Here is a 72,089-nt window from a genome sequence, read left to right as displayed (position 1 = left end):
GATGGGATCTCCCCTGGCCAGGCGGAGTTGTAGGCCTCCCAAACTAACGTTACTCTTCTGGCTACCTTGCTAGAGGCGGGTATAAGTAGCCCACGTCCCTGAGTGTACCGTGTGGTGCTCACCCGTATGGCCGGTGACTCGGGGCCTTCTAGTAGCTTCCGCTCCACGACGGCGGTGCTGGTCCCACGCGTGTGACCGTGCCTTCGGGTTTCTGGGCCAGAGGACCTGCAATCCCCTGCCGGTCGGTTTCTGCTGCTGGATAGGAGTTAGTCCCCACAGCCTCGGACTCCGGGTCCGGTGATAGCTTCTCAGTCAGGGCGAGCTCTGCAGCTGCCAGCCCCTGACTCCTTGTAGCACTGCTCCCACAGAGCTCCTGTTGTTTCTTCCCATAGCTGCTTCTCTTCTCTGTCTCTACTTCTGGCATGGCCCAGGAGCTGGGCCCAGCCGGAGCCACAGCTCCCTGTCAGCCCTCCTGGCTGAACTCTCCCTTTGAACTCTCTAACCCTGCCTCAGCCCCAGGTTTATATAGGGGAAGTCCTTCCCCTCCCAGGACTGGGCAGGAGGTGTGGCATGCATAGGATTCCTGACCAAGAGACCTCCCACCTGCTCTCAGACATAACATTGCTGTTACTGTGGAAACCAGACCCCTGGGGTGCCACATTCCCCCCTAGTGAAATTTAGTACTCCGGGACTAAACAATTTTTTTTTTGAAAAACATAATAAGGTATAAACAATAATAATACAACAAGAAAAACACATAAAGATGGTCACGGCGTGTCCGCAACCGGGTGCAGTCTTTGAAGAAAAGCAAGGTGTCCATTTCACCAAAACAGGGAGACGTAACCAGGTAGGGGTCTGTCCTGCCCCGAGTCCTTAACAGTCTTTAGTCCATCCCTAGGTTACGCTCCAACTATGTACACAGGATTCCCGGTAAATCCACCAAAGACTCCTATAAATTACTAGAGACACATAATTATTTACAAGATATGGCCGCTCTCAGTCCTCGGCCAGTGGGGATAAGGATTGGCTGCTCACAGTCCTCAGCCTGGTAAGGGATAGGGGATGGCTGCTCACAGTCCTCAGCCTGGTAAGGGATAGGGACACACGGGGAACAATTCACTAATCCCAACGGGGACCATATTTTAATTAGCATCAGTTCTCATACCCTGACGGGTAACGATATACAGTTCTTTGTTTATGCTACTTCCCTTCAGTAGCGGTGTCCTCTTTGTGCTCCCTCCTGAGGGTAGTCCTCAGACCCGTCCGGGTCCTCTTGGCTTTCCTCGTATTGGTAGCACTGCAGCCCCTCCTTGGTTAGCCGGGCTAGTATCTCTGCGACAGTCCTCCTCCCAGGTGGCCAGGACTTTACCTCCCTTTGGGCTGCCCCGGTTAATTGGGCCACCAGGATGCTCACTTTTTGCTCTTCTGTGAGGGGGTACACCTGGAAGAGGCTATCCAGCTTTTCTCTAAAGTCCTGCAGGGTATGTGACTCCCCTGAGTACTGGGGTAGCCAGGCTGCCCCCGGGATATAGGGCATGGTGAAAGGCATGACCGCAACAGCGGTAGCGCTGGCGGGGGTTGGAGCGGTGAAGCTCTCCTCCGTATCCGACATCCTTCTCCCCCCTAGTGGACCGTGGCCTACCTTGCGATGATCCTCTTCCGTAGGCCGCGGCTCCGCAGTGGATCGTCAGGGTTGAGGACCTTCCGTCGTGCTCCTGTGACGTCGGCGTCTGCTGGGCTCCTTCCAGGACCTTACGCAACGTCCGGACGTGAGGCGGGGCTTCAGTTCTCGCGCGCTTTCGGAGTCCACGCCCCTCTTCTTCCCGCGCGGCGTCCTCAAGATGGCGTCCAATGGCGGGAAACCTCCACGGAGGGCGGGAAGAAGGCCGAAGATGGCGCCGGATGGCGGGAATCTTCACCACTGGTAAGTTTGAACAGTCTTTTTCAGGCACGCAGTACCCGGTGGTTGCGGGCACGAGATCCTGCCGACTACGCCAAAAGTTGACGCGCCCCTGGGCCTGTGTCGCGCAGCGTTGCGCACGCGGGAGCTTACCCGGAGCCGGATCTGGTGAGGGTTGTAGTCTCGTGGCGGTGACCCGGTCCGTGCCCAGGGAGTCAGACTAAGTGGCGCTGTATTAGCGGTAGATGTTGGACGACTACGCCACCCGTTGAGTGCAGCTAAGGAGCTGCTGCTGCAGGGCAGACCGCTGAGGCCGGTGGTAGGATTGTGCAGCGTGATAGTATAACCCCCAACGGGAGGGGTATGGCCTCAGGGCAGCCGACGTGGATGATGGGGGTAGCAGGAACCACTCGGAGACGGTACGGTGTAGTTCAGGGTCTTTACTGGTGACAAAGACAGACTCTCCCGGAGTACTGGCTAGCGATTGGGGCCTGGTCAGTCCTTGAGCAGATGGGATCTCCCCTGGCCAGGCGGAGTTGTAGGCCTCCCAAACTAACGTTACTCTTCTGGCTACCTTGCTAGAGGCGGGTATAAGTAGCCCACGTCCCTGATTGTACCGTGTGGTGCTCACCCGTATGGCCGGTGACTCGGGGCCTTCTAGTAGCTTCCGCTCCACGACGGCGGTGCTGGTCCCACGCGTGTGACCGTGCCTTCGGGTTTCTGGGCCAGAGGACCTGCAATCCCCTGCCGGTCGGTTTCTGCTGCTGGATAGGAGTTAGTCCCCACAGCCTCGGACTCCGGGTCCGGTGATAGCTTCTCAGTCAGGGCGAGCTCTGCAGCTGCCAGCCCCTGACTCCTTGTAGCACTGCTCCCACAGAGCTCCTGTTGTTTCTTCCCATAGCTGCTTCTCTTCTCTGTCTCTACTTCTGGCATGGCCCAGGAGCTAGGCCCAGCCGGAGCCACAGCTCCCTGTCAGCCCTCCTGGCTGAACTCTCCCTTTGAACTCTCTAACCCTGCCTCAGCCCCAGGTTTATATAGGGGAAGTCCTTCCCCTCCCAGGACTGGGCAGGAGGTGTGGCATGCATAGGATTCCTGACCAAGAGACCACCCACCTGCTCTCAGACATAACATTGCTGTTACTGTGGAAACCAGACCCCTGGGGTGCCACACTTACATAGACCAAAGATCTAACAGTCTACCAGAAACTGGTACAGATATCACATCAAACAATCAATCCTCAGTGTGTACTAAATGATTAAAGTGACAACAGTGAATAAAGTGACAATGTGCAAATTTATAAAAACACCCAAGAACGTTCCTAATATCTTTGGACCTCCAAGCCAAAGGATACATTCGGGCATCCAAACAAAGGCTACAATCAGCCCTGTTCAACACCCTAGATGCTGATTACCTGCCTTATAGTGGAGGGTGACACCCTAGTTAATGTTGACACTGTGGCGCCCCCGCTCCACGGCGGCTATCCCTGGATAACCCTAGCCAGCCCTGGAATTAATCACCCATAGAGGTATCAATGACATAAATGATCACAAGACTAAACAATAAAAGGAACTTATCTTGATAAAGTGCAATACTGATGCGTATCATCTTTATGCCGCATGTCCCGATTTTAAAGAGATTTAATAAAATTTGTATTTTAGGGTTTATGTTATACTTATGTCTTATGGTATCCTAAGCTTATCTTATGCTATACTCACATTATGCATTAACACTTCACATGCTGTTACATCACCATTATACATTACATAAGACACATATCACTTTTAGATATAAAACCGCAAGACAGTATTCACATGACGCGTTTGTTGTCTTCAGGGGCAGGAACAGGGTAAGACAGTCCACATCCCTACAGTTTTGTATCTTGAGCTCTGTGCACACAGCCTGCTCCAAGCTTAGCCGGTAAGAGCCCTATCTATGTGGTACAATACTGGGGTTCATCGTATGTTTTCCGCATCTACTGTATGGAGGTTTCTCTACTATCAATAAAGAGAAGGTTTTTCGCAGCCTTATTCTTAAGCAGACAGGGGGTTTAGCTCCATGTCACACTACACACCGTGGTAAGGTGTATGAGGGGAGCATAGCCTGCCTAATCTAATAGTATGGGCGTCACTAATAGGCTGTAAACCAGATACTGTGCGTGACCAGCGCCAAAATATCTACCAGTACCTCATATATAGATTTTGCACGTTATTTTTATTCAGGGTTCAGACAAGCCCATCAATGCTGGATTTGTAAACTAGGGGGTTTGTCCTCATGGGGTGCACTTAGATAGTGCTTTGCAGCCTGCCTAATCTAACAGTATGAGGGTCACTAATAGGCTGTAAGCCCTATATTGAGCACTATCTGTGTTAGGCGTCAGGTGTTTTCTGGATCCGAAATGGGTTCAGAATCATCAGTGGATTCTGTGGTCTCCCATTCCTGTCCAGATGCTTCTCAGCATCGTCATCGGTCCCAACGCCTAGCTGGTGCACGAGATGTACAAGTTGTCTCTCGGGTCTTTGTTCCTAGCAACATGAAGGATAGGTTGCGGAGGGAAACAGGGCTGTTACAGCCTAAGTCCAGGATACACTGCACTGAGCATGCCCGTGACATGGCGGACCGTGATTGGTGGTTTGGGAGTCAGCTGATCCGGTGACCTGGCACCGCCTGATTGGTCGCGGGTGACGTCACCAATAATGTGACGATGGGCAGGGCTTAATATTTAAATAGCACGCCCACAAACATGGCGGCGCACTCTGATCATTGAGCTGAGTTGGTGTTATTGTGTGGACGCTTGGTCGTTTCGGCTCCACGTGTACTTTTGCTGTTATAGCTTCTGACAGGCAGGTTTAGCAGGGGATAGACAGCCTTAGATGGAGGGAGGCAGGTAGCTTCGTCTGACACTCTGGCTCCAACAAGGGGGTCGCTATACACCCCGAGCAGACTGCGGACTCCGTATTCCCGGCACCGCCTGTTAGCCACGTGGAGAGATACTCCTCAGTCCGGTAGCAAGCCGGCTGGGAGCACGTATAAGCCGGCGTGAATCACACACGCATCCGAGCGCCTGCTGCGTAGCCTCTGTGCAGTTAACAGGGCTACGGCTCCATTATTTGTCGCACATCTCTCGTGCAGTTAATGGAGATAGTGCGAATCCCTATTCCCGTTCCGGTGTGCAGTAACACGGGGGGGATTGTTATTTCAGTTGGTTGTTTTACCTTCTTACCCGGAAGGTGTTCGTCCACAGTCCTCCAGGCTGCATCACGGACCCCGGGTTCGTTTGCTTTCCATTATTTAATAAAGTTGTTTGCAACCATTCCCCTAACAATCTGTGTGTGACCAGTGACCTATACAAGCCATTTTTTTGTGTGCAGTTTTAATACTAAGCAATGACCCCCTCCAAGAATTGGTAGGTTATGAGTTGGTTGTCTCATCAGTATTTTGCACCTGTGCTGCCCCTGCCTTTATTATATGGTTTGCTTCATCCTGATTAGTGCATTAGTTTTGAGACCTGGGCTGGAGAATAAATACTGTTCCTCTTTTTTGCTGTGTTAATAATTTTTTTCAGTTTTAATTCAACTACTCTAGCATCTAGCTCCTAATTCGCTTTGTCTAAAGGAATTTAGATGGCAATGTTTTATTGTGTGAGGTATGGAACTCTCTACCACATGACCTTGTAATACTTAATTCTCTAAAAAAAGTTCAAGGAGGTCCTGTGTGACTTTCTTGAATAACATTACAGGTTATTCATACTAGATTTTATTATGGGACGTTGATCCAAGCAACTAGTCTGATTGCCATATGTGGAGTCGGGAAGGAATTTTTCCCCTAATTTTGGGCAAGCAGCATCTGCCTCATGTTTTTTTTTTACTTCCTCTGGATCAACACATAAGCTTTTCACAGGTCTCTATATATAGTGTGATGGCTCCCACAGCTCTTTATATACAGTACTAGATGGTGGCCCGATTCTAACGCATCGGGTATTCTAGAATCTGTATGCGGCCGACCAGGCGCAATCAACAGAGTGGTGTTTAAATGTGGCGCCAAAATCGCTGATTGGTCGCGGCCGCCGGCCACGACCAATCAGCAGAGCGGTGTTTAAATTTGGCGCCAGTATCGCTGATTGGTCGCGGCGCCAATATCGCTGATTCCGACCAATCAGCGAATCGTATTACTGAGGACCGGGCAGCGACGCTACCTGTGCGGGTACTTCCGCTGCAAGGAACCGGGAGATGGCCGGCTGCTCACAGCCGAAGTATCCCGACTGGCGGCGCCGCTCCCCGGTCCTCGCTTCACACTTGCCGTCGGGAGATCAGCGGCGCCGCCGGTCGCGGTACTTCTGCTGCGAGCAGCCGGGAGATGAGCGGCTAGCGCCGGTCATCTCCCGGCTGCATCGCCGCTGACCTCCGTGCGGCAGATGAGCTGCTAACGGCCGCCATCTTTTTCTGAAATCCCGCGTCGCTGATTGGCCGCGGCTGGACCAATCAGCGACGCAGGATTTCCTGGACAGAAGGACAGACAGACAGACGGGATAAGACGATTATATACAGTACAGACCAAAAGTTTGGACACACCTTCTCATTTCAAGATTTTTCTGTATTTTCATGACTATGAAAATTGTACATTCACACTGAAGGCATCAAAACTATGAATTAACACATGTGGAATTATATACTTAACAAAAAAGTGTGAAACAACTGAAAATATGTCTTATATTCTAGGTTCTTCAAAGTAGCCACCTTTTGCTTTGATGACTGCTTTGCACACTCTTGGCATTCTCTTGATGAGCTTCAAGAGGTAGTCAATGGAAATGGTCTTCCAACAATCTTGAAGGAGTTCCCAGAGATGCTTAGCACTTGTTGGCCCTTTTGCCTTCACTCTGCGGTCCAGCTCACCCCAAATCATCTCGATTGGGTTCAGGTCTGGTGACTGTGGAGGCCAGGTCATCTGGCGTAGCACCCCATCATTCTCCTTCTTGGTCAAATAGCCCTTACACAGCCTGGAGGTGTGTTTGGGGTCATTGTCCTGTTGAAAAATAAATGATGGTCCAACTAAACGCAAACCGGATGGAATAGCATGCCGCTGCAAGATGCTGTTGTAGCCATGCTGGTTCAGTATGCCTTCAATTTTGAATAAATCCCCAACAGTGTCACCAGCAAAGCACCCCCACACCATCACACCTCCTCCTCCATGCTTCTCGGTGGGAACCAGACATGTAGAGTCCATCCGTTCACCTTTTCTGCATCGCACAAAGACACGGTGGTTGGAACCAAAGATCTCAAATTTAGACTCATCAGACCAAAGCACAGATTTCCACTGGTCTAATGTCCATTCCTTGTGTTCTTTAGCCCAAATAAGTCTCTTCTGCTTGTTGCCTGTCCTTAGCAGTGGTTTCCTAGCAGCTATTTTACCATGAAGGCCTGCTGCACAAAGTCTCCTCTTAACAGTTGTTGAAGAGATGTGTCTGCTGCTAGAACTCTGTGTGGCATTGACCTGGTCTCTAATCTGAGCTGCTGTTAACCTGCGATTTCTGAGGCTGGTGACTCGGATAAACTTATCCTCAGAAGCAGAGGTGACTCTTGGTCTTCCTTTCCTGGGGCAGTCCTCATGTGAGCCAGTTTCTTGCAGCGCTTGATGGTTTTTGCATCTGCACTTGGGGACACTTTCAAAGTTTTACCAATTTTTTGCATTGACTGACCTTCATTTCTTAAAGTAATGATGGCCACTCATTTTTCTTTACTTAGCTGCTTTTTTCTTGCCATAATACAAATTCTAACAGTCTATTTAGTAGGACTATCAGCTGTGTATCCACCAGACTTCTGCACAACACAGCTGATGATCCGAACCCCATTTATAAGGCAAGAACTCCCACTTATTAAACCTGACAGGGCACACCTGTGAAGTGAAAACCATTTCCGGTGACTACCTCTTGAAGCTCATCAAGAGAATGCCAAGAGTGTGCAAAGCAGTCATCAAAGCAAAAGGTGGCTACTTTGAAGAACCTAGAATATAAGACATATTTTCAGTTGTTTCACACTTTTTTTGTTAAGTATATAATTCCACATGTGGTAATTCATAGTTTTGATGCCTTCAGTGTGAATGTACAATTTTCATAGTCATGAAAATACAGAAAAATCTTTAAATGAGAAGGTGTGTCCAAACTTTTGGTCTGTACTGTATATTAGATGATGACCCCACAGACCCTTTACACAGCATTATGTTTCCACAGCTCCTTGTATACAGTATGATTCCCTCATTGTTCCCTAAATACAGTATGATGTGCTCACAGCTCCATATACACCGTATGATGTCCCCACACATGCAGATACACAATATGATACCTATACACAATATGATGCCCCTACATCTCCCTATACACAATATGATGCCCCTACATCTCCCTCCATCTGAACAAGTCTCTCCAGCTTCAGAAAGATTATGGACGCATCACATTTTTTTTTACGGACAGGGAAAAAAGTGCCCTATTTTTATGGACTGTCCAAGAATTTCTGGACAGTTGGCAACCCTGCTATTAGTTCCACTGGGGTGGCAGCCTAGGTGGATGCTGGAAGCACAACCGTCTCTCCCTAAGATTCGGAGAGGGAAGGCCACCGATTCCTGACCCTTGCTGTGGCCTTTTCGTTGAGAGGGATGGTTTATTGAGGGCCCATATATACACACAGTCATGGCTGGAAGTGTTTAGCAACCTTGAGATTGTTCCAGAAAGTGAAGTATTTCTCCCAGAAAATTATTACAATTACACGTTTTGTTATACATTTGTTATAATATTTATTTCCTTTGTGTGTATTGAAACAGCACAAAAAATGGGAAAAAAAGGCAAATTGGACATAATTTCACACAAAACTCCAAAAATGGGCCGGACAAAATTGTTGGCACTTTTCCAAAATTGTGGAAAAACAACTTTGCTTCAAGCATGTGATGCTCGTTAAAACTCACCTGTGGCAAGTAACAGTCGTGGGTAATATGAAAGTCATACCTGAGACCAGATAAAAAGTGGAGAAGATAGATAGATATGAGATTGATAGATAGATAGATATGAGATAGATAGATGGATATGTGGCACCCCAGGGTCTGGTTACCACTGTAATAGAAATATTATGTCTGAGAGCAAGTGGGAGGTTTCCTGGTTCGGAGCCCTTAAACATGCAACACCTCCTGTCCCAGACCAGATAGGGGAGGAACCTGCCCTATATAAACTGGATCTGGGGCGGGGTTAGTGAAGTCAGAGCCTGGAGTTAGTTCCAGACACAGGGAAAGTAACAGTGAGGAGCTCTGTAGGAGCAGGAGCTGAAGACCAGGGACTTGAGCTAAGCGGAGTTCGTCCTGGCAGAAGACTCTGAGAACCGGACACAGGAGTCCGAGGTTGCGGGGACTTATATATACCCAGCAGCAGAAACCCGCCGGCAGGGGATTTCAAGTCCTCTGGCCATAGAAGCCCGGAGGCTCAGTCACGAGCAAGGGACCAGCACTGCAATCGAGGAGCGGGGGCTATCAGAAGGCCCCAAGTCACCAGCCATACAGGTGAGCACCACACGGAACACTCAGGGACGTGGGCTACTTCCACTCGCTTACAGCAAGGTAGCCAGGAAGAGTGCAGATAGTCGGGGAGGCCTACAACTCCACCTGGCCAGGGGAACTCCAGTTTGCTCACAGACTGACCAGGCCTCTTATGCTAGCCAGTACTCCCGGGAGGGTCTGCCTTATCACCATCAGTAAAGACCCTGAACTGCACTGCAAAGCCTCTGAGTCGTTCCTGCTGCGCTCGTGCACCATCACTCCTATCATCCACACTCACTAGCCTGAGGCTATACTCCTCCCGTGGGGAGTTATACTACACTCTGCTGCCCTCACAACATCAGCCTCAGAGGTCTGCTCAGCAGCGGCGGTTCTTATTGACCGCAATCCACGGGTGGCGTAGTCGGACATTGCATTATACTGATACAGAGACTGCCACAATATTGGTCTGGCCACCCTGAGCCACGGGACCGGGTCGCCACTACTACTCCCAGCATTGCCCTGAAGTCCGGTCCCGGGTGCCCCATGGCCCAGGGGGCGCGTCATATAGATAATAGATAGATGATAGATAGTCCTATGATATGAGATAGAGGTCGTTATAGACAGGTTTATACACTCTCTCCCGAAGTCGGTAAAATCCTGGGTTGCCCAGGGAGATCCCTATAATGCTGATGACTTGGTGGGGTTGGTGGAAAGATACCAGGCGGTTGAGAGTCCGTTGGGAAAACAAGGGGTCGTAGCCTCTCAATACTGGGGTTCCCAAAAGGTGGCGGACACCCAAAAGAAGCGAGCTAGCGCCACACCTGGGGGGCATCCTAGAGTTCAGGAGGGGTCTGAGTTGCTGCCCAAGGTCCCACCCCATAATATAGTGTGTTGGAGATGTCATACCCCTGGCCATATTGCCTCCCGGTGTCCCATAACCTCTGAACCAATGGACTGTAACATGGGCCGGCGTTGCTCTTATTTTGCCTACCCCGCCTGCAGCGCGGTTCGTCAACATGGCGAGGGCCCTCAGGCATGCTCAGTGTCAGTTAACGGGGCACAAGTCTCTGGACTATTGGTCTCAGGAAGTTTGGTGACCCTGATAAGGGCCACACTCCCTCATCGGCTGGTTTCTGGGAAGGTGGTGGATGTCCGGTGTATCCATGGGGACGCTAAGAACTATCCTGTGGCCCAGGTGGATGTAAACACAGACTGTGGCACCACATCTCATGAAGTGGCGGTCGTTAAGGACCTATTGCATCCCATAATAATTGGACGTTACTTTGCATTATTCTGGGAAATGTGGGGGAAAGCGGGGACACCTGGTTGCTTGGACGACAGCCAGATCGCCCCTAAGGAAACTTACCCGCAGAACATAGTAGATGAGTTTCCCATGTGTGTGCTGGTGGGCAATGAGGATGAAGTAGCATCCCCTGAGTCCAATATCCCTGAGCTGGAGGTGTCCGAGGGAAACTTTGGAACTGCCCAACTCAGGGATTTAACTCTGAAAGGGGCCTTTGAAAATGTTACTGTGTTAAATGGGGTGCCTCAGGAACCGGGGGCTGACACTCGGTTCCCTCATTTTGCTGTGAATGGGGATTTGCTGTACAGAATAACCAAGCCAAGGGGTGAGGTAATAGAACAGTTGCTGGTGCCAGGGCCCTATAGACGCAGGGTGTTAGACATGGCTCATTCTCATGTGTTGGGTGGTCACCTGGGTGCAGACAAGATTCAAGAACGGATCCTCCAAAGATTCTACTGGCCAGGTTGCTATAGAGAAATATAGAGTTATTGTCGTTCCTGCCCCACATGCCAGATAACCTCCCCAGTGGCCCACTTCCGCAGTCCCCTAGTGCCACTACCAGTCATCGAGGTTCCATTCGAACGCATAGCAATGGATCTAGTAGGGCCTCTGGTCAAGTCCGCCCAAGGGCATCAGTATATCCTGGTGGTATTAGATTATGCTACATGGTATCTGGAGGCCGTACCACTACGAAACTCCTCCACCAGGTGTATAGCCCGGGAGTTAGTCCACATGTTTTCAAGAACCGGGTTGCCTAACGAGATCCTAACAGACCAAGGAACTCCATTTATGTCGAAGGTCATGAGGGAATTGTGCAAGACACTGCAGATTGCACAACTGAGAACCTCCGTGTACTCTCCCCAGACGGACGGACTGGTAGAGAGGTTTAACAAAACCTTGAAAGCAATGTTGAGGAAAGCAGTGGAAAAGGATGGCCGAGACTGGGACTATATGTTGTTCGCCATGAGGGAAGTTCCCAAAGCTTCCACAGGTTTCTCCCCGTTTGAACCACTCTATGGACGACACCCTCAGGACTCCTGGAGGTGGAGAAAGAGTCCTGGGAAGCTGAGACCACTCCCTATAGGAGAGTGGTGGAGCACGTTGCCCAGATGCAAGAGAGGATTGCCCATGTGATGCCCATTGTGAGGGAGCACCTCCTCAAGGCACAAGAGGCACAGTCCAGGGTGTATAATAGGTCGGCCAGGGTGAGATCGTTCAACCCAGGAGATCAAGTGCTTGTGCTACTCCCACAGTGGAGAGCAAGTTCATGGCCAAGTGGCAGGGCCCCTATGAGGTGGTAGAGAAAGTGGGGGAAGTCAACTTTAAGATCCACCAACCAGGGAAGAGGAAGCCCTACCAAATTTACCATGTTAACTTGATTAAGCCATGGCAAGATAGAGAGCCTGCGGAAGCTCCCTGTTTAGTGGCTGAGGCTGAGGCCGATGTGAAAGAGGTCAAGGTGGCAGAGTCACTGTCACATGCCCAAAAGCAACAGTGCAAAGAGTTGTTACAGCGAAATAAAGACATGTTTTCGGAGTTGCCAGGACTCACTCAGGTCATAGAGCATGAGGTTCTCACAGAGCCTCATGTTCGCGTCAATCTAAAACCATACCGGATCCCCGAAGCCCGCAGAGAGGTGATCTCTAAAGAAGTAAGGCGGATGCTAAACCTGGGAGTCATTGAAGAGTCCAAAAGTGGATGGTCCAGTCCTATAGTCTTAGTGCCGAAACCAGATGGGGAATGGCGGTTTTGCAACGACTATAGGAAGCTGAAGGAGGTCTCAAAGTTCGACGCCTACCCAATGCCTAGGGTAGATGAGCTTATCGAAAGGCTAGGACGGGCTCGGTACATCACCACTCTGGACCTCACCAAAGGATATTGGCAAATTCCCCTGTCCAAAGAGGCTAAGGAGAAGACAGCCTTCTCGACGCCAATACGTCAGGATGCCGTTTGGGTTGAAGGGAGCTCCGGCCACCTTCCAGAGAGCCATGGACCGGATCTTAGCACCCCACAAACAGTATGCAGCGGCCTACCTAGATGCTATCGTCATATTTAGCCAGGACTGGGAAAGTCATCTGGACAAAGTTCAAGCCATACTTGATGCCCTAAGGAAGGCGGGCTTTACTATCAACCCGAAGAAATGTGCCATGGGGATGGAGGAAGCCAAGTACCTAGGGTACGTGGTTGGTAGAGGGGAAATAAAACCACAAATAAATAAGGTCGAGGCGATCTTGAACTGGCTACAGCCCCTCTCGAAGAGGCAGGTCAGGGCGTTTCTAGGCATTGTGGGCTACTATCGAAGATTTGTCCCTAACTTTGCCCTGATAGCAGCCCCACTGATGGATCTTCTGAAAGGGATGAAGTCAGATATGGCCAAGTGGTCCCCGGAAGCAGAAGCGACCTGCCAGGAATTGAAACTGGTCCTCTGTAAACAACCAGTCTTGGTGGCACCCAGCTTCTCCAAGGAGTTTGTGGTCCAGATGGATGCATCGGATGTCGGGCTGGGAGCAGTCTTGTCCCAGGAGATTAACGGAGAAGAACACCCTGTAAAATACCTCAGTCTGAAGCTCTCCGCTTGTGAGAAGGACTACTCCATTGTAGAAAAAGAATGTTTGGCCATTAAGTGGGCGTTAGACACTCTGAGGTATTACCTATTAGGTAGAAGGTTCAGGTTAGTGTCAGACCATGCCCCATTGAGGTGGATGCGAGAAAAGAAGGGAAACAATGCCAGAGTGACTAGGTGGTTCCTGGCTCTACAAGATTTTAGTTTCCAGGTAGAGCATAGGCCTGGGAAACAACATGGGAATGCCGCTGCCTTGTCAAGGATTTATTGTATGGTGACAGAAGGTGCCAAGCCCTACGGCTTTGGACAGAGGGGGGGTGTATGTAAGGTTGCTGCCGGACAGATCGTGGACGGGAGGTATGTGTCCTCGAAGTGCCATGCTTCGGTGATGTAGGATCCGGAGAAGCAGGCTCCAGCACACATAGTGCTGAGAGGAATTTAATGGGTCCGGATTACAGGGCCGGGTTTTATGAGCAGCTGAAAGAGCTGGGGGGGAACAGCTGCTCACTTGCCTCCAGTCCGGTCTTGGAAGGCTAATTTAAGACAGCTGCGCCTGTCTCTGTCTGTCTGTGTTTGCTGGGCAAGGTGAGCAGACCTTGCAGGTGCTTCTTAGACTCTGCAGGAGGCAGAGAAAAGCACCTTGTTTAAACGGCTGAAGCCGTGCTGCATGGACTTGTTATTTTGAGCTTTGTTCTGTTATTCCTTTTTGTGCCAGGAAAAGGCTGTAACTTTTGTTTCTTAACTGGTGTATGGACACTAAAATAAGCCACCAGTTTGTTTGAACCCGTGGACTGCATCACTGTGTGAACCTGTGCCTACCTCCAACGCGGCTCAGTGAGTACAAATCCCTACACTATCTATCTATCTATTTATCTATCTATCCATCTATCTATCCATCTATTTATTCATCTATCCATCTATCTATCCATCCATCATACATGGATAGATAGAAAGATAGATAGATACATATATGGATAGATAGATGGATAGATAGATATGAAATAGAGAATATAAGGATAGATAGATGATAGATAATCCTATGATATGATAGGTTTGATCGTGCATTTCCAATGTCTCTTACCACTGCGGCCATGATAGAGCATTTTCTACACTTTCTCGGTTCCCTCTTCCATTGCTGGAGGCTAACTTCTGCCGCATGAAATACAGTGGTGGCCAAAAGTATTGGCACCCCGGCAATTCTGTCAGATAATACTCAGTTTCTTCCTGAAAATGATTGCAATCACAAATTCTTTGGTATTATTATCTTCATTTAATTTGTCTTCAATGAAAAAACACAAATAGAATTGTCCTAAAGCCAAATTGGATATAATTCCACATCAAACCTAAAAAAGGGGATGGACAAAAGTATTGGCACTGTTTGAAAAATCATGTGATGCTTCTCTAATTTGTGTAATTAACAGCACCTGTAACTTACCTGTGGCACCTAACAGGTGTTGGCAATAACTAAATCACACTTGCAGCCAGTTAACATGGATTAAAGTTGATTCAACCTCTGTCCTGTGTCCTTGTGTATACCACATTGAGCATGGAGAAAAGAAAGAAGACCAAAGAATTGTCTGAGGACTTGTGAAACCAAATTGTGAGGAAGCATGAGCAATCTGAAGGCTACAAGTCCGTCTCCAAAGACCTGAATGTTCCTGTGTCTTCCGTGCGCAGTGTCATCAAGAAATTTAAAGCCCATGGCACTGTGGCTAACCTCCCTACATGTGGACGGAAAAGAAAAATTGACGAGAGATTTCAGCGCAAGATTGTGCGGATGGTGGATAAAGAACCTCGACTAACATCCAAACAAGTTCAAGCTGCCCTGCAGTCTGAGGGTACAACAGTGTCAACCCGTACTATCCGTCGGCGTCTGAATGAAAAGGGACTGTATGGTAGGATACCCAGGAAGACCCCACTTCTTACCCCGAGACATAAAAAAGCCAGGCTGGAGTTTGCCAAAACTTACCTGATAAAGCCTAGAACTGGAAGTGCATTGAGGTGAAGGTGAAGAGGTATTGGGAATCCTGCAGAAAATACCTGTGTGAATTGCGTGAAGAGGTATTGGGAATCCTGCAGAAAATACCTGTGTGAATTGCGTGAAGAGGTATTGGGAATCCTGCAGAAAATACCTGTGTGAATTGCGTGAAGAGGTATTGGGAATCCTTCAGAAAATACCTGTGTGAATTGCGGTGAGTGCTGCATTGTGATCTGCTGAGTGCTTTTCTACCTGTTTAGATTTATTGGGCTTTTTAAAATCTATTTTCTCACTACAGTTTTAGTTTCTTAGTTTACTACCTGTGTATTTAAAGGTTAACTACATTGCACTAAAATCCTGAGGTGTAGATTTACTCACAAGGGGTTAATTAAGGGGAAGGGGTCATAATTAAGGGTTTATAAGGGGCAGCTGGTTGGGCATAAAGTCCTTTGGAAGTGCATTGAGGTGAAGGGTACATTGCTGGAAAAGGAAAAAAAAAAAAAAACACTTTAAATCTCTTAGTTTGCGAGTGTGAACGAGCTGCGTGTGTCCGGAGCGTAAGTGCGAACGAAAGTAAGTGTGTGACTTGTTTTTCAGTGACTTTGGATTCAGGGAGTTTGGAAGGGAGGACTTAGGACTGAATTGCTGACTGTATTTCATTCTTTCTTTACTTTACTTTTTACTTAATTAATCCACCTGACCTACTTAGCTGATTCCCCCGTCCATACTTGATGCTTAATTGATCCCCCGTCCATACTTAACTGATCCCCTGTCAATATCTAATTGATACACTTGCACATCCCTAATTGATCCCCGTCCATACACCTATATATAAATAATTGTGTTTTGTACTTGTATATATATACTGACTGTATCCCCATATTTAGAATGACGTCCATGTTGGACGGAGCCGTGCAGTGTACATCTTGCGCAATGTATGCATTCCGTGAGCACCCACTCGAGGATCCATACTGCTGCGAGAGATGTGAGCATATCGTGCACTTGGAAGCCCAAATTCTGGATCTAAGTGCTCAGATAGCGGTACTGAGGAGCATCGACAACATAGAACGGAGTTTGCTGCTCACCGAGCAGACACTCAATGGGTCAATACTGGGGGTGGAGCATAGAGGGGAAGTGCAGGCTGAACAGGCAGGGAGCTGGATAACAGTAAGGAGGGATAGAGGGAAGAAGTATAGGAAGGCTGGTTCAGAACCGGCATTATTGGAGCATGACAGATCCTCTGACCGCCGGGGGAGTGTATGCTCCAGTAATGAGGGGGAGGGGGGAAGTGTAGGGCAGGCAAGACAGGTTCTGGTAGTGGGTGACTCTATTATTAGGGGGACAGACAGGGCAATCTGTCACAAAGACCGGGATCGCCGAACGGTGTGCTGCCTCCCTGGCGCTCGAGTCCGGCACATCGCGGATCGGGTTGACAGGTTACTGGGTGGGGCTGGCGAAGACCCAGCGGTCATGGTCCACATCGGCACCAATGACAAAGTGAGTGGTAGATGGAGGGTCCTTAAAAATGATTTCAGGGACCTAGGTAGGAAGCTTAGGGCAAGGACCTCCAAGGTAGTTTTCTCAGAAATACTACCAATCCCGCGAGCCACACAGGAGCGCCAACAGGAAGTTAGGGAGGTGAATAAGTGGCTAAAGAGTTGGTGCAAGGCAGAAGGGTTTGGGTTCATGGAGAACTGGGCCGACTTCGCGGTCGGATACAGGCTCTACCGTAGGGACGGGCTGCACCTCAATGGGGAAGGTGCAGCGGTGCTGGGGAAGAAGATAGCTAATAGGTTGGAGGAGTTTTTAAACTAGAGACGGGGGGGGGAAACCAAGGAAATAGGTGGGATGTGAGGCAAGCAAGGGGGAAGGGGAGAAGTGAATATAATGAGGGTGGAGAGGGGGGTGGGGATAGTACAGTTAGATCGTTAGAGAAGAATAGGATGCTAAATAACCCCAAAGTTTTATCTTGCATGCTGACCAACGCAAGAAGCCTGACCAATAAGGCGGATGAGCTGCGGGCGCTTATATGGGAGGAGAGGTATGACATCGTAGGTATAACAGAGACTTGGCTAGACGATAGCTACGACTGGGCGGTAAATTTATTAGATTATAGTTTATTTAGAAGGGACCAGAAACAGGGGAAAGGCGGAGGAGTCTGCTTATATGTAAAGTCATGTCTAAAACCCAGACTAAGGGAAGATATAGGAGAGGGAGAAGAGGGGGTCGAGTCCATGTGGGTAGAGATAGAGAGAACTAAAAATAATAATAAAATATTACTGGGGGTCTGCTATAAGCCACCCAATATAACAGAGGAGAATGAGAATCTGCTATTAGGACAAATAGACAAAGTAGCAAAACATAATGAAGTGATTGTAATGGGGGATTTCAACTACCCGGATATTGACTGGGAAACAGAAACCTGTAGATCTCAGAAAGGAAAAAGGTTCTTGACAAATATTAAGGATAATTATCTCTCCCAACTAGTGCAGGAACCAACGAGAGGGAAGGCCGTGTTGGACTTAATATTGACTAATAGGCCTGATAGAATAACTGAGGTACAGATAGGGGGGCACCTAGGTAATAGCGACCATAATATTATCGACTTCAAAATGCCCTTCAGTAGGGTTATCAATAAGGGAACAACAAAAACATTAAACTTTAGGAGGGCGAAGTTTGATCAGCTGAAAGAAAGCCTTCAACTTATTGACTGGGACAAAGTACTTAATCAATGGAATACGAATAGTAAATGGGAAACCTTCAAAAGAATTCTGAATACTCAGTGCGAGAGGTATATACCGTATGGGAATAAAAGGGCCAGAAATAAGAGGAAACCAATATGGTTGAACAAGAACGTAAAAGGGGCGTTAAATAGCAAAAAAGAGGCATTCAAGAGATTAAAACAGGAAAACAGTAAGGAGGCACTAATGTGTTACAAGGAAAAAACGAGAACCTGTAAAAAACAAATAAAAATAGCGAAGGAGGAAACAGAGAGACGTATTGCTAGGGAAAGTAGATCAAATCCCAAACTGTTCTTTACGTATATAAATAGTAAAAGGATTAAATCGGATAATATTGGACCAATAAAAAGTGAGGAAGGCAAAATCATAGAGAAAGATGAGGATAAAGCTAATCTATTAAATAATTTTTTTTCGACAACTTTCACAAAGGAAATCAAACTAACAGGAGAAATGAGAAGTGACAAGCTTAATCCTCCACTAAGTAAGACAAATCTAACCCAAGTTGAGGTACAGAAACGCCTCAGTAACATTAAAATAAACAAATCACCAGAACCTGATGGCATACACCCACGGGTACTAAGGGAACTAAGTAATGTGATAGACAGACCGTTATATCTTATATTTAAGGACTCTGTTGAGACTGGGTCTGTGCCACTTGATTGGCGACAGGCGAATGTAGTGCCAATATTCAAAAAGGGAGCGAAAAGTGACGCCGGAAACTATCGGCCGGTGAGTCTGACGTCCGTTGTGGGCAAAATTTTTGAAAGCTTCATTAAAGAGGCAATTACGGAGCATCTTGATGCTAATAATCTTTTAATCCCGAACCAACATGGATTCATGAGGAATCGCTCCTGCCAAACAAACCTGATTGACTTCTACGAGGAGGTTAGCTCTCGAGTAGATCAGGGGGAACCAGTGGATGTCGTGTATCTCGACTTCTCAAAAGCTTTCGATAGCGTGCCACATAATATGTTGGTATACAAAATGAGAATGATGGGGCTGGGGGAAAATGTCTGCAAGTGGGTAGCTAACTGGCTAAGGGATAGAAGGCAGAGGGTGGTTATAAATGGAATATACTCAGATTGGGTAAGCGTCACTAGAGGCGTTCTTTACGGTAAGAGCAGTGAGAATATGGATTTCACAGAGTGAGGAGACGGTGATGTCAGATTCACTACACCAGTTCAAGCGGGGACTGGATGCATTTCTAGATACCAGGCAGATTTCAGCATATACTTAAAAATAAAATAAAATAGTAAGTTGATACAGGGATTTATTCTGACTGCTGGTTTCAGAGTCAGGAGGGAATTTTTCCTCAGGTGAAGATTGGCCAAATCATTTGGGGTTTTTGCCCTCCTCTGGATCAACTTTACCAATTACAGAACTAACAGGTCGAACTTGATGGACGCAAGTCTTTATTCGGCTTTACTAACTATGTTTACAAACTATGTTACTATGTTTTGGAAGAATGTTCTCTGGTCAGATGAGACAAAAGTCGAGCTTTTTGGGAAAAACCATCAACATAGAGTGTACAGGAAAAAAAAAGAGGCATTCAAAGAAAAGAACATGGTCCCTACAGTCAAACATGGCGGAGGTTCCCTGATGTTTTGGGGTTGCTTTGCTGCCTCTGGCACTGGACTGCTTGACCGTGTGCATGGCATTATGAAGTCTGAAGACTACCAACAAATTTTGCAGCATAATGTAGGGCCCAGTGTGAGAAAGCTGGGTCGCCCTTAGAGGTCATGGGTCTTCCAGCAGGACAATGACCCAAAACACACTTCCAAAAGCACTATAAAATGGTTTTAGAGAAAGCACTGGAGACTTCTAAGGTGGCCAGCAATGAGTCCAGACCTGAATCCCATAGAACACCTGTGGAGAGATCACAAAATGGCAGTTTGGAGAAGGCACCCTTCAAATATCAGGGACCTGGAGCAGTTTTCCAAAGAAGAATGGTCTACAATTCCAGCAGAGCATTGTAAGAAACTCATTGATGGTTACCGGAAGTGGCTGTTCGCAGTTATTTTGGCTAAAGGTTGTGCAACCAAGTATTAGGCTGAGGGTGCCAATACTTTTGTCTGGCCCATTTTTGGAGTTTTGTGTGAAATGATCAATGATTTGATTTTTGCTTCATTCTCTTTTGTGTTTTTTCCTTGCAAGCAAATTAAATGAAGATAATAAGACCAAAGAATTTGTGATTGCAATCATTTTCAGGAAGAAACTGAGTATTATCTGATAGAATTGCAGGGGTGCCAATACTTTTGGCCACCACTGTAATAAGTGAGCTGTCATTTATTCATAAGACGTTCTATTCTTCAGAGCTGAGACTGTAAAATAAAAAGTGAAGAATAAAATATCTGATGACTGTTCTTTCACTGTGAGTAAGAAACAGATAATAAAATTAAAGGAAAAATAACTGAGGGGAGAACCCTGCAGGTTTATTGTCCTTCTATAGCTGTATGGTGGCAGGATGGTGACACTGCTGGAGTCCTGGTGAGGATCTGCATGATATTCATTTCTGTTGACTTTTTATTGCCAACATATTCTGCAGTGATGTACATATAGTCCCTGCCCACAATGCGGTACACATGAGGGACAATTTCATATTAAGCCAAGTAACCTATGATGTCAAGGTCTCATATTTACAACGTGCTTATTGGCAATCTGAGCCGGCGAATGGCTCTGTGTCCGTATATTCGCTATATACTGCCCGCAATATCTTGTAGAAAGCTCACAGTGACTAAAATGTATAAATAGTTCTCTTTGGAGAATTTAATTAGATCCATTCATACCTTACCTTATAATGAGGACTTAAAGGGCTTTTATAACTAGGTAAAACAAGCTTAACGGGACTGTCCAGGACTTATATATTAATGACCGATTTTAGGATAAGTCATCAACAGGGTGGGACTGGGCTGGCGGGGTACCCTTCTGCAGAGGAGAGGGGGAGAAGAGAATGAAAAAATAAAAAAACCTGCGGTTTTAAGGGGCACGGGCCCTTTAAAAGCGCAGGCACAGTGTATGCAGGGACGCGCGCACGCGGCGTTCATTACCTGAACCGCCGCGACACACGTCCCAGTGAAGCAGCTGAAGCTGCGCGTCTCCCTTCCCCGGCCGGCGTATGACGTCACCGGAGAAGGAGGACACCGCACGGGAGAGCAGGAAGGTAAGAGGTGTCTGTGTGTGTGTCTGTGTGTATATGAGTGGATGCAGAATGGGATGGGCCCCTGGCTGGACACACAAGGGGGGGCCCGGCTACACACACAAGGGGGGACCCTGGCTGGACACACAAGGGGGGGCCCGGATGGACACACAAGGGGGGCCTTGCTGGACACACATGGGGGAGCCCTGGCTGGACACACAAGGGGGAGCCCTGGCTGGACACACAAGGAGAAGCCCTGGCTGGACACACAAGGGGGAGCCCTGACTGGACACACAAGGGGGAGCCCTGACTGGACACACAAGAGGGAACCCTGGCTGGACACACAAGGGGGAGCCCTGGCTGGACACACAAGGGGGAGCCCTGGCTGGACACACAAGGGGGAGCCCTGACTGGACACACAAGGGGGAGCCCTGGCTGGACACACAAGGGGGGAGCTGGATGGACACACAAGGGGGAACCCTGGCTGGACCCACAAGGGGGAGCCCTGGCTGGACACACAAGGGGAAGCCCTGACTGGACACACAAGAGGGAACCCTGGCTGGACACACAAGGGGGAACCCTGGCTGGACACACAAGGGGGAACACTGGCTGGACACACAAGGGTGAGAGCCTGGCTGGACACACAAGGGGGAACCCTGGCTGGACACACAAGGGGGGGAGCCTGGCTGGACACATAAGGGGGAGCCTGGCTGGACACATGGGAAAGGGTGGGCAGGATGGCTATATGGTGGGGCAGGCTGGACACATGGAGGCCAGGATGGATATGTGAGGGGGATGGATATATGGGGGGGTCGGATATATGGGAGGCGGGGCAGGCTGGACACATGATGGCCAGGATGGATATGTGGGGGGCAGGCTGGACACATGGGGGGCTAGGATAGATATGTGGAGGGGCAGGCTCGATACACGTGGGCTAGGATAAATATATGGAGGGGCCACGCTGGACATATGGGGGCCAGTATGGATATATGGGGGGGTGTCAGGATGGATATATGCAGGGGGGAAGGGCAGGATGGATATATGAGGGGGAGGCTGGACACATGGAGGCCAGGATGGATATATGGGGGGCAGGCTGGAAACATGGAGGCCAGGATGGATATATTGTGGGGGGCAGGCTGGACACATGGAGGCCAGGAAGGATATGTAGGGGGGGCATGCTGGACACATGGAGGCCAGGATGGATATATGGGGGGCAGGCTTGACACATGGGGCTTTAGGACAGATATATGGGAGGGGGCAGGCTGGACACATGGAGGCCAGGACAGATATATGGGGGGGCAGGCTGGAAACATGGAGGCCAGGATGGATATGTGGGGGGGCAGGCTGGACACATGGAGGCCAGGATGGATATATGGGGGGAACAGGAGGGCCACATGGGGGACTAGGATGGGTATATGGGAGGGGGCAGGCTCAATACACGTGGGCTAGGATAAATATATGGAGTGGTCACACTGGACATATGGGGGCCAGAAGGGATATATGAGGGGTGTCAGGATGGATATATGCAGGGAAGGGGGGGCCAGGATGGATATATGGGGGTGCCAGGCTGAACAAGGGACTTAATTACTGTTTGGGGCCAGATTGAGGAACATACTTTATTAGTTTATGGTGGCCAGTGAGGAACATTATTATTTTAGAGTCCAATTAGAGACATTATTACTTCTGTAATATAATTTACTTTTTAGGAAATTGTTTTCCATGGGATAGGACAAAAGCGGGCTCCTGTTACTGTGCAGGGCGGCACTATATCGCTTTTTTTCTTCAACTGGTGTAGTGTAGAAGTCGGGGGGTGGAGTGGGAATATTCCCTAGAAGAGATCAGTTATTGATAACTGTGTGTTATTTTCTGCAGAGATGATTCCTGGCTGGAAGAAGTGATGGCCGTCTGTGCCAGATGAAGAAGAAAAGCGAAGATGAAGGACTTCACCTAGAGACGTCACTGGTGAGTCAGTGTATTACATGTGACTCGCCCCCTGGGCCGTGGGGCACTCGGATCCGGGCAATAGGGAGACGATGGGGGTAGTAGTGGCGACCCGGTTCCGTGGCTCAGGGTGGTCAGGCCAATGGTAGTCTGCTATGTTCTGCTGATAATGTCCGACTACGCCACCCGTGGATTGCGGTTATTAGGAACCGCCGCTGCATGCAGACCGCTGGGGCTGATGAGGTGTGCAGCTAGGGTAGTGTGACTCTCCACGGGAAGAGTGCGGCCCCAGGGCAGTATAATGGATGTTGGGAGTGATGGTAGTGGGAGTCCCAGTGCTGATAGTGCTGGAGGAGCAAGGAGCACACAGACAACAGGTTGCAGTCCAGGGTCTTTACTAAACAGGTAAACTGACCCACAAACAGTCCCGGCTAGGAGGGGACCTGGATGTCTGAGAGCAACGGGGAAATTGGCCCTGGTCAGGGTGAGGGTGTAGGCCTACCGTGCTTTCTGCGCTCCTTCTGGCTATCTCCTCCTGATAGGGTAACAGCCCACGTTTCCGAGCTTTCCGTGTTTTCTCGCCTGTATGGCCTGCGACGTGGGTTCCTTTCTCCTCCCAGCCTTGTATGGCTTTACTGGTCCCTTCTGTTGTGGCAGGGCCTCCAGGCTTCTTAGGCCAAGGAATATACAGTCCCTTGCGGACTGGTTCTCTGCTGGGGGATGTGGAATCCTTCCAGCCTCAGACACCAAAGTCTGGTAGATTAAGTCTGTTATCTGCCAAGACAGGCTTGCTTCGCCTCTTGTCTCTGGCTTGTGGCTCTCCTCCTGCCACACTTCCTCTTAGGTGCAGTGCAACTGTCTGTCCCTGCTCTGCTGAGACACGTCTCAGTCCTGAGACAGGTCATCTGGGTTCTCTCTAACCCTGCCCCCAGCACCAGCTTTTATAGGGGCAGCCTGCTCCCCCTACTGGCCTGAGACAGGAGGCATTGCATGCTAATGTTCCCCTGACTAGAGAACCTCCCCCCTGCTCTCAGACACAGCTTTAATTACACTTGTGGCATCCAGGCCAGGGTGACACATTCCCCCCTAGTGAAATTTAGTACTCCGGGACTAAACAGTAAACAAAGACAATATGCAAAACAATAAAACATTAATAGACAGACGACGCACAAATTGAGTTCTTAAGGTCACAGTGTGGCCTGTGACCGGGTGTCCATATCACCAGCACAACGGGGAACCTTAACCAGGTGGGGGTCTGTCCTACCCCAAGTCCTTCACAGTCTTAGTTCATTCCTGGGTTAGGCTCTGAACGCAGTCCATACAAGGTCCCGGTTATAAAAAGTCCATAACCTGTGAGTCCTTACGGTAGCTGCAAGAAACTGAAACAGAGTATTACCAAACATGCATGTAACTTTGCAAACAATTCAACATTTGGCAACAGGGTTATTTACAATTTTAGTACACTATATTCTCCAGCGAGCGGGTATCTGTCCCTTTGTGCTCCTGGTTGACCTACGTAGCCCACTGTCTGGTGGTGGACTGACTTGGCTTTCCCCACTAGCGTTAGGGGTGCAGCTACCAGCTGGGTGTACAGGTAGGGCAGGCAGCTGTCTGCGGGTCCTTTGGCTTACCGCAGGCATGGCAGGCTCACTGTCAGCAGAGGGTTGACTCTCCTGGGCTGCTGGTACAGGCTCTTCTGCCTCTGGAACTGCTTGCTCCTCTTCACCTTCCGGCTCTGGTGTTGGTTGTTGCTGTGCCGGTTGCAGGAAATGCAGGACAAGTACCACTATGGCATCATTTATGCGAGTCCAGGACTGAGGAAACTCTCCGAGAACGGTGCTGATCATTTCTTCCTTGTCCTCTGCGGGTTCAAGGTCACTCTGATCCTCTTCTGCACTACGGAGTTGCTCGGGGCACCTTTTGAGATGGTCTCTGGAGACGACACTAGTGGTTTCTCCTCCGTCCTTGGTGATTACGCACACCTTTGGGTTGTCGTGGTCAGACTGCAGTACGGTGTAGGGTTCCCTTTCCCACTGGTCGTCCAACTTATGTAGCCTTCTTTTTCGCTTTAGGACTTGCTCACCAGGTTCTAGGGGACTAGCAGGGGCGTGTTGATTGAAGAGTCTTTCTTGCTTCTCTCTCACCTGGGCCAGGCTCTTCTCCACACTCTCCTGTACCTTCTTGTACTGCAGTTGCCTTTCCGAATCCCAGTCCGCATCCGGGGAGGTGTCCTCAGGTATTAGGACTCCCATCTCCAGGTCTACGGGCAGCTTTCCTGGTCTAGCTCGCATCAGGTAAGCCGGGGTGCAGTTTGTAGCATTCACCAGGATATTGTTGTATAGGTCTATCAGGTCCGGCAGTTTTTCTGGCCACAGGCTGCGTTCCTCCAGGGGCAACGTCTTCAGGAGATCAATGACTATATTGTTCATCTTCTCACACATCCCGTTGGTTTGGGGGTGGTAAGGCGTTGTACGAATCTTCTTACAGCCATAGAGGTTGCAGAACTCCTGGAAGATTTCAGCCTCGAACGCTGGACCCTGGTCTGTCAGGACCTGTTCCGGATACCCGTGTGGACGGCAGAAATATTGCTGGAAGGCTCTGGCCGCTGTTTGGGCTGTCAAGTCCTTTACCGGGACCACCACTAGAAAACGGGAATAGTGGTCCACGATTGTCAGGGCATAGATGTATCCTGACCGGCTGGGAGCCAATTTGACATGGTCCAGAGCTACCAGCTCAAGAGGCTGCGTGGTGATGATGGGCCTCAAGGGTGTCTTCTGGCTGGCACGGTCCTTCCTCCTTAGGTGACAAGGGCCACAGTCTCTGCACCATTTTTCTACAGCTCCTCTCATGCCGACCCAAAAGAATCTTCCTCTTAGTAGGAACTCCAGTTTCTTCCAACCGAAGTGTCCCGCTCTGTCATGGTAAGCCCCCAGGACCATAGCTGCATCCCTCCTTGGGACCACGACTTGCCAGGTCAGCTCGTGCGTCCGGTGGTTGACAATCCTTCTGCACAACTTGCCTTCGTAGAGGAACAGCTTGCTCTTCTCCTTCCATAGCTGCTTGGCTTCCTCTGGGGCATCTGGATCTAAGCGGGCGTCTTCCCGGGTCAGCAGATCTTTCACCAGGCGGACTGCAGGGTCACTATCTTGGGTCTCGGCCCAGCTGTGGTGAGGTAGGGGATTCATCATCACAGTTGTTAGATCCTCCTCCTTCACGCGGTGAGAGTGTTGAGCGGCTCCATACCGGTGAAACGCGGGGAGTTCTACCTCCTCCAGCTCTTCTGGGTCTTCGTCACCTTCAGGTAAGTGAGGCATCCTTGATAGGGCGTCCGCGTTGGAGTTGGTTTTGCCTGCCCGGTACTTGATCACGAAGTCATAGTTGGAGAGACGGGCCATCCACCGCTGTTCCAGGGCACCCAGTCTTGCATTGTCCAGGTGTGTCAACGGGTTGTTGTCCGTGTACATGGTGAACTTTGCGGAGGCCAGGTAATGCTTGAAGCGTTCCGTCACGGCCCACACCACCGCCAAGAATTCTAGCTTGAAGGAGCTGTAATTCTCCGGGTTCCTCTCGGTGGGCCTCAGCTTCCGGCTGGCGTATGCGATCACCCGTTCTCTGCCCTGTTGGTTTTGGGACAATACGGCTCCCAGTCCCACATTACTGGCATCTGTGTGGAGAATGAAAGGCTGGCCATAATCAGGGTAGGCCAGGATCTCATCCCCTGTGAGGGCCATCTTTAGCTGGCGGAAGGACTCCTCTTCCGGTTTATCCCACTTGAAGGGCGGCTTTTGCCTCCTGGACTTAGACTGTCCGATCAGGAGGTCCTGCATAGGAGCTGCCATCTTGGTGAACCCGGGGATGAATCTTCGGTCGTAGCCTACCAACCCGAGAAACTGTCTCACCTCTTTGATGTTCGAGGGGCTTGGCCAGCTCTTGATTGCCGCGACCTTGTCAGGGTCGGGGGCCACTCCTTCCGCGCTTACCACGTGCCCTAGGTACTGGACCTTTGGTTTCAGCAGGTGACACTTCGATGGTTTCACCTTCAGGCCATAGCCTGCCAGGGCTTCGAACACCTCGGCCAGGTGCTTCAGATGGTCCTTGTAGGTCTTCGAATAGACGATCACGTCGTCCAGGTAAAGGAGGACCGTCTCGAAGTTTCGGTGCCCTAGACAGCATTCCATCAGCCGCTGGAAGGTCCCTGGTGCGTTGCAGAGCCCGAAAGGCATGCAGTTGAATTCGCTCAGTCCCATCGGGGTGGTGAAGGCGGTCTTCTCCTTGTCAGCCTCTGCCACAGGAACCTGCCAGTACCCGCTAGTAAGGTCCAAAGTAGAAAAGAAGTTAGCTGATTTTAGTGCGGCTAAAGACTCCTCTATTCTAGGCAGCGGATATGCGTCTTTGTGAGTGATACGGTTGATTTGTCTATAGTCGACGCACATTCTCATGGTGCCGTCTTTCTTTTTGACCAGAACCAAGGGGGCTGCCCAGGGGCTACAGCTGTCTCTAATAACCCCAGCTTCTTTCATCTCTCTTAGCATGCCCCTTGCGTTCTGATAATGTGCAGGGGGTACAGGTCTGTGCCTCTCTTTTATCGGTGGGTGGCTCCCTGTGGGGATGTGGTGTTCTATCCCCTTTACTCTGTCGAAGTCTAGCGGGTGCTTACTAAAGACTCTCTCGTACTCCTGTACCACCCGGTAGACTCCTTGTTTTTGGTGCAGGGGAGTGGAGTCAGCACCCACGTGGAGTTTCTGGCACCAGTCCTCCTTTTGTTTCTGGGAGCCATTACCCTCCGCCTGAGGAGATGGAGGCAAGGGTTCCACGGCCCTGATAGCTTTGTGTTCGACCACAAACAGCTTGGCGAGTGTAGCGTACCTGGGTAAGTGTACCTCCCTCTCCCCAATGTTGAGAATGCGGACGGGCACCCTCCCATGACGGACATCAACCACCCCCCGGGCTGTCAAAATGGTGGGCCTGCTGTCTGAGTACACGGGTTCTACCATGGCTTGGTAGTCTCTACCTCTCAACCCGATTGCAGTCCGACACCAGATCATCATTTCACTTTTGGGAGGCATGGAAATGGGGAATGGGTCACTCAGTCTTACGCTACCGATCTCACCACCAGACAGTTCTACCTGCTGCCGTCTCATCAGGGCTTTTATCTCCTTGTTGAGGACTCTCTGTTGGCTGGAACTAGCATTCACCGCCACCTGTTGTAAGATTACAATTACCTCTGAAAGACAATTTTCAATTACATTAGTACCCACAGTTATTTTAGGGTGACTTTCACGACGGTCAATGTCCACAATAATCACTCCCTGTGCCGGTAGTTCAACTTTACCAATCTTAATGGTCATCTCCTTGAACCCCATCTGCGGCACGGGTAAGCCATTACTGGCGATGATGCTCAAGTTACCGTCTGGATACCGTGTGATATCAGCATCAGTCCAATACTGCTTAAAAAGTACATAAGGGATAGTGGTTACTTGTGACCCAGTATCCAGCAAAGCGCTCATGGGGATACCGTCCAGCACCACGGGTAAAACCGGGCGCCCCCCAACGTACTTATTACGCCAATTGTAAGGGCCTGGTGATCTTATGCCTGGGGGTTGGCCCTCTGCCCCAGGTTGGACCCGTTTAAATTACAGTACCTGGAAATGTGTCCGGGCTGGTTGCATCGACAGCAAATGGGCTGTCCATCCTCTGCGTAGCGGTCTGTGGGCCTCCCTCGGAATGACGGGATCCTCCTCTGTCGACGCCATGGGACATCCTCCGGACTTGAAGCCAGCTCGATGGGTTTTGACGGGTCCACTTGCAACGCCTGGACGGTCCTGGTCAACGCCGCGACGCTCCTGGTCAGCTCCTGGACTTGTTGGTGCAGATCTTTCGACGGGGCTTGGTTCAGGGCCTGTGCATCAGCCTCCACGGAGTCCATAGAGGAGGGCGCCGCCTCCTGGTGGTAAGTGATAGCAGGGCGCCGGGGGTTTATAGCGCCACTGGTTGCAGATTCACGGAGCACCCTTATGGCCCTGTCCTTAAATTGGGCAAAGGTAAGGTCGAGGTTCTGAAAGAACATGAGGCGCAGTTGGGCCCTGTGGGCGCTAGACAGCAGACCTTCTATGAATTGTTCTGTTAGCAGCTTATCCGTTTCCTGCACACTGCCAGGGTCAGTTTGTTGAATAGCCCTCAAGGCTTCCTGCAGATTTAGGGCATAGTCTCTGATGCTGTCCTGTGCCCGCTGCTTACATCCATAGAACCTCATTTTAATCTCAGCGGAGGTACGTGTGTCAAAGGTACCCCGCAGCCGGGCCAGAATACCCTTCACAGTCCTTTTCTCCTCAGTGGGCCATGATTTTACCTCCCGCTGGGCTGCGCCAGTTAACTGCCCTGTTAATATGCTGACCTTCTGTTCCTCTGTCAGGGGGTAAACGTGGAACAAACTGTATAGCCTTTCCTTGAAGTCAGTTAGGGCATGGGGCTCCCCTGAGTATTTGGGCAGCCAGGCCGCTCCAGGGATGTAGGGCAAGGAAAAGGGCATCACCGCTGCTGCAGTTGCGTTGGTGGTAGTGGGCGCCTCTGTGTCCGTCATCTTCCTCCCCCGCTAGTTACGCGTGGCCTACCTTCCGACGATCCTCTTCTGTAGGCCGCGGCTCCGCTGCTGCTGCTATGGACGAGGACCTGGCGTCGCGTCCTGATGACGTCAGCGTCGCTCTCTCTCCCTTCCAGGACCTTGCGCAGCGTCGGTGCGTGAGGCGGAGCTTCGGATCTCGCGCGGTTTTGACGTCCACGCCCCTCTTCTTCCCGCGCGGCGTCCTGAAGATGGCGTCCGATGGCGGGAAGCAGCTGCGGATGGCGGGAAGGCGGCAGAAGACGGCGGGAAACGGTCCAAGATGGCGTCCGATGGCGGGAATCGGCTCCGGATGGCGGGAAAAGACTCCGGACGGCGGGAAACTTTGCCACAGGTAAGTTACAAAAGTCTTTTTCAGGCACGCAGTACCCGGTGGTTGCGGGCACGAAATCCTGCCGACTACGCCAAAGCTGACTCGCCCCCTGGGCCGTGCGGCACTCGGATCCGGGCAATAGGGAGACGATGGGGGTAGTAGTGGCGACCCGGTTCCGTGGCTCAGGGTGGTCAGGCCAATGGTAGTCTGCTATGTTCTGCTGATAATGTCCGACTACGCCACCCATGGATTGCGGTTATTAGGAACCGCCGCTGCATGCAGACCGCTGGGGCTGATGAGGTGTGCAGCTAGGGTAGTGTGACTCTCCACGGGAAGAGTGCGGCCCCAGGGCAGTATAATGGATGTTGGGAGTGATGGTAGTGGGAGTCCCAGTGCTGATAGTGCTGGAGGAGCAAGGAGCACACAGACAACAGGTTGCAGTCTAGGGTCTTTACTAAACAGGTAAACTGACCCACAAACAGTCCCGGCTAGGAGGGGACCTGGATGTCTGAGAGCAACGGGGAAATTGGCCCTGGTCAGGGTGAGGGTGTAGGCCTACCGTGCTTTCTGCGCTCCTTCTGGCTATCTCCTCCTGATAGGGTAACAGCCCACGTTTCCGAGCTTTCCATGTTTTCTCGCCTGTATGGCCTGCGACGTGGGTTCCTTTCTCCTCCCAGCCTTGTATGGCTTTACTGGTCCCTTCTGTTGTGGCAGGGCCTCCAGGCTTCTTAGGCCAAGGAATATACAGTCCCTTGCGGACTGGTTCTCTGCTGGGGGATGTGGAATCCTTCCAGCCTCAGACACCAAACTCTGGTAGATTAAGTCTGTTATCTGCCAAGACAGGCTCTCTTCGCCTCTTGTCTCTGGCTTGTGGCTCTCCTCCTGCCACACTTCCTCTTAGGTGCAGTGCAACTGTCTGTCCCTGCTCTGCTGAGACACGTCTCAGTCCTGAGACAGGTCATCTGGGTTCTCTCTAACCCTGCCCTCAGCACCAGCTTTTATAGGGGCAGCCTGCTCCCCCTACTGGCCTGAGACAGGAGGCATTGCATGCTAATGTTCCCCTGACTAGAGAACCTCCCCCCTGCTCTCAGACACAGCTTTAATTACACTTGTGGCATCCAGGCCAGGGTGACACACATGTACACTTACACTACACACGTGGTCAAAACTGTTGGTACCCCTCGTTTAATGAAAGAAAAACCCACAATGGTCACAGAAATAACTTGAATCTGACAAAAGTAATAATAAATTAAAAATCTATGAAAATGAACAAATGAAAGTCAGACATTGCTTTTCTGCTTCCACAGAATAAAAAAAAAAAAAATAAACTGATAAAACAGGCCTGGACAGAAATGATGGTTCTTCTTAACTTTATATTTTGCTGAACAACCTTTTGAGGCAATCACTGCAATCAAACGACTCCTGTAACTGTCAATGAGACTTCTGCACCTCTCCACAGGTATTTTGGCCACTCCTCATGAGCAAACTGCTCCAGTTGTCTCATGGTTGAAGGTTGCCTTTTCCAGACGGCATGTTTCAGCTCTTTCCAAAGATGCTCAATAGGATTTAGGTCAGGGCTCATAGAAGGTCACTTCAGAATAGTCCAATGTTTTCCTCTTAGCCATTGTTGGGTGTTTTTAGCTGTGTGTTTTGGGTCATAATACTGTTGCAAGACCCATGACCTGCGACTGAGACCACGCTTTCTGACACTGGGCAGCACATTTCTCTCTAGAATCCCTTGATAGTCTTGAGATTTCATTGTACCCTGCACAGATTCAAGACACCCTGTGCCAGATGCGGCAGACCAGCCCCAAAACATAAAAGAGACTCCTCCGTGTTTCACAGTAGGGACAGTGTTCTTATCTTGATATGCTTCATTTTTCCATCTGTGAACATAGATCTGATGTGCCTTGCCAAAAACTTCCATTTTTGTCTCATCTGTCCATAGGGCATTCTCCTAAAAGCTTTGTGACTTGTGAACATGTAGTTTGGCAAATTCCAGTCTGGCTTTTTTATGATTTTTTTTCAACAATGGTGTACTCCTTGGTCGTCTCCCATGAAGTCCACTTTAGATCAAACAACGATGGATGGTGCGATCTGACACTGATGTTCCTTGAGCTTGAAGTTTACCTTTAATCTCTTTAGAAGTTTTCCTGGGCTCTTTTGTTACCATTCATATTATTCGTCTCTTTGATTTGTTATCAATTTTCCTCCTGCGGCCACGTCCAGGGAGGTTGGCTACAGTCCCATGGATCTTAAATTTCTGAATAATATGTGCAACTGTAGTTACAGGAACATCAAGCTGCTTGGAGATGGTCTTATAACCTTTACCTTTAACATGCTTGTCTATAATTTTCTTTCTAATCTCCTGAGACAACTCTTTCCTTTGCTTCCTTTGGTCCATGTTGAGTGTGGTACACACCATGTCACCAAACAGCACAGTGAGTATCTGTAGCCCTATATACAGGCCCACTGACTGATTACAAGATTGTCGACACCTGTGATGCTAATTAGTGGACACAACTTGATTTAACATGTCCCTTTTGTCACATTATTTTCAGGGGTACCATCATTTCTGTCCAGGCCTATTTCAAGAGTTTAATTTTTTTTTAAATTCTGTGGAAGCAGGGTTGAAAAGCAATGTCTGTCTTTCATTTGTTCATTTTCATCGATTTTTAATTTATTATTACTTTTGTCAGATTCAAGTTTTTTCTGTGACCATTGTGGGTTTTTCTTTCATTAAACGAGGGGTACCAACAATTTTGACCACGTGTGTATATAGTATATACAGAGCTCCTGTGTATGTCACTGGTGATCACTGTATTACCTATACACTATATACAGAGCTCCTGTCTATAATGTCACTGGTGATCACTGTGTTACCTGTACACTGACACTATATACAGAGCTCCTGTGTATAATGTTGCTGGTGGTAATAACAGTGTTGTTAGTATTGTGGTTTTGTATTCATGATCAGTATTGTAGTATTTGGTCACCTTGGGGTGGTAATATATGGTCTGGTCATAGTTTGGCCATATTTGTTCCTTGTATGTGGTATTATTCGGTCACTATGTAGTGGTAATATGTGATCTAGTCAAGGTGTGGCGATATTTGTCCCTTTTGTATGTGGTATTATTGGTGTTGATATAGTGGACTGTGTTGTGTATGACGGTCATTTTATTCTCGCTGATCTTAACTAGGAAAAGATTTTTTTCCATTAGGCCACAGCCCCACCATCAGTATTTGGTCAGTATTTTTCTCAGGAGTGGCTGCCGAAACCAGGAATGGTTGATTAATGCAGAATTGGTGACTTGTTTCTATTATACCTTTTCTCTGATTGTTCATCACCTGTTTTGGCTCCCACTCCTGAGAAAAAATACTGACTGGACACTGACCGAATACTGATAGTAGGGCCGTGGCCTTAGCGATTAAATACTTGGACAAGAGCGGCAGAGATGCACTTACAGGGGTTCTCCGGTGAAAACAAGTAATCACCTCTCCACAGGATCATTGATAATATTGATTGGTGGGGGTCTGACTGCTTGCACACACCGGCAGAATGTGGAGCTTTTCTCCCCATTAGACTGGAGCGGCATGTGAGATGCGACCACTGATCCATTCATTCTCTCAGTGGCTGTGAGCGCTGCTCTTTTTTGCAAGTCTCTAAGAGAATGAATAGAGCTGCGGTCAGACGTCCCACCTGCCGCAGCATTTTAAAATAGGGATAAGTGTTCTGTCAGGGATAAAACTTCCCCATTCTTCCGATAGGTGCGTTTTCCAATGTTCGGACACAAATGCTCAATAAGTGATCACCTATCCTGTAGAGCCCATGGATCGGTGATAACTTGTTTTAACTAGTGTTGAGCGAGTATGTTCTGTCCGAGTATGCTCGGCCCGAGCGCCGAGTATTTACAGCTGCTCGGTGATATGGTTGAATCGCTCCCGTGTGCATGATTTGCAACTGTTTGACAGCTTTAACCCCTTAATGACATGTCACGTATTAGTACGCGCATGTCGTTATCCTCCGGTTCAGTGAGGGCTCCGGCGCTGAGCCCGCACTGAACCAAGCACATGTCAGCTGATTATTACAGCTGACATGTGCCCGCAACAGGCGCGGGTGGAATCGTGATCCACCAGCGGCTGTTAACATATTAAATGCCGCTGTCAATCTCTGACAGCGGCATTTAATGCGCGCTTCCTGGAAGCGCGTCACTTACCCCTCCCATCGGCAACCCCGTCACATGATCGTGGGTCGCCGATGGGTGGTCATGACAACCCTGGGTCTGCAGCAGACACCAGTGGTTGTAATGATCCTGTCGCTGTGAGCGCCACCTAGTGGTCGGCGCTCATAGCACAGGACCATTTCTGCTGCATACAGGGGATCTGATCGTCCCCTGTATGTAGCAGAGGCGATCGGACAGTTGCTGCTTCTAGTCTCCTATGGAAACTACAGAAGCAAGCAAAAAGTGAAAAAAAAAGTTTTAAAAAATATGAAAAAAAATAAAAAAATATAAAAGTTTAAATCACCCCCCTTTCGCCTCATTCAAAATAAAATCATAAAAAAAAACCCTACATACACATATTTGGTATCGCCGCATTTAGAATTGCCCTATCTATCAATATAAAAAAAGAATTAATGCGATCGGTAAATGGCGTAATGAGAAAAAAATTCTAAACGACAGAATTACGTTTTTTGGTCGCCGTAAAATTGCAATAAAATGCAATAACGGGCGATCAAAACATCGGATCTACCCCAAAATAGCATCTATAAAAACTTCAGCTCGGTTCACAAAAAATAAGCCCTCACCCTGCCCCAGATCACGAAAAATGGAGACGCTACGGGTCTCGGAAAATGGCACCATTTTTTTTTTTTACCAAACTTTGGAATTTTTTTTCATCACTTAAATAAAAAAGAACCTATACATGTTTGGTGTCTTTGAACTCTTAATGACCTGGAGAATAATAATGGCAGGTCAGTTTTAGCATTCAGTGAACGTGGTAAAAAAAAATTAAAAAAAACCTCAGTGGTATTGCACTTTTTTTGGAATTTCACGGCGCTTGGAATTTTTTTCCCGTTTTCCCGTACACGGCATGGTAAAACTAGTAATGGCGTTGAAAAGTACAACTCGTCCCGCAAAAAATAAGCCCTAACATGGCCATATTGACCAAAAAATAAAAACGCTATGGCTCTGGGAACAAGTGGAGCAAAAAGCGAAAATGCAAAAACGGAAAATGCTCCGCGGCTTAAGGGGTTAATACATGTGAGGAATGTCTATTTCTTACACATTCGGAAAATTATTTGCTAACTAATAGTGATCACCAAAATGATGGCTCTTTAGACAGTGGTGTTTTTCCACTATTTTACGGTGTTTTATATGTTTGTTAGTTTGTTACTACATGTATATGTGTCAGGAAACATTTGTATTTAATAAATTGATATATTTTCATAGATTGATATTGCTATTGATCACTATTTATTTATTTTTTTCTTTATCATTTTGGTGATCACTATTAGTTAGCATCTCCTCTTTCCCAAAAATAATTTTCCACTTGTTAGTTCATGAGATGCTGCAGGTAGATCCCGTTTATTAGATGGTGCCCTCCTCATTTATGGTGGTTATTTCTTACACATTCCTCACATGTATTAAAACCGTCAAACAGTCGCAAATCATGCACACGGGAGCGATTCAACCATATCACCGAGCAGCTATAAATACTCGGAGCTCGGCCCGAGCATACTCGCCGAAAGGGTTAACAGAACATACTCGCTCAACACTAGTTTTAACCAAAGAAGCCCTTTAATGCAAACATGTCCATCCCAGTTAGAGTGTCGCCCAGTAGATGTGCAGGAGCCGCCAGTCAATGCTCCACTATAACAGCGAGAGCGGATAACAGATATTTGCATCTTGCTGTAGGTGGGCCCCTAGAGTTAATTTCCCCTGTGGGCCCCAGACACCGCAGTCCGACCCTGGTCATCAATATCAGATCAGTGAGGTTCCAACACACTGCCCCCTCACCAATAAGACAGCAGCTGGAAATACTCAGCGTAGAGAGCCCAAACAGCACAGCGCTGTACACTGTGTAGTGGCCGATCTTGGTACTGCAGCTCCTATTGAAATGATTGTGATCTGAGCTGTAGTACCTGAAACCAGCCATTGCACAGTGTGCGGAGCTGTGCTATTCCAGCTCTTAACACTGTGTACATCATCTTGCAGAAGTAGCTGATGTCTGGGGATTTCAGGTGTCAGACCCCCACTAATCACTGTATGAGTTCTGCTCTACTCCTTTATTAAAGGGGTGGTCTTGTGTTCCTCTCATCAGAAGCTGAAGATTTACAGTTCTGGCCGGTGGCTTGGCTGAGCCGCTTGTCTGAATTGTGCCCTCTTGCATTCTGCGGGCAGAGGCAGCTTTGCCTCTGCAGAATGGGACAGGCACAGGGGCGCTGAAGTCCACCAGTCTGCAAGTGAGCGCTTCTTGCCAAGGAGACCAGCCACTTCTCAGGTGGTCAGTAACCATAGCAATGAGCTGTACACTGCAGAATTAAAAATCTTTTCCTTCTTGAGAACAGAGAAGATTTTGAATAAGAAGGAAATTGCAAAGTTTCTTGTTTTTACAAGCTCTTTGCAATCTTAGCCTTTTAATACATTCATTTTATTTAGTTATATATTTATTTTACTCTCTTATATAGCGCCGTTAGATTTCGTAGCACCTTACAGACATTATCATCACTGTCCCCATTGGGGCTCACAATATGAATTCCCTATCAGTATGTCTTTGGAGTGTGGGAGGAAACCGGAGAACCCGGAGGAAACCCATACAAACACGGGGAGAACATACAAACTCCTTGCAGATGTTGTCCTTGCTATTATATGAACCCAGCCCCACAGCGTTAATCATTGACCCACCATGTTGCCCACATTCCTCGGCTTTTTTAAGATTTTCTGCAATGAATAAGAACACTGAAGAAAATCTAGATTGATCAACATTTCCTATCACAAATGCAGTTGCTGCAAAACTTGTCCATAGTCCTGTTCCCAGCTGAAAATTGGATACAATTGTATCTTGTGTAGACAATGCTCTGTGAGCTAAATAGCCGGGATCCACTGCTACAAGGCAGGAAACAGACAGATTCTGCTGATGGGTTCTGCTCCCAGAGCATTATTCAGCCTGGACATCTCAGCTCAGAGCAAAACCAGCTATAAGGCTGTGTGCACACCTAGCAGATTTGATGCAGATTTACATGCGTTTTTTCTGCCAGAGAGAAGCGTTTTCACATGCGTTTTTTCAAGCACTTTTCCAAGCAATTTTGAGCATCACTTGGAAAAGTGCTTGACAAGTTGATCACACAATATAAATCCATGCAACCGACATGGATCTATAATGTGTGAACAACTTAGATGCTTTAAATGCAGCATCTATAGTAAAAAAAAGAAAACGTTAATAAATAAAAAAAAACAACGGTATATTCACCTCTCCGGCGGCCCCCGGTCTGCTCTCCGGTCTCCTCCGGTCTGCTCCCGGCCGCGTCTTCTCTCTTCAGCGTCCTGCAGTGTACGGTCAGGACCTGCGGTGACGTCATTTAGTCAGCTGATGGTCACGCGACCATCACCTGATGCCGACGTCAGCTGTCATGCAACCATCACCTGACTAAATGACGTCACCGCAGGTCCTGACAGTACAGACAGTAGACCGGAGGAGACCGGAGAGCAGAGCGGGGGCCGCCGGAGAGGTGAATATACAGGTTTTGTTTGTTTTTAACTTTTTTATTTCTTTTTTTCACCGCGTGGTAGCCGGGATGAAGAGGAGTTGTAGTCTCGTCTTCCTCCCAGATACCACACGCATCGCGAATAAGCTTCAGCGTAATCGCAGTAGAAATGGTCATGCTGCGTTTTGCAAAGTAATGCGAATTCGGCGCGCAAATTAGCGCATCATGTGCACAGCACATCCGAATTCACATGGCTTTGCATGGCAGACTGTTCTACAAACGTTTTCGCGGCCGTAAAAATGCCGCAAAAATGCTACAAAAACGCTGCGTGGGCACATGGCCTAAGGCTGTGTGCCCACAATGCGTTTTTTAAGCGTTTCGGCATGGCAAAAACGCTGCAGAAACGCTTAAAAACGCATGTTAGAAGGTCTGCCATGTTCCCCAATGATAGTCCGCATGTGCTGTGCACATGCTGCGGAAATTTCCACTGCGGATTATCATTGCGGAAGAAAACGCAGCACTACCAATTATTTCGCGTAAGCGCTGCTTTTTCGCCGCCATTGACTTGCATTGGAACAAATGGATTCCGCTTCACTAGATAAGCACATGCGGAATACATGCGTTCAATGTGCGGATGGTACCCGCGTGTGGAGGATGGGAGACTCTCCTCCGGACCCGGGTACCATAGAACCTGTCAAAAAAAAGAATAAAATATAAAATAAATGTTATATTTACCTTCTGACGGCCCCCGCTGCGCTCGTCCTCCCATGCCGGCAGCTCGCGATGGACTGAAGGACCTGCGCTGACGTCATAGTCATGTGACAGCAGGTCCTTCAGTGTACCGCGATCTGCCGGCAGCCAGGACGGAGCGAAGCAAGACTGCGGGGGCCATCGGAAGTTAAGTATAGATTTATAGATGGTGGCCTGATTCTAACGCATCGGGTATTCTAGAATATGTATGCGGCAGACCGGGCGCAATCAGCAGAGCGGTGTTTAAATTTGGCGCCAAAATCGCTGATTGGTCGCGGCCAACAACCGCGACCAATCAGCAAAGCGGTGTTGAAATTTAGCGGCTATATCGCTGATTGGTCACGGCCGGCAGTCGCGACTAATCAGCAGGGCGGGGTTTAAATTTTGCGCCAATAATGCTGATTGGTCGCGGCCAGCGAACGTGACCAATCAGCAGAGCGGGGTTTAAATTTTGCGCCAAAATTGCTGATTGGTGGCGGCCGGCTGTCTCGACCAATCAGCAGAGCGGGGTTTAAATTTGGCGCCAATAATGCTGATTGGTCGCAATCGCCGCCCGCGACCAATCAGCAGAGCGGTGTTTAAATTTGGCGCCAATACTGCTGATTGGTCGCGGCCGGCAACCGCGACCAATCAGCATAGCGGGGTTTAAATTTGGCGCCAATACTGCTGATTGGTCGCGGACGGCGACCGCGACCAATCAGCAGAGCGGTGTTTAAATTTTGCGCCAATATTGCTGATTGGTCGTGGACGGCGACCGCGACTAATCAGCAGAGCGGTGTTTAAATTTGGCGCCAATACTGCTGATTGATCTCGGCCAGCGACCGCGATCAATCAGCAGAGCGGTGTTTAAATTTGGCGCCAGTAATGCTGATTAGTCGCGGCCGGCATCCGCGACCAACTAGCGGAGCGGGTTTAAATTTGGCGCCAAAATCGCTGATTGGTCGCGTCTGGCGTCCGCGACCAATCAGCACAGCAGTGTTTAAATGTGGCGGCAAGATCGGTGATTGGTCGCGGCCGCTATTTAAATGTGGCGCCCAAATCGGTGATTGGTCACGGGCAGCGGCCGCGACCAATCAGCAGAGCGGTGTTTAACTTTAGCGCCAAGATCACTGATTGGTCGCGTGTGGAGAGCGAGACCAATCAGTGAATCGTATTGGTGAGGACCGGGGAGCGGAATCGTATTAGTGAGGACCGGGGAGCGCCGCTGCCTGTGCGGCTACTTCCGCTGCGAGAAGCCGGGAGATGAGCGACTGCTCGCAGCAGAAGTATCCGGACCCGCAGCGCCGCTCCCCGGTCCTCCCTTGACACCCTAGCCGCTGATGTCCCCACAGTATCCGCATGGTGTTACAAAGGTCCGGACATTTGTGTTAAAAATCGGTGATTGGTCGCTGGCGCTGCCCGCGACCAATCACCGATTTGGGCGCCAAATTTAAATATCGGCCGCGACCAATCACCGATCTTGGCTCCACATTTAAACACCGCTGTGCTGATTGGTCGCCGACGCTTGGCGCGACCAATCACCGATTTTGGCGCCACATTTAAATAGCGTCCGCGACCAATCAGTACAGCGGTGTTTAAATGTGGAGCCAAGATCGGTGATTGGTCGCGGCCGATATTTAAATTTGGCGCCCAAATCGGTGATTGGTCGCGGGCAGCGTCCGCGACCAATCAGCACAGTAGTGTTTAACTTTTGCGGCAAGATCAGTGATTGGTCGCGGGCCAAGACCGCGACCAATCACCGATTTGTGCGGCACATTTAAATAGCGGCTGCGACCAATTGGATGTCAGCGCCGCTCCCCGGTCCTCCCTTCACACCCTAGCCGCTGATGTCCCCACAGTATCCGCATGATGTTACAAAGGTCCGGACAATTGTGTTAAAAATCGCTGATTGGTCGCCGACCCTGGGCGCGACCAATCACCGATTTTGGCGCCACATTTAAATAGCGTCGGCGACCAATCAGCGATTTTTAACACAAATGTCCGGACCTTTGTAACACCATGCAGATACTGTGGGGACATCAGCGGCTAGGGTGTGAAGGGAGGACCGGGGAGCGGCGCTGACATCCATGCGGCTAGGGTGTGAAGGGAGGACCAGGGAGCGGCGCTGACATCCATGCGGCTAGGGTGTGAAGGGAGGACCGTTGAGCGGCGCTGACATCCAATTGGTCGCGGCCGCTATTTAAATGTGCCGCACAAATCGGTGATTGGTCGCGGTCTTGGCCCGCGACCAATCACTGATCTTGCCGCAAAAGTTAAACACTACTGTACTGATTGGTCGCGGACGCTGCCCGCGACCAATCACCGATTTGGGCGCCAAATTTAAATATCGGCCGCGACCAATCACCGATCTTGGCTACACGATCTTGGCTCCCGGCTGCATCTCCGTCCCGCAGATGGGTCCGGCGGTCGATGTCCTTATGCTGGTACCGGCCGGGAGATGAGCGCCTTGCGGCGCTCATCTCCCGGCTGCATCGCCGCTGAGCTCCGTCCCGCAGATGAGCCGCTAACGGCCGCCATCTTTTTTCAGAAATCCCGCGGCGCTGATTGGCCGCTGCCGGACCAATGAGCGACGCGGGATTTCCAGGACAGACGGACAAACAGACAGACAGACAGACGGGATAAGACAATTATACAGTAGATTTTTTTATTTTTAACCAGTCTTTGGGGTCACACTATATAAATCCATGCCGTTTTCATGGATTTCTATAGTGTGACCAAATTGACAAGCACTTTCCAAGTGATGCTAAAATCGCTTGTAAAGCGCTTGTCAACCCGCATGTGGAAATGCATGTGAAGAACGCTTCACTTCTGCATGTCCCTGGCAGGAAAAACGCATGTACAATCCGCATGTACAATCCGCATATACAATCCGCATGTACAATCCGCATGTACAATCCGCATATACAATCCGCATATACAATCCGCATGTACAATCCGCATGTACAATCCGCATGTACAATCCGCATATACAATCCGCATATACAATCCGCATGTACAATCCGCATATACAATCCGCATGTACAATCCGCATATACAATCCGCATATACAATCCGCATGTACAATCCGTGTGTACAATCCGCATATACAATCCGCATATACAATCCGCATGTACAATCCGCATATACAATCCGCATGTACAATCCGCATGTACAATCCGCATGTACAATCCGCATGCGTTTTTTCTGCCAGGGAGATGCAGAAACGCTCAGGAAAAATCCGGAGCTTTTGTGCATCGTGGGCACATAGCCTAAGTCTCTGCATTTGTCTGCTTACACATCTGTACATTTCTGAACACATTCAGCAAAAATTGCAGTACATTTGTTAAAATTGGGCATATAGCATACTATAGGTGCTTCTCACAAAATTAGAATATCATCAAAAAGTTAATTTATTTCAGTTCTTCAATACAAAAAGTAAAACTCATATTATATAGAGTCATTACAGACAGAGTGATCTATTTTAAGTGTTTATTTCTGTTAATGCTATTATCTCAGTAAATTAGAATACTTTATAACACCAGCTTGAAAAATGTTTTTAAAATCTGAAATGTTGTCCTACTGAAATGTATGTTCAGTAAATGCCCTCAATACTTGGCCAGGCTCCTTTTGCATCAATTACTGCATCAATGCGGCAATGTGGCATGGAGGCGATCAGCCTGTGACACTGCTGAGGTGTTATGGAAGCCCAGGTGGCTTTGATAGAAGCCTTCAGCTCGTCTGCATTGTTGGGTCTGGTGTCTCTCATCTTTCTCTTGACAATACCCCATAGATTCTCTATAATAGATTCTCTATGGGGTTAAGGTCAGGTGAGTTTGCTGCCAATCAAGCACAGTGATACTGTTGTGTAAACCAGGTATTGGTACTTTTGGCCGTGTGGACAGGTGCCAAGTCCTGCTGGAAAATGACATTTCCATCTCCATAAAGCTTGTCGGCAGAGGGAAGCATGAAGTGCTCTACAATGTCCTGGTAGACGGCTGCGCTGACTTTGGTCTTGATAAAACACAGTGGACCTACACCAGCAGATGACATGGCTCCCCAAACCATCACCGATTGTGGAAACTTCACACGAGACCTCAAGCAGCTTGGATTGTGGCCTCTCCACTCTTCCTCCAGACTCTGGGACCTTGATTTCCAAATTAAATGCAAAATTTACTTTCATCGGAAAACAACACCTTGGACCACTGAGCAACAGTCCAGGTGTTTTTCTCCTTGGCCCAGGTAAGATGCTTCTGGCGTTGTCTATTGGTCATGAGTGGCTCGACACAAGGAATGTGACACTTGTAGCCCATGTCCTGGATACGTCTGTGTGTGATGGCTCTTGAAGCAATGACTCCAGCAGCAGTCCACTCCTTGTGAATCTTCCCCAAATGTTTGAATGGCCTTTCCTTAACAATCTTTTCAAGGCTGCGGTTATCCCGGTTGCTTGTGCACCTCTTCCTACCACACTTTTTCTTTCCACTCAACTTTCCATAAATATGCTTGGATACAGCACTCTGTTAACAGCCAGCTTCTTTAGCAATGACCTTTTGTGGTTTACACTCCTTGTGGAGTGTGTCAATGACTGCCTTCTGGACATCTGTCAAGTCAGCAGTCTTCCCCATGATTGTGGAGCCTACTGAAACAGACAAAGGGACCTTTTTAAATGCGTAAGAAGCCTTTGCAGGTGATTTTTGTTAATTATTCTAATTTACTGAGATAATGACTTTGTGTTTTCATTGGCTGTAAGCCATCATTATCAACATTAACAGAAATAAACACTTGAAATAGATCACTCTGTAATGACTCTGTATAATATATGAGTTTCACTTTTTGGATTGAAGAACTGAAATAAATTAACTTTTTGATGATATTCTAATTTTGTGAGAAGCACCTGTATGTTTGATGCATCTCATTAGCTAAGCTCAACCTCTTCCTTGCATCACCTCAATTTGAGCCATAAATTGTGATATTTCATTTTGGTGCATTTTATGACTCCTTTTTGTCACACTTTTCTCATAACTATTTTTTTTATAACTGAGGGAAAATAACAAAATCTTATTTGTTGTACTCAAGTTTTCACAGAAACATCTGATAAAGTGTTGACTTATTTTTCTGAGTTAAACTCTTCCTTTTGGCCCTCTATATATTTGAGTTTGACAGCCCTGATGTAGATGGATGATGATGTGGCAAGAAGGGGCAGAGGGGCAGAGCCTCCTGGCTCTCAGCTTCGCTCTCCACTGCTCACAGGAGACAGCAGTTACTTCACAAATGTAACTGATAGAAAAGATGTCACGTAAGAGGGGGTCAGGGGAGCGATGTGCTGCAGGAAGAGGAGGATTAGGCAGGGAGCGCTGTGCTGCAGGAAGAGGAGGATTAGGCAGGGGAGTGATGTAAGGCAGGAGGGGGAGGCTTAGGCAGGGAAGCGATGTGCTGCAGGAAGAGGAGGATTAGGCAGGGAGCGCTGTGCTGCAGGAAGAGGAGGATTAGGCAGGGGAGTGATGTAATGCAGGAGGGGGAGGCTTAGGCAGGGAAGCGATGTGCTGCAGGAAGAGGTGGCTTATGCAGGGGAGTGATGTAATGCAATAGGAGAGGATTAGGCAGGGAGCGATATGCTGCAGGAAGAGGAGGATTAGGCAGGGGAGTGATGTAAGGCAGGAGGGGGAGGCTTAGGCAGGGAAGCGATGTGCTGCAGGAAGAGGAGGATTAGGCAGGGAGCGCTGTGCTGCAGGAAGAGGAGGATTAGGCAGGGGAGTGATGTAATGCAGGAGGGGGAGGCTTAGGCAGGGAAGCGATGTGCTGCAGGAAGAGGTGGCTTATGCAGGGGAGTGATGTAATGCAATAGGAGAGGATTAGGCAGGGAGCGATATGCTGCAGGAAGTGCAGGATTTGGCAGTGGGCGATGTGGTGCAAGAGGGGATTTGGCAGTGGGTGATGTGGTGCAGGAAGGGGGAGATTTAGAAAGGGCACAATGTGCTGCAAGGAGGGGAGGATTAGACGGGAGCAATGTGCCGCAAGAGGGGGAGGTTTAGACAGGGGAGTGATGTGCTGCAGGAGTGGGAGAATTAAGCGGTGAGAAACATGCTGCAGGACGGGGAGGGTTAGGCAGGGGAGCAATGTGCTGCAGGTGGAAGGAGAATCTGTGACTACAGCCCAGTGTTTAAGGTTTATTGGAGCCTGTCTTTTATATATTTTATTGTTTTTTTTCTGACAAAACTGCATAACATCTGACATGAAGTCCGCTTAGCAGTCACTGTCCCTGTAGATTGTTACTGTCCAGGTTCACCGCGGTCTCTTTTTGTTTTTAGTGCCAATCTGACAGCAGTGAAGGTTCCGCTGATAATGGCGGTCGGGTTCCGAATAGAATGTTCATGTCTGTTCTCATTGTAGTAACATCACGGAATATGCTAATTTCTTCTGACCACACCCGATGACTGAATAAAGGCGCCTCACCCACTTGTCTATGTCATCACTTTGTGGTGTCACAATGATCTAAGGGGATAAAAAAACGCTCCTGGCAGCTTTACAGTCATTCGTCCCTTCGTGTTAAAGGAGCAGGATGATAGAGCCGCACCATGCCAGCCAGAAGAAAAGAAAGTGGAGCCCTTCAAGATGATGAAGCAAGAAAGCAGACTGTGGAAGGCCATCCAGGACCAAGAGCATCATGAGGGCCTGGTAACGTATACTACACAACTGTTCTGTATATGCTCATGCCATGTACACCTATGGTGGCCGATTCATCAAGGCTGGTGGATTTCTATACCAGCATTCATGAAGCGCCTATTGGAGGAACGTGCACCAAATTCATTAAAAAGACTAAACCTCTTAATGAACTTGACTCATCCTTAAAGGGGTTGTTCCCTTTCAATAAATGAATGTCCCTAGCTGCAGGTCATTTAATTAAAAAAAAGAGGTTCCACCATCTCAGTGCTGCAGCAGCTCAGTGCGCTCAGCTGGGCAGTCCGTCTGATTACATTTGTTGGCTGCGGCAGTATTGAGGTGATGTCAGTGCCATACACAATCCCAGGAATGGGTCAGGACAGCACAGTTTGATTCTTTATACCTGCAGCCAGGGTCATTCATTTATTGAAATATCCCCTTAAAGCTGACGTACTACACCTCAAGAAATGTACTCCAGTCAAAAGATGGAGTCAATTTCAGTCCTATTTTACACCACTTTTCCAGCCTAATTTGTAATAAGTTTTCAGGTAAAGCTAAGCCACAAGCGGTCCAGATAAGCTCTGTTCACTATTTAAGAAGTTAAAAGAGTGGGTGTAAAAAGGTCAGAGTATTCAAATGTAAGTTGCGCAGGAATTTACTGAGATTCAAACAGTTGTGCAACACATTTTCGGTGAAAACTGCTTTATGAAAAATGTTCCTTGAATAATATAACATTTCAGGTTAGTGGTAATAGATTTTGTTATGTTATGTTGATCCAGGGAACTAGTCTGACTGCCATATGTGGAGTCGGGAAGGAATTTTTCCCCTAAAATGGGGCAATTAGCATCTGCCTCGTGGGGTTTTTGCCTTCCTCTGGATCAACACATTAGCTTTTAGGTTGAACTTGATGGACTTGTGTCTTTCAACCTTAAAACTATGAAACTGTCCCTGTATTGAGGTTCAAGGGTGAAGCCCAGGGTTCATTTGGAACCATCAGAAATGGTGTGTTTTGCGCCCAGTCTGTTCAAGGAAGCCTGTTTGAGCCAACGGCCTCAGAAATATCCTAACATTTCAGAAAGTAGCAATAGTTAGGGTGGCTGAACCATTCTAGCCTTAAGTTTGCCCCTCCAGTCAGCATCTACTATGTAGATGCAATCAAGGCCATGTAATAAGTCTTTATCGCTGTACAGGGCTGTAAGAGTGAAGGCCAGAGTTCCTTTGGAACCTGTAGGATAGACTGGCTTTTGCCAAGTCTTTCCAAAGAAGCTTTTTTGAGCCATAGGCCTCAGACAGGTCCTAACAAGAAAGTGGCATTAGATAGGTTTTTCTTTAGTTAGGATTGATTCAACTACTCAAGCCTCAAGCGCACTCCTCCGGCCAGCAGCTACTCTGTAGATGCAACCCTGGGCCTATGGTAAGTATCTATCCCTGTACAGGGGTGTAATGGTAAAAACCTGGGTTCCCTTGGGATCTGCAGAATGGAGTAGCTTGCGCCAAGTCTGTCCGAGGAAGTCTGTTTGAGCCAACAGCCTTAAACAGATCCCAGTATTTAGGAAAAAAAAAAGCTTCAGTTAGAGTTGAATCAACCACTATAGCCTCAAGCTCGCTCCTCCGGCCAGCAGCTACTCTGTAGATGCAGCCCTGGGCCTATGGTAAGTATCTATCCATGTACAGGCGTGTAATGGTAAAGGCCAGGGTTCTCTTGGGATCTGCAGAATGGAGTAGCTTGCGCCAAGTCTGTCCGAGAAAGCCTTTTTGAGCTGATGGATTTAAACAAATTTCAACATTTAGGAAAAAAGCATTAATCTATTTCAGTTAGAGTTAATTCAATTACTCTAGCATAAAGATCCTAATTCACTTTGTCTAAAGGAAGTTAGTTGGCAAATTTTTATTGTGTGAGCAATGAGGTTATGAAACTCTCTACCACATGAAATTGAAATACTTAATTTTCTAAAAAAAATTCAAGGAGGGCATGTGTGTGCCTTTCTTAAATAATATAAAATTGCAGGTTATCCGTACTAGATTTTGTTATGGGACGTTGATCCAGGGAACTAGTCTGATTGCCATATGTGGAGTCGGGAAGGAATTTTTCCCCTAATATGGGGCAATTAGCATCTGCCTCATGGGGTTTTTGCCTTCCTCTGGATCAACACATTAGCTTTTAGGTTGAACTTGACAGACTTGTGTCTTTCAACCTTAAAACTATGAAACGGTCCCTGTATAGAGGTTCAAGGGTGAAGCCCAGGGTTCATTTGCAAACATCAGAAATGGTGTGTCTTGCGCCAAGTCTGTCCAAGGAAGCCTGTTTGAGCCAATGGCCTCAGAAATATCCTAACATTTAAGAAAGTAGCAATAGTTAGGGTTGGCTGAACCATTCTAACTTTAAGTTTGCCCCTCCAGTCAGCATCTACTATGTAGATGCAATCAAGGCCCTGTAATAAGTCTTTATCACTGTACATGGCTGTAAGAGTGAAGGCCAGAGTTCCTTTGGAACCTGTAGGATAGACTGGCTTTTGCCAAGTCTTTCCAAAGAAGCTTTTTTGAGCCATAGGCCTCAGACAGGTCCTAACAAGAAAGTGGCATTAGATAGGTTTTTCTTTAGTTAGGATTGATTCAACTACTCAAGCCTCAAGCGCACTCCTCCGGCCAGCAGCTACTCTGTAGATGCAACCCTGGGCCTATGGTAAGTATCTATCCCTGTACAGGTGTGTAATGGTAAAAACCAGGGTTCCCTTGGGATCTGCAGAATGGAGTAGCTTGCGCCAAGTCTGTCCGAGGAAGTCTGTTTGAGCCAACAGCCTTAAACAGATCCCAGTATTTAGGAAAAAAAAGCTTTAGTTAGAGTTGAATCAACCACTATAGCCTCAAGCTCGCTCCTCCGGCCAGCAGCTACTCTGTAGATGCAGCCCTGGGCCTATGGTAAGTATCTATCCCTGTACAGGGGTGTAATGGTAAAGGCCAGGGTTCCCTTGGGATCTGCAGAATGGAGTAGCTTGCGCCAAGTCTGTCCGAGAAAGCCTTTTTGAGCTGATGGATTTAAACAAATTTCAACATTTAGGAAAAAAGCATTAATCTATTTCAGTTAGAGTTAATTCAATTACTCTAGCATAAAGATCCTAATTCACTTTGTCTAAAGGAAGTTAGTTGGCAAATTTTTATTGTGTGAGCAATGAGGTTATGAAACTCTCTACCACATGAAATTGAAATACTTAATTTTCTAAAAAAAATTCAAGGAGGGCATGTGTGTGCCTTTCTTGAATAATATAAAATTGCAGGTTATCCGTACTAGATTTTGTTATGGGACGTTGATCCAGGGAACTAGTCTGATTGCCATATGTGGAGTCGGGAAGGAATTTTTCCCCTAATATGGGGTAATTAGCATCTGCCTCATGGGGTTTTTGCCTTCCTCTGGATCAACACATTAGCTTTTAGGTTGAACTTGATGGACTTGTGTCTTTCAACCTTAAAACTATGAAACGGTCCCTGTATAGAGGTTCAACGGTGAAGCCCAGGGTTCATTTGGAAACATCAGAAATGGTGTGTTTTGCGCCCAGTCTGTCCAAGGAAGCCTGTTTGAGCCAACGGCCTCAGAAATATCTTAACATTGAAGAAAGTAGCAATATTTAGGGTTGGCTGAACCATTCTAGCCTTAAGTTTGCCCCTCCAGTCAGCATCTACTATGTAGATGCAATCAAGGCCCTGTAATAAGTCTTTATCGCTGTACAGGGCTGTAAGAGTGAAGGCCAGAGTTCCTTTGGAACCTGTAGGATAGACTGGCTTTTGCCAAGTCTTTCCAAAGAAGCTTTTTTGAGCCATAGGCCTCAGACAGGTCCTAACAAGAAAGTGGCATTAGATAGGTTTTCCTTTAGTTAGGATTGATTCAACTACTCAAGCCTCAAGCGCACTCCTCCGGCCAGCAGCTACTCTGTAGATGCAACCCTGGGCCTATGGTAAGTATCTATCCCTGTACAGGGGTGTAATGGTAAAAACCAGGGTTCCCTTGGGATCTGCAGAATGGAGTAGCTTGCGCCAAGTCTGTCCGAGGAAGTCTGTTTGAGCCAACAGCCTTAAACAGATCCCAGTATTTAGGAAAAAAAAGCTTTAGTTAGAGTTGAATCAACCACTATAGCCTCAAGCTCGCTCCTCCGGCCAGCAGCTACTCTGTAGATGCAGCCCTGGGCCTATGGTAAGTATCTATCCCTGTACAGGGGTGTAATGGTAAAGGCCAGGGTTCCCTTGGGATCTGCAGAATGGAGTAGCTTGCGCCAAGTCTGTCCGAGAAAGCCTTTTTGAGCTGATGGATTTAAACAAATTTCAACATTTAGGAAAAAAGCATTAATCTATTTCAGTTAGAGTTAATTCAATTACTCTAGCATAAAGATCCTAATTCACTTTGTCTAAAGGAAGTTAGTTGGCAAATTTTTATTGTGTGAGCAATGAGGTTATGAAACTCTCTACCACATGAAATTGAAATACTTAATTTTCTAAAAAAAATTCAAGGAGGGCATGTGTGTGCCTTTCTTAAATAATATAAAATTGCAGGTTATCCGTACTAGATTTTGTTATGGGACGTTGATCCAGGGAACTAGTCTGATTGCCATATGTGGAGTCGGGAAGGAATTTTTTCACCTAATATGGGGCAATTAGCATCTGCCTCATGGGGTTTTTGCCTTCCTCTGGATCAACACATTAGCTTTTAGGTTGAACTTGACAGACTTGTGTCTTTCAACCTTAAAACTATGAAACGGTCCCTGTATAGAGGTTCAAGGGTGAAGCCCAGGGTTCATTTGCAAACATCAGAAATGGTGTGTCTTGCGCCAAGTCTGTCCAAGGAAGCCTGTTTGAGCCAATGGCCTCAGAAATATCCTAACATTTAAGAAAGTAGCAATAGTTAGGGTTGGCTGAACCATTCTAACTTTAAGTTTGCCCCTCCAGTCAGCATCTACTATGTAGATGCAATCAAGGCCCTGTAATAAGTCTTTATCACTGTACATGGCTGTAAGAGTGAAGGCCAGAGTTCCTTTGGAACCTGTAGGATAGACTGGCTTTTGCCAAGTCTTTCCAAAGAAGCTTTTTTGAGCCATAGGCCTCAGACAGGTCCTAACAAGAAAGTGGCATTAGATAGGTTTTTCTTTAGTTAGGATTGATGCAACTACTCAAGCCTCAAGCGCACTCCTCCGGCCAGCAGCTACTCTGTAGATGCAACCCTGGGCCTATGGTAAGTATCTATCCCTGTACAGGTGTGTAATGGTAAAAACCAGGGTTCCCTTGGGATCTGCAGAATGGAGTAGCTTGCGCCAAGTCTGTCCGAGGAAGTCTGTTTGAGTCAACAGCCTTAAACAGATCCCAGTATTTAGGAAAAAAAAGCTTTAGTTAGAGTTGAATCAACCACTATAGCCTCAAGCTCGCTCCTCCGGCCAGCAGCTACTCTGTAGATGCAGCCCTGGGCCTATGGTAAGTATCTATCCCTGTACAGGGGTGTAATGGTAAAGGCCAGGGTTCCCTTGGGATCTGCAGAATGGAGTAGCTTGCGCCAAGTCTGTCCGAGAAAGCCTTTTTGAGCTGATGGATTTAAACAAATTTCAACATTTAGGAAAAAAGCATTAATCTATTTCAGTTAGAGTTAATTCAATTACTCTAGCATAAAGATCCTAATTCACTTTGTCTAAAGGAAGTTAGTTGGCAAATTTTTATTGTGTGAGCAATGAGGTTATGAAACTCTCTACCACATGAAATTGAAATACTTAATTTTCTAAAAAAAATTCAAGGAGGGCATGTGTGTGCCTTTCTTGAATAATATAAAATTGCAGGTTATCCGTACTAGATTTTGTTATGGGACGTTGATCCAGGGAACTAGTCTGATTGCCATATGTGGAGTCGGGAAGGAATTTTTCCCCTAATATGGGGCAATTAGCATCTGCCTCATGGGGTTTTTGCCTTCCTCTGGATCAACACATTAGCTTTTAGGTTGAACTTGATGGACTTGTGTCTTTCAACCTTAAAACTATGAAACGGTCCCTGTATAGAGGTTCAAGGGTGAAGCCCAGGGTTCATTTGGAAACATCAGAAATGGTGTGTTTTGCGCCAAGTCTGTCCAAGGAAGCCTGTTTGAGCCAACGGCCTCAGAAATATCCTAACATTTAAGAAAGTAGCAATAGTTAGGGTTGGCTGAACCATTCTAACCTTAAGTTTGCCCCTCCAGTCAGCATCTACTATGTAGATGCAATCAAGGCCCTGTAATAAGTCTTTATCACTGTACAGGGATGTAAGAGTGAAGGTCAGAGTTCCTTTGGAACCTGTAGGATAGACTGGCTTTTGCCAAGTTTTTCCAAAGAAGCTTTTTTGAGCCATAGGCCTCAGACAGGTCCTAACAAGAAAGTGTCATTAGATAGGTTTTTCTTTAGTTAGGATTGACTCAACTACTCAAGCCTCAAGCGCACTCCTCCGGCCAGCAGCTACTCTGTAGATGCAACCCTGGGCCTATGGTAAGTATCTATCCCTGTACAGGGGTGTAATGGTAAAAACCAGGGTTCCCTTGGGATCTGCAGAATGGAGTAGCTTGCGCCAAGTCTGTCCGAGGAAGTCTGTTTGAGCCAACAGCCTTAAACAGATCCCAGTATTTAGGAAAAAAAAGCTTTAGTTAGAGTTGAATCAACCACTATAGCCTCAAGCTCGCTCCTCCGGCCAGCAGCTACTCTGTAGATGCAACCCTGGGCCTATGGTAAGTATCTATCCCTGTACATGGGTGTAATGGTAAAGGCCAGGGTTCCCTTGGGATCTGCAGAATGGAGTAGCTTGCGCCAAGTCTGTCCGAGAAAGCCTTTTTGAGCTGATGGATTTAAACAAATTTCAACATTTAGGAAAAAAGCATTAATCTATTTCAGTTAGAGTTAATTCAATTACTCTAGCATAAAGATCCTAATTCACTTTGTCTAAAGGAAGTTAGTTGGCAAATTTTTATTGTGTGAGCAATGAGGTTATGAAACTCTCTACCACATGAAATTGAAATACTTAATTTTCTAAAAAAAATTCAAGGAGGGCATGTGTGTGCCTTTCTTAAATAATATAAAATTGCAGGTTATCCGTACTAGATTTTGTTATGGGACGTTGATCCAGGGAACTAGTCTGATTGCCATATGTGGAGTCGGGAAGGAATTTTTCCCCTAATATGGGGCAATTAGCATCTGCCTCATGGGGTTTTTGCCTTCCTCTGGATCAACACATTAGCTTTTAGGTTGAACTTGACAGACTTGTGTCTTTCAACCTTAAAACTATGAAACGGTCCCTGTATAGAGGTTCAAGGGTGAAGCCCAGGGTTCATTTGGAAACATCAGAAATGGTGTGTCTTGCGCCAAGTCTGTCCAAGGAAGCCTGTTTGAGCCAATGGCCTCAGAAATATCCTAACATTTAAGAAAGTAGCAATAGTTAGGGTTGGCTGAACCATTCTAACTTTAAGTTTGCCCCTCCAGTCAGCATCTACTATGTAGATGCAATCAAGGCCCTGTAATAAGTCTTTATCACTGTACATGGCTGTAAGAGTGAAGGCCAGAGTTCCTTTGGAACCTGTAGGATAGACTGGCTTTTGCCAAGTCTTTCCAAAGAAGCTTTTTTGAGCCATAGGCCTCAGACAGGTCCTAACAAGAAAGTGGCATTAGATAGGTTTTTCTTTAGTTAGGATTGATTCAACTACTCAAGCCTCAAGCGCACTCCTCCGGCCAGCAGCTACTCTGTAGATACAACCCTGGGCCTATGGTAAGTATCTATCCCTGTACAGGTGTGTAATGGTAAAAACCAGGGTTCCCTTGGGATCTGCAGAATGGAGTAGCTTGCGCCAAGTCTGTCCGAGGAAGTCTGTTTGAGCCAACAGCCTTAAACAGATCCCAGTATTTAGGAAAAAAAAGCTTTAGTTAGAGTTGAATCAACCACTATAGCCTCAAGCTCGCTCCTCCGGCCAGCAGCTACTCTGTAGATGCAGCCCTGGGCCTATGGTAAGTATCTATCCCTGTACAGGGGTGTAATGGTAAAGGCCAGGGTTCCCTTGGGATCTGCAGAATGGAGTAGCTTGCGCCAAGTCTGTCCGAGAAAGCCTTTTTGAGCTGATGGATTTAAACAAATTTCAACATTTAGGAAAAAAGCATTAATCTATTTCAGTTAGCGTTAATTCAATTACTCTAGCATAAAGATCCTAATTCACTTTGTCTAAAGGAAGTTAGTTGGCAAATTTTTATTGTGTGAGCAATGAGGTTATGAAACTCTCTACCACATGAAATTGAAATACTTAATTTTCTAAAAAAAATTCAAGGAGGGCATGTGTGTGCCTTTCTTGAATAATATAAAATTGCAGGTTATCCGTACTAGATTTTGTTATGGGACGTTGATCCAGGGAACTAGTCTGATTGCCATATGTGGAGTCGGGAAGGAATTTTTCCCCTAATATGGGGCAATTAGCATCTGCCTCATGGGGTTTTTGCCTTCCTCTGGATCAACACATTAGCTTTTAGGTTGAACTTGATGGACTTGTGTCTTTCAACCTTAAAACTATGAAACGGTCCCTGTATAGAGGTTCAAGGGTGAAGCCCAGGGTTCATTTGGAAACATCAGAAATGGTGTGTTTTGCGCCAAGTCTGTCCAAGGAAGCCTGTTTGAGCCAACGGCCTCAGAAATATCCTAACATTTAAGAAAGTAGCAATAGTTAGGGTTGGCTGAACCATTCTAACCTTAAGTTTGCCCCTCCAGTCAGCATCTACTATGTAGATGCAATCAAGGCCCTGTAATAAGTCTTTATCACTGTACAGGGATGTAAGAGTGAAGGTCAGAGTTCCCTTGGAACCTGTAGGATAGACTGGCTTTTGCCAAGTTTTTCCAAAGAAGCTTTTTTGAGCCATAGGCCTCAGACAGGTCCTAACAAGAAAGTGTCATTAGATAGGTTTTTCTTTAGTTAGGATTGACTCAACTACTCAAGCCTCAAGCGCACTCCTCCGGCCAGCAGCTACTCTGTAGATGCAACCCTGGGCCTATGGTAAGTATCTATCCCTGTACAGGGGTGTAATGGTAAAAACCAGGGTTCCCTTGGGATCTGCAGAATGGAGTAGCTTGCGCCAAGTCTGTCCGAGGAAGTCTGTTTGAGCCAACAGCCTTAAACAGATCCCAGTATTTAGGAAAAAAAAGCTTTAGTTAGAGTTGAATCAACCACTATAGCCTCAAGCTCGCTCCTCCGGCCAGCAGCTACTCTGTAGATGCAACCCTGGGCCTATGGTAAGTATCTATCCCTGTACAGGGGTGTAATGGTAAAGGCCAGGGTTCCCTTGGGATCTGCAGAATGGAGTAGCTTGCGCCAAGTCTGTCCGAGGAAGCCTTTTTGAGCCAATGGCCTTAGACAGAACCCATCATTTAGTAATAAAAAAGCTTTAGTTAGAGTTATAGCCTCAAGCTCGCTCCTCTGGCCAGCAGCTACTCTGTAGATGCAACCCTGAGCATGTGGTAAGTCTCCATTCCTCTAAAGGGGTGTAATGGTGAAGATCAGGGTTCCTTTTGACCTGCTTATGCCAAGTCTGTCAAAGGAAGCCTTTTTGAGCTGATGGCTCTACACAGATCCTAATGTTTAGGAAAAAAGCTTATGTGTATTTCAGTTAGATTAAAAGTAAAGCCAACAAAAGAGAATTTAACTTTCCTCAAAAAATCAATTATTAATATAGCATTTACCTGCCCAGATCTCAGAACTAATGCACTATTAGGATGTAGCAATCCCATATAATTTTGTGTGCAGTTTTAATACTATGTAATCACCCCCCTCCATTAATTGGTAATATGTGAGTGGTTGTCGCATCAGTATTTTGCACCTGTATTGCTGTCATCGTTATTATATGGTATGATTAGTACTGAGACCTAGGCAGGTAAACACTGTTGCCCTTTTTTCCTGTGTTAATTCTTGAATTTTGGTGGGAATTTAAATTTGTCTTTGCTTTTAATGTTAGTGTAGGGACTCGCAAGTATGAGGACCCTTGACGCGGGTTGCGAGCTTGTGTATTTTGGCCAAAATATTTACTAATACCTCATATATATCATATATATTTTTTGCATGTTATTTTTATTCAGGGTGCAGCCAGACCCATCAATGTTGGCCTTGTAAACTAGGGTGTCTGTCTTCATGGGGTGCACTTAAAAAGTGCTGGACAGCCCGCCTAATCTAATAGTTTGGGCTTCACTAATAGGCTGTAAGCCAGACATTGTGCACTACCTATGTGTGACCAGTGCCCTATACAAGGCTTATTTGTGTGCAGTTTTAATACTAAGCAATCACCCCCTCCATGAATTGGTAGGTTGTGAGTGGTTGTCTCATCAATATTTTGCACCTGTGTTGCTGACTTCTTCATTATATGGGTTTGCTGCACCCTTGTAATTATTGTTGCTGTATTTGCTGTGTTAATTCTTGAATTTTAGTGGGAACTTTAATTCCTTGTTTTTGTGACTTTGCTTTTAATGTTAGTGTAGGGACTCGCAAGTATGAGGACCCTTGAGCAGGTTGCGAGCTTGTATATTTTGGCCAAAATATCGACCAATACCTCATATATATCATATATATTTTTTACATGCTATTTTTATTCAGGGTGCAGCCAAGCCCATCTACAGGTGCATCTCACAAAATTAGAATATCACCAGAAAAGTTAATTTATTTCAGTTCTTCAATACAAAACGTGAAACTCATATATTATATAGAGCCATTACACACAGAGTGATCTATTTCACGTGTTTATTTCTGTTAATATTGATGATTATGGCTTACAGCCAATGAAAACTCAAAAGTCATTATTTCAATTAATTAGAATACCTTATAACAACAGCTTGAAAAATGTTTTCAAAATCCAAAATGTTATCCTACTGAAATGTATGTTCAATAAATGCCCTCAATACTTGGTCGGGAATCCTTTTACATCAATTACTGCATCAATGCGGCAATATGGCATGGAGGCGATCAGCCTGTGGCACTGCTGAGGGGTTATGGAAGCCCAGGTGGCTTTGATAGAAGCCTTCAGCTCGTCTGCATTGTTGTGTCTGGTGTCTCTCATTTTCCTCTTGACAATACCCCATAGATTCTTTATGGGGTTAAGGTCAGGTGAGTTTGCTGCCAATCAAGCACAGTGATACTGTTGTTTTAAACCAGGTATTAGTACTTTTGTCAGTGTGGACAGGGGCCAAGTCCTGCTGGAGAATGAAATTTCCATCTCCAAAAAGCTTGGCGTAGCTAAGGTTTTGGTTCAGGGGGCCGAAACTTCTGAGTGGGCCTCTAACCAGGTAACCCTGATTCCAACTATAGCGGCGCACCCAGATAGTTGATGTAGGAAAACCTCAGCAGATGACCGCGCTGCTACTAAAAATAATTTCTATACAAAGACCAGCACTGATATTACCGCCATATGGTGACATATATTGATAGATGCCAGTCCTGCAAAACATATAAGAGATCACAGCTCAGTTATATATAGTACCTTACAGCTGACGTTCTTTCTGATTAAATTGTTCACTTTTCCCGTCTTTTCCATCTGGCCCAGACCGACACGACAACTTCTCCAGCCAGGGCTCAGAGTCTCAGGTATGCAGAGATCACAACAAAGACACATTTGACTCCTTACATTTCAGGCACTGACCACATCTATCCCCAACCTGCACAAACTTCTCATACTGCTGATACCCCAATACTGAGCCTCTGCTGCAAAATGTGTCCCTATTACTGCACCTACTGTGTGCCCTCTAGATGGTAAAACAAACCTCTAAAATAAAGTAATGCCGTGTGCAAGTGTCCTAGAAAACAGTGCCCACATTGTGCCCCCTAGAAAGTAATAGTGCCCCTTCGACAGTCACGATAACCTGAGTTCCCCTATAACAATAAGTGCCCACCTAAGATTTAATAATGTTCTGAGTCTCCCCCCATGTAGAGCTCCGCTCTAACCAGTATGATGTTCTCCTATTCACGATATAATTCCCCCTCACTGTATAGTACCCCCACAAAGTATACTGACCCCTTAGTAGCCCCCAAGCTGATGGCTCCAACACTGTATGATGGCCTCCACACTATACAAAGACCCCACATTATCTCCCACACTGTATGATGGCCCCCACGCTGTTCAAAGAACCCACATTATCTCCCACACTGTATAAATAGCCTACATATAGTATAATGCACCAGATAGTCCTCAATATAGTATAATGCACTCCCCATAGTCCTTCGTATAGTATAATGCGCCCCTATAGGCAGAGTCTGTAGCAAAATGCTCCCCCCATTGACAGAGTCTGTAGTATAAAGCTCCCCCCCATAGGCAGAGTCTGTAGTATAATGCTCCCCCCCTCCTCATAGGCAGAGTCTGTGGTATAATGCCCCCCCATAGGCAGAGTCTGCAGTATAATGCCCCCCCATAGGCAGAGTCTGTAGTATAATGCTCCCCCCTCCTCATAGGCAGAGTCTGTAGTATAATGCCCCCCCCTCCTCATAGGCAGAATCTGTAGTATAATGCCCCCCCCCATCTCATAGGCAGAGTCTGTAGTGTAATGTGCCCCCCCTCCTCATAGGCAGAGTCTGTGGTATAATGCCCCCCCATCTCATAGGCAGCGCCTGTAGTATAATGCCCCACCTATAGGCAGAGTCTGTAGTAAAATGCACCCCCCATAGGCAGAGTCTGTAGTATAATGCTCCCCCTCTTATAGGCAGAGTCTGTAGTACAATGTCCCCCCCATAGGCAGAGTCTGTAGTATAATGCTCCCCCCCTCCTTATAGGCAGAGTCTGTAGTATAATGCCCCCCCATAGGCAGAGTCTGTAGTATAATGCTCCCCCCTCCTCATAGTCAGAGTCTGTAGTATAATCCCCCCCTCCTCATAGGCAGAATCTTTAGTATAATGCCCCCCCATCTCATAGGCAGAGTCTGTAGTATAATGTGCCCCCCCTCCTCATAGGCAGAGTCTGTGATATAATGCCCCCCCCATCTCATAGGCAGCGTCTGTAGTATAATGCCCCACCTATAGGCAGAGTCTGTAGTAAAATGCACCCCCCATAGGCAGAGTCTGTAGTATAATGCTCCCCCTCTTATAGGCAGAGTCTGTAGTACAATGTCCCCCCATAGGCAGAGTCTGTAGTCTACTGCTCTCCCCTGCTCATAAACAGAGTCTGTAGTATAATGCCCCCCATAGGCAGAGTCTGTAGTAGAATGCCCCCCCATAGACAGAGGCTTTAGTATAATGCTCCCCCCCTCCCCATAGACAGTCTGTAGTATAATGCCCCCCCTCCCCATAGGCAGAGTCTTTAGTATAAAGCCCCCCCTCTCTGTGGGCAGAGTCTTTAGGATAATGCTCCCCCATAGGCAGAGTCTGTAGTATAATGCACCTCCCCCTTCCCATAGGCAGAGTCTGTAATATAATGCCGCCCCCCACCCGGCAAAAAATAAATAAACAGTACTCATCTCTCCTCCTGGTTCCCTCGCTGCTCAGAGCACCCAGCACGCACACATCTTCAGCACAGCGGGCTGGGCGCCAAGTGATGATGTGAGAGACGTCAGTCACAGAAGGGACTAATGGGAGAGAGATCCGCGCTCCCTCTCTCATCAGTAAACTTGCGGCGGTGGCGGGCAGTGGGGCCCGATGCTGGCACCAGGGGCATGCTAGATACAGTTACACTGGCGTAGCCCTGGATGGGCCCCCTAAGAGCGAGGGGCCCGGGGCCACCGCCCCCTTTGCCCCCCTGGTAGCTTGATACTGTGGCAGAGGGAAGCATGAAGTGCTCTAAAATTTCCTGGTAGACGGCTGCGCTGATGACACGGCTCCCCAAACCATCACTGATTGTGGAAACTTCACACTAGACCTCAAGCAGCTTGGATTGTGGCCTCTCCACTCTTCTTCCAGACTCTGGGACCTTGATTTCAAATGAAAATTGGAACTCTGGACATCTGTCAAGTCAGCAGTCTTCACCATGATTGTCATGATTGTGGAGCCTACTAAAACAGACTAAGGGACCTTTTTAAATGCTTAGGAAGTCTTTGCAGGTGTTTTTTGTTAATTATTTTAATTTACTGAGTTAATGACTTTTGTGTTTTCATTGGCTATAAGCCATAATCATCAACATTAACAGAAATAAACACTTGAAATAGATCACTGTGTTTGTAATGACTCTATATAATATATGAGGTTCACTTTTTGCATTGAAGAACTGAAATAAATTAACTTTTTGATGATATTCTAATTTTGTGAGATGCACCTATATGTTATGGCCTTGTAAATTAGAGTGTCTATCTTCATGGGGTGCACTTAAATAGTGCTGGGCAGCCCGTGTTCTTGCCTCAGCAGCGAATTTAGCTATCCAGGGAATCTAGTCACTTTATGTGTATATCAGTTCTGACATTATGTTGCTTGCATTTGAATCCTGTCTCTTTTTTATTGTTTGATAACGGCACTGTCTGCTAGTGATTTAATGTATTTGCTCTAGTTTCAATTTGCAATGCATTATGGGAAAGTTCCAAGAGCATTGTGAGACAGTTCTTGTTGCATTGTGGTCCTGTTCTTGTCACAGTTTGGGCAGCGACCATTATTTCCTCGTCTCTTCTGATGGAGAAGTTCCCTTATCACTCATCTTGTAAAGTGGCACAGAGCGGTAGTCGTGACTGAACGTCGGTCTGATTTCGCTCTGGCACTTTACAGACAATGGGTGTCCCAGTCCCAGTGTGCTCTAGGGTGTGGGGTGCAGCACACTCTCTTGTAGGCCGCAGGCCTCCACTGCCTTCAGGCTTCTGTCCTCAGAAGCCGCCGCTCACAATTTAGGGAACACGAAGTTCTTTGTAACAGTCAAACATATACTTGACAGTTCAAGTTCATCAGGTGGGTACAGATGGGATAAGGCACAGCAATTCACATTATCCTCCTTCTTAGCATAACTCCTCTTCAGCCCTGTTGCTAGCTCATCCTGTATTTCTCGTCCACCTCTGCAGTGCACCCGGGACTGGCCTTCAACTTCCATCTATGCAGGTCCCTGTCCATCTTCCTTTGCACTTCAGAGCACACAAAGTGTCCGGCAGCTCCTATGCCAGACCTTAGGCTCTGGACGTGACTGGAGCGACTGCTCTGGATCCCAGTAATGCCTCCCACTGCCTGGAACATTGAGTACTATATACAGTGGGTACGGAAAGCATTCAGACCCCTTTACATCTTTCACTCTTTGTTTCATTGCAGCCATTTGGTAAATTCTAAAAAGTTCTTTTTTTCTTCTCATTAAAGTACACTGTGCACCCCATCTTGACTGAAAAAAAAACAGAAATGTAGAAATTTTTGCAAATTTATTAAAAAAGGAAAACTGAAATATCACATGGTCATAAGTATTCAGACCCTTTGCTCATATTTAAGTCACATGCTGTCCATTTCTTGTGATCCTCCTTGAGATGGTTCTACTCTTTCATTGGAGTCCAGCTGTGTTTAATTAAACTGATAGGACTTGATTTGGAAAGGCACACACCTGTCTATATAAGACCTCACAGCTCACAGTGCATGTCAGACCAAATGAGAATCATGAGCTCAAAGGAACTGCCTGTTACGATGTTAGTAGATACCCTGAAGTCCAATGGCGTGGGCCAAAAGCAGAGACTGAGACAAGAGTAGTGTGAAAGTCTATTTTAAACTCAAGTGCAAAAGATCACAGCAAACAGTTTATGAAGGTAAGTTCATTCCAAACAATACTTCTTAGAACCTAATCTGTAAGGCACGGCCTTCATTACTATTAGGGTATGTAAACGTTAACGATAGTCCAAGTTTACTTAGGTACAGTAATATGCAAACAGAAATAAGGATAGTAAGCAGACGTAGGTATTCCTCAGTTGATTGTGGACTCACGTAGTGCAGAAGAGAAGACAAACTGGAATATGGATCTGGATATTGAAGAATGCAGGAGGTGCAGCGGAGGAAACAGCGATGTCTTAAGCAGAGCTGGAGCCGGGTATTTAAACACAGAGCAAGATGGTGACTATACCAGAGGTGTAGAGATCCAGGAGAAGTTTTCTTCAGGAAGACAAAAGTTCAGAGATCCCAGCGTGAGTGAACAACAGCCAGTGGTTCCTTTCAGCAGAAGTCCCCTTAGCAGAGGATTCAGGCAGCAATCCTTTCAGCGGATGACTAGGAGTAAACACAAGGTCAGCAAGACTCTATTCAGAGGGCTAGCACAGGTGAGTAGAAAGCTAAAAGCACACAATACTCAGGCAAGGCATGATTGCAACACATGCAGTTTAAGTAGGTCCACAGGCAGGAAACACATGACCCCAGTGAGGCAATGGAAGCCATCTTGGCTAAGGGAAAAACTACTGGCAAAGTAAAATTAAACCTGTCATCCTGACACTGCCCAAGGAGCTTAGAGACAGAATTGTGGCAAGGCACAGATCTGGCCAAGTTTACAAAAGAATTTCTGCATTAGTCAAGGGTCCTAAGAACACAGTGGCCTCCATAATCCTTAAGTGGAAGAAGTTTGGGACCACCAGAAGTCTTCCTAGACCTGGCCGTCCAGCTAAACTGAGCAATCGTGGGAGAAGAGCCTTGGTGAGAGAGGTAAAGATGAACCCCAAGATCACTGTGGCTCAGCTCCAAAGATGCAGTAGGGAGATGGGAGAAAGTTGCATAAAGTCAACTATCACTGCAGCCCTCCACAAGTCGAGCCTTTATGGCAGAGTGGCCCAACGGAAGCCTCTCCTCAGTGCAAGACATATGAAAGCCTGCACAGAGTTTGCTTAAAAACACATGAAGGACTCCCAGTCTATGAGAAATAAGATTCTTTGGTCTGATGAGACTAAGATAGAACTTTTTGGTGATAATTCTAAGGGGTATGTGTGGAAAAAACCAGGCACTGCTCATCACCTGCCCAATACAATCCCAACAGTGAAACATGGTGGTGGCAGCATCATGGGGGTGTTTTTCAGCTGCAGGGACAGGACGACTGGTTGGAATTGAAAGAAACATGAATGCGGCCAAGTACACAGATATCCTGGATGAAAACCTCTTCCAGAGTGCTCTGGACCTCAGACTTGGCCGAAGGTTCACCTTCCAACAAGACAATGACCCTAAGCACACAGTTAAAATAACAAAGGAGTGGCTTCAGAACAACTCTGTGACCATTCTAGACTGGCCCAGCCAGAGCCCTGACCTAAACCCAATTGAACATCTCTGGAGAGACCTGAAAATGGCTGTCCACCAACGTTCACCATCCAACCTGACAGAACTGGAGAGGATCTGCAAGGAAGAATGGCAGAGGAACCCCAAATCCAGGTGTGAAAAACTTGTTGCATCATTCCCAAGAAGACTCATGGATGCACTAGCTCAAAAGGGGGCTTCTACTCAATACTGGTCATTTGGTCTGACATGCACTGTGAGCTGTGAGGTCTTATATAGACAGGTGTGTGCCTTTCCAAATCAAGTCCTATCAGTTTAATTAAACACAGCTGGACTCCAATGAAAGAGTAGAACCATCTCAAGGAGGATCACAAGGAAATGGACAGCATGTTGTAGTGCCGGCGTCCCTGCCCTCTGCTAGGCAGGGACGCTGTTCCCCTCACCGCTCTGCTCCGTGCCCGGCGTCCCTCTCCCGCTCTGCTGGCAGCGCGCGCTCCTTCCCGGCCACTGTGCTTAGGGCGCGCGCGCGCGCCCTCCCTCCCTCTTAAAGGGGCCGCGCGCGCCGTCCTAAGGAGTCCCCGGCCAATGGCCGGAGGACTTTACCATATATAAGGCACCTCCTCCAAAATGGAGGTGCCCGAGCAATGTTGTTGCACCGTTCTACTCTGCTTCAGCCCTCAGGTCCCGTTGCCAGCTACCTGCCAGATTCCTGCCAGCTTGCTGTCCTAATCCTGCCTGATTTCCTGTTACCTGCCTGCCTGCCTGAGGTCCGACGGTCTGCCTTACAACTCCGGTCAGTCTGTCTAAGGACCAACTTGCCCGCTCACCTGGGAGCACACATCAGCTACCTGCCTGCTTGCCTGAGGTCCGACGGTCTGCCTTACAACTCCGGTCAGTCTGTCTATGGACCAGCTTGCCCGCTCACCTGGGAGCGCTTCTCCGCTACCTGCCTGCTTGCCTGCCCGGAGGCTCCGCTGTCACGTGCTGTGACCACCAGCTATTCCAGACTCTTGCTCGCTCACCTGGGAGCGCTTCTCCGCTACCTGCCTGCTTGCCAGCCCGGAGGCTCCGCTGTCACGTGCTGTGACCACCAGCTATTCCAGACTCTTGCCCGCTCACCTGGGAGCGCTTCTCCGCTACCTGCCTGCTTGCCAGCCCGGAGGCTCCGCTGTCACGTGCTGTGACCACCAGCTATTCCAGAGACTCTTGCCCGCTCACCTGGGAGCGCTTCTCCGCTACCTGCCTGCTTGCCTACCTGGAGGCTCCGCCGTCACGTGCTGTGACCACCTGCTATTCTAGAGACTCTCGCTTGCTCACCTGGGAGCACACATCCTCCATCTGCCTTGCTAGCCTACCTGGAGGTTCAGCCATCACAGGTCGTACCCACCCTTTACCTAGAGACTGCCCCGGTCACTTGCCGTGACCTCCAGCCCGTTCTTCCAGAGACTGCCCGGTCACTTGCCGTGACCTCCAGCCCGTTCTTCCAGAGACTGCCTCGATCACTTGCCGTGACCTCCTGCCCGTACACCCAGAGACTGTCCCGGTCACCTGCTGTGATTGCCTGCCTGGTCGCCACCCGCTCCCTTACAAGGACCGCCCCCTTGTATAGTAGCCCAGAGGTTCCGCCTCCCAGACCCGTTACAGTTTGCTCGGGCCATGGAACCCGGTGGCACCCAAGCTCCCTCGCTCTCGGACCTGTGTCATGAACTGTCCCGTCAAAGGTCCCAACAGGAGTCCATCCTGGGTCACCTGCGGAATGTCAATACTCGCCTGGACACTCTGACTGCTCCACCAACAACCTCCGCCAGTGCCATGTCTCGCAATCCGGCAGCTCCGCTGTCCACTAACACCATGATATCCTACCCCGGACCTCGGCTTTCTGCACCTCCTCGCTTCGGAGGCGACTCAGCCCAGGCTCGGGGCTTCATAAATCAGTGCACCCTGCACTTTGAACTATTGTCCCACCAGTTTAACTCCGACCGAGCCAAAATTGCATTCATCATGTCCCATCTCACCGGGGAGGCCCTGGCCTGGCTAAATCCTCTATGGGAGAGAGGAGACCCCCTGGTGTCCAACTTGCCTACTTTTCTCACGGCTTTCCGGAAAGTCTTCGACGAACCCGGACGGAAGACCTCATCCGCATCATCGCTGCTACGCCTCCATCAGGAAAGTCTCACCGTGGGCCAATATGCCATACGGTTCCGTACCCTTGCCTCGGAGCTGGCCTGGGATAACGACGCTCTGGTTTCCGTCTTCTGGGAGGGTCTGTCCGGCCGTATTAAAGATGAACTTGCCGGTCGGGACATTCCTACCACTCTCGATGACTTAATAACTCTTGCCACCCGGATTGACCTACGGTTCCAGGAGCGTGCCAGAGAGGTCACCCGTGAGAGGAGGTTACCACGTCTAGCTCCTACTTTTCAGAAACCCGTCACTCCTTCTGTCTCTAACCAGGTACACCCTCCTGAGCCTATGCAGGTCGACCAGACCAAGATGGTCAAGACCCGTCAGGACTTACGCCGTGCCGAGGGGACCTGCTTCTACTGTGGCAGTAAGGAGCACCGGATCCGTGCCTGCCCGGAGAGGTCGGGAAATGCCTGTGTCTAGGTTCGCTCAGAGAGGTCCACCTAGACAAGAATAAATCCTCTCCATCCCTGCTGTTGTCAGTTTCAATCGTCTACGGGGAGAACCGTTATTTCGAACTAGCCCAACTGGACTCTGGAGCAGCCGGGAATCTTATTTCACAGTCCCTGGTAGAGAAATACCGCATCCCCACCAAACCTCTGGCTGTACCCTTGTCTGTTGCTGCCGTGGATGGGGGGCTCTTACCACGCCCCATCCAACTCATCACCGAATCCATTACTCTGCAGGTGGGAATGCTGCATTCTGAAAGTATCTCCTTCCATGTTCTGCCTGGACTCTCTCACGCCCTCTTGCTAGGCCTACCTTGGCTCCAGAAACATGCACCCGTTCTTGACTGGCAGACCGGAGAAGTCCTTCGCTGGGGACAGGGCTGCCATAAGACCTGTCTGGTTCCCGTTCATCCCGTCCGTCCTTCTCCTACCCCAGCTAATCTACCTGGACTTCCGATTCCTTATTGGTCTTATGCTGATGTCTTTAATAAAAAGGAGGCAGAGACACTACCCCCTCATAGACCATACGACTGCCCTATCGACCTGTTACCTGGTACTTCTCCCCGTGGGCGTATTTATCCATTATCCGCTGCTGAGACCCGGTCGATGTCCGAATATATTGAGGAGAATCTGGCCAGGGGATTCATCCGGAAATCTACCTCCCCGGCGGGAGCAGGCTTCTTTTTCGTCAAAAAGAAGGACGGCTCTCTCCGTCCCTGTATAGACTATAGAGGCCTTAACCAGATCACGGTGAAGAATAAGTACCCCCTTCCGCTCATTCCGGAGTTATTTGATCGTCTGAGGGGGGCTAGAATCTTCACCAAACTGGATCTCCGTGGGGCGTACAACCTGGTTCGTATCCGTCAGGGGGATGAATGGAAGACGGCATTCAACACCCGGGATGGCCACTATGAATATCTGGTAATGCCCTTTGGCCTCTGTAACGCTCCTGCCGTCTTTCAAGAGTTGGTCAATGACATCTTCCGGGACCTTCTCTACTCCTGCGTAGTGGTGTACCTGGACGACATCTTGGTCTTCTCTCCGGATCTCCAGACTCACCGGAGGGATGTTCGTCAGGTCCTGCTCAGGCTCAGGCAGAACCATCTCTACGCTAAATATGAGAAGTGCCTCTTTGAGCAGACCTCGCTTCCGTTTCTGGGCTACATTATCTCTCAGACTGGCCTACAAATGGATCCTGAGAAACTGTCTGCCATCGAGAAATGGCCCCGACCAGAGGGGTTGAAGGCTATTCAACGGTTCCTGGGCTTCGCCAACTATTACCGCCTCTTCATCCCGCACTTCTCTTCCCGGACTGCCCCAATTTCCGCGCTCACCCGTAAGGGTACTAATCCCAAAGAGTGGCCGCCCGAAGCAGAGGAGGCCTTTCTTTCCCTAAAACAGGCCTTCTCTTCCGCCCCGGTGCTGCATCGCCCGGACGGCAACAAGCAGTTCTTCCTGGAAGTTGACGCCTCCTCCTCTGGAGCCGGAGCGGTACTTACTCAAAAATCATCTTCCGGGAGAATGGTAACTTGTGGCTTCTTCTCCAAACTCTTCTCCTCTTCTGAGCGCAACTATTCCATAGGAGACCGAGAGTTATTGGCCATCAAGCTGGCGTTGGAGGAGTGGCGTTACCTACTCGAGGGGGCTCTTCATCCGGTAATAATTTACACTGACCACAAGAACTTGGCTTACCTCCAGCATGCCCAGAGACTTAACCCGCGCCAAGCCCGGTGGTCCTTGTTTTTTGCTCGCTTTGATTTTGTTCTTCATTTTCGCCCGGCTGACAAAAACGTCAAAGCAGACGCCTTGTCCCGATCCTTTCTGGTGTCCGATCTCGAGGAAGAACCTAAACATATCATCGATCCCGCCAGAGTAATGCAGGTGGCTCCTGTGAGTCTAAATCGTCTCCCTCCCGGTAAGACGTTTGTTTCAGTACCTGATCGGGAGAAGATCCTACACTGGGGCCATTCGTCTAAACTAGCTGGCCACGCCGGTCAGAAAAAGACCCTCCAGCTTATTGCCCGGCACTATTGGTGGCCTACCCTGCACAAGGACATAATAGACTTTGTTTCTGCCTGTGTGTCCTGCGCCCGCAACAAAGTCCCGAGACATCTGCCAGCCGGACGCCTCCTTCCGCTTCCTGTACCTGCTGCCCCCTGGCAGCATATAGCAATGGACTTTATAACTGATCTCCCCGTCTCTGCCGGTTGTACGGTCATTTGGGTGGTCGCTGACCGCTTTTCCAAGATGGCTCACTTTATTCCCCTGCCAGGCCTTCCGTCTGCACCCGAGCTGGCTAAAGACTTTATCCGCCACATCTTCCGTCTTCATGGCCTGCCCCTCCACATCGTGTCGGATCGTGGGGTACAGTTCACCTCACGTTTCTGGAGAGCCACTTGTAAACTACTAGACGTCACCCTGGACTTCTCTTCCGCTTACCACCCACAGTCCAATGGTCAAGTGGAGCGGATCAATCAGAACCTGACCAGTTACCTCCGGCACTTCGTTAATGCCCACCATTCTGACTGGGTGGATCTCCTACCATGGGCCGAGTTCTCTTATAATAATCACGAGAGCGAATCCTCCTCCAAATCCCCGTTTTTTGTAGTCTTTGGTCAGCATCCTCGGATTCCTTTTCCTGTCTCCACCTCTGTGGACAACCCGGCTGCGGAATCTCTCGTTAGCAAATTTTCCTCCATATGGGAGAGTACCCGGTCCGCACTCCTTCTGTCATCCGAGCGTATGAAAAGACACGCTGACAAAAAACGCCTGGATCCTCCACAATTTCGTCCAGGAGATAAAGTCTGGCTCTCATCTAAATATGTTCGACTCAAGATACCTTCTTACAAGTTAGGGCCTCGGTTCATCGGTCCTCTGGAGGTCATCAGTCAGATCAACCCGGTGGCCTATAAATTGAAACTCCCGGCCAACTTACGGATCCCTAACTCCTTCCATGTATCTCTCCTCAAACCCGTGGTGCTTAACTCTTTTTCCAAGTCTACAGGTGCGCCTCCTGCTCCGGTTTCTGCTGAGGACGAGTTTGAGGTAGAGAACATTCTTGCCACCAAAAGGGTAAGAGGAAAGACCTTTTTTTTGGTAGATTGGAAGGGGTTTGGTCCTGAGGAGAGAACGTGGGAGCCCCGGGAGAACATCCATGCCCCTCTCATCCTAGCTAAATTTCTATCTGGCCTAAAAAAGGGGGGGCCTAAAGGGGGGGGTACTGTAGTGCCGGCGTCCCTGCCCTCTGCTAGGCAGGGACGCTGTTCCCCTCACCGCTCTGCTCCGTGCCCGGCGTCCCTCTCCCGCTCTGCTGGCAGCGCGCGCTCCTTCCCGGCCACTGTGCTTAGGGCGCGCGCGCGCGCCCTCCCTCCCTCTTAAAGGGGCCGCGCGCGCCGTCCTAAGGAGTCCCCGGCCAATGGCCGGAGGACTTTACCATATATAAGGCACCTCCTCCAAAATGGAGGTGCCCGAGCAATGTTGTTGCACCGTTCTACTCTGCTTCAGCCCTCAGGTCCCGTTGCCAGTTACCTGCCAGTTACCTGCCAGATTCCTGCCAGCTTGCTGTCCTAATCCTGCCTGATTTCCTGTTACCTGCCTGCCTGCCTGAGGTCCGACGGTCTGCCTTACAACTCCGGTCAGTCTGTCTAAGGACCAACTTGCCCGCTCACCTGGGAGTGCACATCAGCTACCTGCCTGCTTGCCTGAGGTCCGACGGTCTGCCTTACAACTCCGGTCAGTCTGTCTAAGGACCAGCTTGCCCGCTCACCTGGGAGCGCTTCTCCGCTACCTGCCTGCTTGCCTGCCCGGAGGCTCCGCTGTCACGTGCTGTGACCACCAGCTATTCCAGACACTTGCCCGCTCACCTGGGAGCGCTTCTCCACTACCTGCCTGCTTGCCAACCCGGAGGCTCCGCTGTCACGTGCTGTGACCACCAGCTATTCCAGACTCTTGCCCGCTCACCTGGGAGCGCTTCTCCGCTACCTGCCTGCTTGCCAGCCCGGAGGCTCCGCTGTCACGTGCTGTGACCACCAGCTATTCCAGAGACTCTTGCCCGCTCACCTGGGAGCGCTTCTCCGCTACCTGCCTGCTTGCCTACCTGGAGGCTCCGCCGTCACGTGCTGTGACCACCTGCTATTCCAGAGACTCTCGCTTGCTCACCTGGGAGCACACATCCTCCATCTGCCTTGCTAGCCTACCTGGAGGTTCAGCCATCACAGGTCGTACCTACCCTTTACTTAGAGACTGCCCCGGTCACTTGCCGTGACCTCCAGCCCGTTCTTCCAGAGACTGCCCGGTCACTTGCCGTGACCTCCAGCCCGTTCTTCCAGAGACTGCCTCGATCACTTGCCGTGACCTCCTGCCCGTACACCCAGAGACTGTCCCGGTCACCTGCTGTGATTGCCTGCCTGGTCGCCACCCGCTCCCTTACAAGGACCACCCCCTTGTATAGTAGCCCAGAGGTTCCGCCTCCCAGACCCGTTACACATGTGACTTAAATATGAGCAAAGGGTCTGAATACTTATGACCATGTGATATTTCAGTTTTCCTTTTTTAATAAATTTGCAAAAATTTCTACATTTCTGTTTTTTTCAGTCAAGATGGGGTGCAGAGTGTACTTTAATGAGAAAAAAATGAACTTTTTAGAATTTACCAAATGGCTGCAATGAAACAAAGAGTGAAAAATTTAAAGGGGTCTGAATGCTTTCCGTACCCACTGTACTTCAATAAAACTCACCCTATAGATACCCTAGCCTGAATCTGCATGTCAACGGAGATGGGCATCCTACATATAGATGACAATGGCACCCTTGCTGAACGGCAGCTGCCCCTAGACCCTAAAAGTCCCTTATTCGTACTTATGACGCGCCCCTGGGCCTGTGTCGCGCAGCGTTGCGCACGCGGGAGCTTACCCGGAGCCGGATCTGGTGAGGGTTGTAGTCTCGTGGCGGTGACCCGGTCCGTGCCCAGGGAGTCAGACTAAGTGGCGCTGTATTAGCGGTAGATGTTGGACGACTACGCCACCCGTTGAGTGCAGCTAAGGAGCTGCTGCTGCAGGGCAGACCGCTGAGGCCGGTGGTAGGATTGTGCAGCGTGATAGTATAACCCCCAACGGGAGGGGTATGGCCTCAGGGCAGCCGACGTGGATGATGGGGGTAGCAGGAACCACTCGGAGACGGTACGGTGTAGTTCAGGGTCTTTACTGGTGACAAAGACAGACCCTCCCGGAGTACTGGCTAGCGATTGGGGCCTGGTCAGTCCTTGAGCAGATGGGATCTCCCCTGGCCAGGCGGAGTTGTAGGCCTCCCAAACTAACGTTACTCTTCTGGCTACCTTGCTAGAGGCGGGTATAAGTAGCCCACGTCCCTGAGTGTACCGTGTGGTGCTCACCCGTATGGCCGGTGACTCGGGGCCTTCTAGTAGCTTCCGCTCCACGACGGCGGTGCTGGTCCCACGCGTGTGACCGTGCCTTCGGGTTTCTGGGCCAGAGGACCTGCAATCCCCTGCCGGTCGGTTTCTGCTGCTGGATAGGAGTTAGTCCCCACAGCCTCGGACTCCGGGTCCGGTGATAGCTTCTCAGTCAGGGCGAGCTCTGCAGCTGCCAGCCCCTGACTCCTTGTAGCACTGCTCCCACAGAGCTCCTGTTGTTTCTTCCCATAGCTGCTTCTCTTCTCTGTCTCTACTTCTGGCATGGCCCAGGAGCTAGGCCCAGCCGGAGCCACAGCTCCCTGTCAGCCCTCCTGGCTGAACTCTCCCTTTGAACTCTCTAACCCTGCCTCAGCCCCAGGTTTATATAGGGGAAGTCCTTCCCCTCCCAGGACTGGGCAGGAGGTGTGGCATGCATAGGATTCCTGACCAAGAGACCTCCCACCTGCTCTCAGACATAACATTGCTGTTACTGTGGAAACCAGACCCCTGGGGTGCCACATTCCCCCCTAGTGAAATTTAGTACTCCGGGACTAAACAATTTTTTTTTTGAAAAACATAATAAGGTATAAACAATAATAATACAACAAGAAAAACACATAAAGATGGTCACGGCGTGTCCGCAACCGGGTGCAGTCTTTGAAGAAAAGCAAGGTGTCCATTTCACCAAAACAGGGAGACGTAACCAGGTAGGGGTCTGTCCTGCCCCGAGTCCTTAACAGTCTTTAGTCCATCCCTAGGTTACGCTCCAACTATGTACACAGGATTCCCGGTAAATCCACCAAAGACTCCTATAAATTACTAGAGACACATAATTATTTACAAGATATGGCCGCTCTCAGTCCTCGGCCAGTGGGGATAAGGATTGGCTGCTCACAGTCCTCAGCCTGGTAAGGGATAGGGGATGGCTGCTCACAGTCCTCAGCCTGGTAAGGGATAGGGACACACGGGGAACAATTCACTAATCCCAACGGGGACCATATTTTAATTAGCATCAGTTCTCATACCCTGACGGGTAACGATATACAGTTCTTTGTTTATGCTACTTCCCTTCAGTAGCGGTGTCCTCTTTGTGCTCCCTCCTGAGGGTAGTCCTCAGACCCGTCCGGGTCCTCTTGGCTTTCCTCGTATTGGTAGCACTGCAGCCCCTCCTTGGTTAGCCGGGCTAGTATCTCTGCGACAGTCCTCCTCCCAGGTGGCCAGGACTTTACCTCCCTTTGGGCTGCCCCGGTTAATTGGGCCACCAGGATGCTCACTTTTTGCTCTTCTGTGAGGGGGTACACCTGGAAGAGGCTATCCAGCTTTTCTCTAAAGTCCTGCAGGGTATGTGACTCCCCTGAGTACTGGGGTAGCCAGGCTGCCCCCGGGATATAGGGCATGGTGAAAGGCATGACCGCAACAGCGGTGGCGCTGGCGGGGGTTGGAGCGGTGAAGCTCTCCTCCGTATCCGACATCCTTCTCCCCCCTAGTGGACCGTGGCCTACCTTGCGATGATCCTCTTCCGTAGGCCGCGGCTCCGCAGTGGATCGTCAGGGTTGAGGACCTTCCGTCGCGCTCCTGTGACGTCGGCGTCTGCTGGGCTCCTTCCAGGACCTTACGCAACGTCCGGACGTGAGGCGGGGCTTCAGTTCTCGCGCGCTTTCGGAGTCCACGCCCCTCTTCTTCCCGCGCGGCGTCCTCAAGATGGCGTCCAATGGCGGGAAACCTCCACGGAGGGCGGGAAGAAGGCCGAAGATGGCGCCGGATGGCGGGAATCTTCACCACTGGTAAGTTTGAACAGTCTTTTTCAGGCACGCAGTACCCGGTGGTT

Source organism: Phyllobates terribilis, unplaced genomic scaffold (assembly GCF_046119375.1).
Source record: "Phyllobates terribilis strain yellow unplaced genomic scaffold, ASM4611937v1 Scaffold_63__1_contigs__length_7903474, whole genome shotgun sequence".
Lineage (NCBI taxonomy): Eukaryota > Metazoa > Chordata > Amphibia > Anura > Dendrobatidae > Phyllobates > Phyllobates terribilis.
The sequence above is the reverse complement of the archived record's forward strand: the minus strand, read 5'-3'. Positions refer to the sequence as shown.